Source organism: Dendrobates tinctorius, unplaced genomic scaffold (assembly GCF_039654945.1).
Source record: "Dendrobates tinctorius isolate UK_male_01 unplaced genomic scaffold, ASM3965494v1 ptg000075l, whole genome shotgun sequence".
NCBI lineage: Eukaryota > Metazoa > Chordata > Amphibia > Anura > Dendrobatidae > Dendrobates > Dendrobates tinctorius.
Window position 1 is genome coordinate 32,137,954 of NW_027361743.1, and position 72,089 is coordinate 32,210,042.

General features: G+C 46.2%; 1 protein-coding gene across 8 annotated transcripts; it reads right to left on the reverse strand.

Moving 5' to 3' along the window:
* Window positions 1-1,202: 1,202 nt before the first annotated feature.
* On the reverse strand, window positions 1,203-48,338 carry SLC46A3 (solute carrier family 46 member 3). Of its 8 annotated transcripts, XM_073583154.1 has the most exons (7): window positions 45,497-45,549; window positions 35,841-35,990; window positions 34,207-34,449; window positions 17,877-18,744; window positions 6,592-6,675; window positions 6,149-6,305; window positions 1,203-2,743 (listed from the first exon to the last, which is right to left on the reverse strand). In XM_073583154.1, exons 3-7 carry the CDS (start codon window positions 34,396-34,398, stop codon window positions 2,662-2,664), a joined length of 1,383 nt encoding a protein of 460 aa, XP_073439255.1. In that variant the 5' UTR covers window positions 34,399-34,449; window positions 35,841-35,990; window positions 45,497-45,549; the 3' UTR covers window positions 1,203-2,661. The 8 variants fall into 8 exon arrangements, with proteins under 8 accessions (XP_073439255.1, XP_073439256.1, XP_073439252.1 ...); XM_073583155.1 differs by lacking the exons at window positions 35,841-35,990; window positions 45,497-45,549 and adding an exon at window positions 48,261-48,338; XM_073583151.1 differs by lacking the exon at window positions 35,841-35,990 and having other exon boundaries at window positions 45,497-45,596.
* Between the last annotated feature and the right edge of the window lie 23,751 nt (window positions 48,339-72,089).

The following is a 72,089-nucleotide window of genomic DNA, read 5'->3' on the forward strand; positions in this document are numbered from 1 at the left end:
CACCTGAAAAAGCGCTAAAAACCATCACCAAAAATGCTAAAAGCACCTTCCTGTTTATATGTATGTAGCCAAAAACCATGCCCATCTGTAAGGGCAAAAGAGTGCACTAAGGCCGGTTTCACATGTGCGCTTTATGGTGCAGCGACGGCCTGCGCACGGCTGCTGCTAAGCCCCGCCCCCTGATGGCTCCCTGCCCGCCCCTTCAGGTCAGCGCCGCCTACTAGCGCACGTGGACGCTTGCGATCTGCGCACCCTATCTTTAGCATAGGGTGCGCAGATCGTGCGCTAGCCGTGCGCTAGCAGGATTTTGCCATGCGCTGCGCACTTTTGAAGGTGCGCCGAACGCAGCATGTTGCATTTCGGCGCGCACAGCGCACCTACAAAAGTGCACAGCGCGGCAAAATCCTGCTAGCGCTCGGCCAGCACACCCTATGCTAAAGATAGGGTGCGCAGATCGCAAGCGTCCATGTGCGCTAGTAGGCGGCGATGACCGGATGGAGTGGGCAGGGAGCCGGCAGGGGGCGGGGCTTAGCGGCGGCCGTGCGCAAGCCATCGCTGCGCCATAAAGCGCAAATGTGAAACCGGCCTAATTTGCAGGTAACGCCAGGAGAAACATCAATTCAACTTCCTCTGCTCTTTTTACGTTTGCAAGTGTGTATTTTTTTCATGCCCTCATAAAGTTAGTTTACGTCTGCACTTCAAAAATGCTGGATTCATTTATGCTCATAAGTCACCATTTTTTCAGACATAAAAAGTTTTTTTTTTTTTTTTCGAAGAAATCCTTTTGTTTCTCCCATTAAAGCATAGTTTAATTCAATTACTGTTAATTAAATTAATGAAGTGTATCGAGTAAACAATGTCCTACCTAATAAGAGTAAACAATGTCCTACCTAATAAGAATAAACAATGTCCTACCTAATAAACATCTTCCCTTTAAATAACTTGAGAAAATTGCCCTTTTTTTTGTTGCAAACATGTGTTACGGTTTCATGTACGTCTTGCTTTGGTGGTCTGACATCTTGTATTGTTTGTGCTTGCAAGGTGGAAGCCAAGATGAACTTTGGTATCCCGAAAAATGCAGAAAAAAAGAAATGAAGATAAAATACAGCAAAACCAATGTTTTGGATGCAGTTTTTTTTGCAGGCAGAAGACCAGGTTTTGGCTGCAGAAAAAAATATAACGCAGCAAAAACACAATGTGTGAACATAGCCTTAGATTATTATGCTAATGGTTTTTCAGAGTGCCAGCAGATCCACACGTGGGCTAGAGATGGGTTTGTTAGTTTGTAAATAAAACTAAAAAGTACTTTTTTTTCCCCTCATCTGTGATATCTAAAAATAATGCCCCCCCCAATACCACAATTAATCCTAAAGAGCTGAACATCTTTTAGTCCATTCTTCTTTAAACTTGATTAGGAACAAGTGCCAAGAATCAATGCAAGATGTTAAATTTAATACATGAGCAACAAGAAATCTAGTTCTAGCTCGTTTTAGTTCCCCTTAAAAAGCCTACTTAAAGGGAATGTTTCATCAGAAAATGACCCCTTGCTCAAATCAGTCTTTTTTTTATATTTACTTCTATTTTTAAAAACTTTGGGCAATGTTATGTGTTTTTTATTATATTAATTAATACAATAAAGTAACCTTGCGGGTTTCACACTGGCCACTGGGACTTTTACATACTCATACTTCCTGTCCTTTCACAGAATTTTTAGCAGGCTCATTATCATCAGAGGCAGGATTACAGTGACAGGTAACCCCCCTAATACACAGCTAATACTGTAATTGGTGGATGATGTGTTAAGTGATATCACACCTTATCCTGCTCACTCTCCCTTTCAGAATTACCATTGCACACACTCATTAGATGCTTCAATATAGAGATATGGTCAGGAACCAACCATTGTGGCTATGTACATGTGTTGTTTCCTGAAACAATGGGAAGCTGAAGTCTAAAAATACCCACAAACCAGTGTGATAATTGCAAGATTTCTTATTTTTAATAGTGACCAAAATAAAAAAAAATATCCAATTTTTTTTTTTTATGTGCCTACTAGATTTTATAGTCCAGGTCCGTAGAGCCGCAGATAGTCCATGCACCGTGGTGGACCGAGAAAGATTAGTGAAACAAACAGACCCAATTTAGGATTTATTGAAATCCTGCTCATTGGGTGGGTTTACCGACTAATTACGATGGCTGGACTGACTCAATTGATAGAAGCCTTCCTTTTATGATCCATAGACCATTGTCAATCACAATTAGGACCGCCCACTGGACTCCTTAGCCCAGACTTTTAGTGAATATTTTTCCACGAAACTATACATAAATCTGCTGTTGATCTATAACCTGAAGCCTATGATGGGACAGTATGTTTAATATCACAGGTTTCTCTTAAAAATAGTCAATGTTAAATAAAACCCATTTTGGGACAGGGAAGTTAGGACGGCTGGAGTTCCTCTTCACTAAACTGTATACATGTTACAGTTATCATAGATTCTTATGGTGTGTGGGAGGATCTGCAGATATCTCTCTGCCATTACCGAATCTGATGAAAAATCAAAACCAGGCTCATGTTGAGAAGAGCAGTAATAGGATAATTCACAGCACATTTCCCACAAGAGTGAAAGATTCACCGATTCTTCTAAAGTGTCAGACATTGTGCTACGATTCTGCTTCAGTGCTGGATTCCTCGTTAATCAGGAGAACGTGGTCCCGTTCTTGATACCCGATGCACAGCAAAAGCCTGAAGTAAGAAAATAAGATCTTAGCTGGAGACTTTGCTTATAGAGCAGACATGACAGACCCATAGGAGTGATGTAGGCCCTAGTAGGAGACCACAGCCCACGAGAGTACTTCAAGGGCTATTCCAGTCTACATAAATGTCAGGTTAAAGTGGTTCCAACTGCTGGGACCCCCACCAATCACCAGAACAGGGAACGGTCCTCTCTTGGCCAAAAGACTGCAGGAAGAAGCAGATTAATAGAGCAGCGGCTCCGGCATGCGCCCTGCCGCTTTATTATAAAGAGTATGGCATGCATGACCAGGAGCTCCATTCAAATCCTCCTGGCTGCAGTCTTTTGGCCATGGAAAATAGTATACCCCTTTAAAATCAAATACAGGCATGTATAAATACATATGTAAGGGCTGGTTTGCTTCTATGTACATGCATGAACCATCGAAACATAATAGTCTGAAATCTCTAATCCTTGATAAAAACAGCACTGCTGAGGTTGCCAGGTAATCGATATTTTCACGATTCCTCCCGAGTGTTTGGATGCAGTGTGAATCATAGTTTGGCCGTTCGGACTAGGAATGGGGCGTGCTGAGCTACCGCAATGATGACAGACAGGTCTGCCATCCAATAGGATGCTGGGGCGTACTGAGCTGTCATGTTTGATAGTTTAGTCGTCCAATCAGGACCAGGGTGTGCCGGGGCTTCTTGTCCAGATCAATTACTCTGCCTTTCATTGGTGCCAGTTGTAGCTTTGTTCATGAGGTGTGTGCTTACTCTGCGCTCCTAATCTGGTATTCTGGTTGTTGCTGCTTGACCCAGGATTTGTCTTGACCATCCTTTTGCCAACTCTTTTGTCGTGATCCGTTACCTTCTTGGAATAGTAACCTTAAACTGTTTCCTGACTACGCCTTTGTCTCACCCCTCTGTCTAGGACATACCTTCCTGGCTTTTGATTTCAGGCCTCTTTATCCATGAGTAATGACTAGCGTCACAATTATTTTACACATACACACATTTTGTGTGCCTGTGGATTTAACCGGTCTCTTGCAAGATGCTACCGTACCACAGGAAGTGTATAGTCTTGGCCAAAAGTTGAGTGACACAAATTTTGGTTTTCACAAGGGTGGCAGCTTCAGTTTTGATAGGGGCAATTTGTATTAATTCTAGATTGGTGCCATGAAAATTAACTTAACAACCACAAAACCCCATTTCGATGGATTTTCAGCCCTGCCACAAAATTACTCATTTACAGAATTTCAGTGATTGTCTCGTTAGCTCAGGAGAAAGTTTTATTGCAGGAGTGTTAAAGAGGTTATCCTACGCATGCACAGTCCGTTGTGAGGATTCCCCCCGATGCCGGCAGCAAGAGCACAAGTATGCGATTTGCATGCTTCTGGCCACATCCTGACTAGACGTGCTTGGCTTCGCTCAATTCACTTGTATAAAATGAGGTCGGATAAGACTAGTCATAATGTGGCTGGGGTATACAGATTGCATACTTGCAATCATATAAATCGCCTGGTCTCGCTGTCGGCACCGGAGCATAACAGCGCATGGTGCTTGCTCTGTGAAGATTCAGAAGTCTGTAATCAGAGTGTCTCTGGACCTTCATTATAAACCTGACCACCTCCTTTAATGAGGACGAAGAAGCGGATACCAGTTTGTTATGCTCATTGAATTACAAGAGCAGACTGGTTGCTTTAGAGGGAAACGGGATTGATACTTGAAATCATTGTCTTCTTCTGTTAACCACGATTACCGTGAAGGACTCACTTAAAAGGGCTTTGCAAGCAAGGACATTGCTGCTGGTAAGATTGCCCCTAACTCAGCCATTTAATCGGATCATCAATAACTTCAAAGAAAGATTCAATTGCTTTGAAGAAAGCTTCAGGATGCCCAAGAAAGACCAGCAAGTGCCAGGACGGTCTCCTAAAGGTGGATCAGCTATGTAATCATAACACCAGTGCAGAACTTGCTCAGGAATGGCAGCAGGCAGCGTCAGTGGATCTGATATGTGCAGAGAGGTAAAGACTTTTGGAAACATTAAGGACAGACTGGCATTCTGCAGGAAGTACAGGGATTATACTGCAGATGACTGGGGTAGAGGTATTTTCTATGATGAATCATCCATCAAACTGCTTGGGAAATCTGAAAGAATGATTGGAGAAGAGGTGAGCGCTACTATGAGTCCTGTGTCATGCCAACAGTAATGCATCCCGAGATTATGCGTGAGCGCCCACACGTGAATAATTTTGCCTAAGAACACGGCCATTAATAAGGAATAGGATCTAAACATCCTCCAAGAGATACTTCTCCCAGTGATCCAGGAGCAATTTGGTGATGAACAATGATTTTTTCCAGTTTGATGGAGACCAATTTAAGGGCAAAAGTGATAATTAAGTGGCTCAATGAACAAAACATTGAAATTTTGGGTCCATGGTCAGAGACTACCCAGATCTCAATCCCATTGAGAAGAACCTGTGGTCAATCCTCAAAAAGCAGGCAGAGAAACAATAACACAGAAATCATGGCCCAAAAACATTTGCAGCAGAAATTTCTGCAGCTCCTGGCAGGAATAACGCTGCATAAAGTAGATTTTTGCTACGGATTGTTTCCTCATCTCATTAGTATGGATGAAATCTGCAGCAGAAACACTGAAAGAATCGGACATGCTGCAGATATAAATCTGCAAGTCACAAATAAGCAACGGGTGCATGAGACTTCAGGATTCACATTCAGTTTGCTGGCATCAGGCAACTCAAGGTTTTGTGTCATATCAGAGAACAAACTGCGAGAAAAACAGGACAAATCTGCAATGTGTGCACAGGCCCTTTAAGATCTAAATCACTGAAGCAGCAAACTATGAAAAATAAAATTGGCATCAGTCTCACAACATTTGGCCACAGCTGTACTTGCCTCCAAAAATATTTAGAGTTGCCGTGCTGTTTTGGGAATGGTATAACTTGCTTAAGCTAATCACAGGCCTGTATGTTCCATCTACAATAGAGCTGCCAAGGATGTGAAAACCATAAAGGCCATGCAGAGGAGGGCAATCTCCGGATGGTCTCCTCACTTTTAATTGTGTGACACCAGCAGGTTTCACCAGAGGAACAAATAAATGGATGTGAAGAGAACGAGAGGTCATAAGAACAGGGATGAACGTGAAAGGCACACCAGATCCATCTTTTCTTGCCATAAATCTCTGCATTTTCATGCTTAGCTATGCCAATATAATAAGGTTAATGTATAGCTCGTGCTCACTGCCTATCACAAGCCAGTTCTGCTATCCACAGATCATTACATTACAGTAACTCAATTATGGAAGATTAGATCATTATTCAATTACTGGGAAGAAATTAGTGTTACACAAATTAAATTCCCGAAGGTTACTATATTCTGTACAAAGGTTCTTACCACACCAGGCCAAATGGGACCAAGCAGAGGACGGCCGACAACAGGAAGGAAAACCCGGGAAACCACAGCACCGTGGCTCCATAGATGCTGTTAAACACGGCAACGGTCAGGCTTCCTGTTAAACTCTCCAGACAGGCGATGCAAGCAAACAGCGCTCCTGTAACACAGGAAGGAGCTCAGTTAGGGAGGAAGTTCAGATTATCACAACCGTAATAGTCAGGCGAACGGTCTGCACATGCCATTATTACAAGGGACCTGCACTGGCCACCCATTATTACAAGGGACCTGCACTGGCCACCCATTATTACAAGGGTCCTGCACTGGCCACCATTATTATAAGGGGCATTTGACATCTTCATGGTAGAGTCATGTGAAGGCATGTGAGAGACCATATAAACTCGCTGGGGCGGATCTACGGTCGTTTCTGGAATTCTTCTTTTTACCTTGCTCAGTTTCCAAAATCACTTTGGACATCATTGACCTCAGGACAGGAAGGGGCATTGCAGAAAACACCAAAGGAAGTCTCACTGCAAAACATAAAGTTAAAACTCTAAGCACAGAAAATGTACAAAAGACAAGACAATATCCGTGCATCGGTTTCTTCAAGAGGGCTTTTCTGGGACTTTTACATATCTGAATGGTGGGATGTGACACCCGGCACACCCTCCATTAAGATGCTCCCGATGCTGGCTAGAAGAGCTTAGTTACACAGCACCGCGCCATCAGGGTATAGTGGCTGCGCCCAGGGACTGCACATCTGCCACCTATTCAAATCAATGGGGCGGATGTGCATTACGCGGCTGTGGCCGCCATACAGCTGAGGAAGCCGTGCAGCTCCGCATTTGAGCACTTCTGACCACAACCGGCACCGGGAACAGCTGATCAGCAGAGATGCCGCGTGTCACACCCTCAGATATTGATGACCTATCCTAAGGATAAGCCATCAATGTAAAAGTCCTGGACAAACCTGTAATTCTATTTGTTTCATATTACTATTAAACTAATATATGAAAGTATATACCGTAAATTAATCATCTCTAACTCTGGACGTCCTCCTCACTGTCCTGTGTGTGACGACAAAAGACTAAACTCCGCCAAACCCACCAAAATCTAAAATGAGCTGATAGTCCAATGTCTATGGTGGCCTCACGACCTTCCCTCAATAAATGATGTAGAGGGAGAGAAGGATCCGGCAGCCTGAATTTCAGCAGCTGATTCATTTGCTCTGTCAGCGGCTTATCTACACAAAGGAGTCAGACAATGGCTGTTTCATAAAGAATGCAAGGGCCTTTGGCCAGAGTGAGTATTGGTGGTTATGGTGGAGTCGGGAGAGATGGCTGTCTGTCAAATGATCTTTAAGCAGGCAGCGATCTAATGTATATGGAGGGTTTTAAGACAAGTGGCTGCAGCAGGAGCCTCCCCCCACTCCTGCGGTCTTTCTGCAGTAGAGAAAGAGATTGCTAAACCATGCTCCTTGGAGGAGTCTTCTTTTGGCCACCAGCTGAAAATGGAACTAATCAGCAGATTCATCTCTTGTTTTCTGCAGGATTTCCACAAGACTGAACCTTTCAGGACTCCAAATGCTGCAGACTACTAGACAGTGAAGGCAACTTATTGTTTAAATTTAGACATAAATTTAGGGATTCTTTACATTGTATTTACACCTACTGTGAAAGCCTCTCACACTGAATGATTGAGTTGTCAGGTCGATGGCGATAGTGGTATAACAAATTGGAAATGGCCACTGTGGGTTTGTTGCTCGGCTTTCTCAGACTCCTGAATATCTGCAGAATCAGTGGGAAGATGCATTTTAAGACTTTCTAGTCTAAAGGTTTTATTTACAGTATTATGCATTGCTTATATAGCGCCATTAAATCGGCATCACGTCAGACATTATCGGCACTGTCCCCATTAGGGCTCGAAATCTAAATTCAATATTAGTATGTTTTTGGAGTGTGGGTGGGGGAAGAAAAAAAAAAAAATTAAAACCTGTAGGAAGCCTACTCAAACACTGGGAGAACATACAAACTACTTGAGGATGTTTTCCTTGTTTCCCTCATTTCCAACCTGAAATCAACAGCCTTATATTTGTCCATGAGGCTGTCAAGTTCAGATCAGGTGTCCTGCGGCCCCCAATCTATGCGTCGTGATCGGTACTTGGACCGGGTTTCTTGAACGTCAAAATTTTCCCTTAGGCCGGGATCATACATGTGAGAAACACGGTCGAGTCTCGCATGTTAATTTCCAGCTCTGCCACCAGCACTCAGGAGCGGAGCGTGCGGCTCCATGTATTGCTATGTGGCCGCACACTCCGCTCCTGAGTGCCGGGTATTAACACGCGAGACTCCGCCATGTTTCTCGCATGTGTGAATCCGGCCTTAGACCTCTTTCAAAAGTCAGTGTGTCTGGTACGTGTGATGACAGTTTTCACCCGTATCGGAGACATTTACATTCAAGTGAATGGATCTGTGCATGTCAGTGTGTTTTCATAGACCATGTGTCCGCGGGCAAAATACACCAAAATGTCCGTTTAACAGCAGCATGGGCCGCAAAACGTCCAGAACACATGCACAATGAGGATACACGGATTACATCAGTACCACACGTACCGGCACCTGGGAAGCAGCGGTACAGTTAGCGCTGTTCCCCAGCGCCTGGTCCTGAAAACCGTTCGCATCATTCTCCCCTGCTGTACCGTGATCAGTGCGAGCAGGGGAGAATGATAAGCGTTCTATTAAACTGAACACAGTGAGAGTAGGCGGCGGTTGATGGGACTACTACTCCCATCAGCCTACACCTGCTTATGCTAATAACTGACACCTGTAGCGGATGGTGGGAGTAGTCAGCCTCCGCCTGCACAAAAAAAAAAAAACCAGGGTGTACCCCACCACCCCATTTTTGACAACCAGCCTTGCTTGAGCAGGCAGATGTGGGCTGATATTCTCAAGCTGATAAGGGGTCATGGTTACTGACCCCCCCAGCCTAAAAATAGCAGCCCGCAGCTGCCCAGAAAAGGCGCATCTATTAGATGCGCCAATTCTGGCGCTTTGCCTGGCTCTTCCCACTTGCCCTGTATCGGTGACAAGTCGGGTTCAGATTTGTGAGGTTGATGTCACCTTTGTATTGTCCGGTGACATCAAGCCCACGGGTTTGTAACGGAGAGGCATCTATAAGACACCTATCGATTACTAATCCTATAGTTATATGGTAAATAAACAGCCAGCCAGAATAAAGTCCTTTGTTTGAAATAAAAAGAAAACACTTTCCCATTTTTATTTAAAAACAATAAACAGTTATACTCACCTAACACCCATTCCATTGAAGCCCTCATCTCCTGTAATAAACCAATACTCAATTGTCCAGCGTTCTGTCCCACATAGTAATCAACGTCTGGGTATAAGTCATTTTCTACCTGGACGGCACCAAGATGCGACCGTCCAGGCTGACAACCACTGGGGAAATTAGCTGCTGCAAGCGCAGCATCAGTGACATCATGGAGGTTACTGCCGGTCACTGAGGCTGCGTTTCCAGTCAGGCTGAACTGTGTTAACCTCAGCACCATGAGAAAAAGCCACTGAGTTCACCGTGAGAAATTCCCATGGTGATCTGCTGTGAACTCACCGAGTTGAACTTGGATATCTCCAGTACTGGAAATATCAGGACGTGTGAAACAGACCTTAGATACTACTGACAAATATGCTTCAGTGACTTTAAATCTAAAAAAAAATAAAAAATATCCCAAACATGGGATAAAAATCAATCGATAACTAAATATTTGCTGTCTGTCTACAAGTCACAAGGTGTTGTAAGCTAGCCAGTGACAGATAAAGGTCAACTCAACACAGTATATTAAAATGGTATAAAATAATTCTAACATTACTCCTTGTATAAATGCACAGTGCTGTGCAAAGGTTTTAGGCAGATGTGTAGAAAACTATGCAAAGTAAGAGAAATCTAATCAATATTTGGTGTGACTCTGCACTTCGCCTTCCAAATAACACCAAAGCTTCTATTCTTCTAGATACACCTGACAGATTTTGAAAGAACTCAGTAGAGATGTTGTTCCAAACATCTTAACATCTTGGAGAACCAATAGCATATCTTCTGTGGATGTCGCTTGTGCAAATCCATCCAGTCTTCATGTAATCCCAGACAAATTCAAGTTGAGATTCTACACACTGAAGATAGTTCTTAATGACATTGGTTGTAGGTTTGGGATCCTTGTCCTGCTTCGGAGTAAACTTGGAGCCAGACACCTCCCTGATGGTATGACGTGATGGATAAGTATTTCATACCATCGTGGACACCATCAACCTTGACCAAATCCAAACACCATTTGCTAAAATACAACTCTAAACTTGCAAGGAGTCTCCACCATGCTTCACTGTTGCTTGCAGACACTCATGTTGCCATTTTTCTCCTCAGTTCCTATGTTTTTTTGTGCACAGTAGAGTCATTTGGCCTGGTTTTTATGTAGAAGGTATGGTGTTTGGCCGTCATTCCTCTATTATGACAACTTCTGATCAGACATCTCCAAACAGAGGATGGGTGTAGCTGGCTTCTACTGGTTGATGAACATCTTCCGCTTTCAAAGGGAAGTGTGACGTGTTTGCTGTTCATCTACTGGATGAAGTATGAAGTTTCTTAGGCCGACCGCTGTGTCTATGGTTCTTTGCAGCATTCTTGAAAACATCTCAATTTAGTCAGTATGGAGTATGAGCGCCAAGTCCTGGTCGCTATTAATGTGGTTATTAATGGTTGTGTGAGGAATGTCCTGCTGTGCTGAATGCACTTGGGCAAATCATCAAAATTTGCTGTTGGCAGCTTCCTGTGCAATTCTAGACCAATGACATTCCAGATGTGCTTGATGGAAGAAAAGTCCGGAGACGCTGCAGGCCATGGTAGCACATTTAGACCATCATGTTGAAAAATAACTCCTGGTGCACTTTCACGTTTCCTCCTGAAGGCCTCTTCATGGCGTTGCCCATATTCGTCTCCAGACCAAAGTATGATGTTCAACACAAAAGCAGGACCAACGGCTGAAGTGGACAGACCTCCATTCCAGTCTTGCTCTGCACCATAATAGCCTTTGATAGTGATGGTCAATGAAACAGTTGTAACTCAACATCTGGCTCATAGTATATTGTCGTGAAAATGCCTTCTGATGCTTTGTGTAGACACTGACACTTTAGACTTGGTATGTGACATTAATTTCACTTGCAGTACAGAATGGATCACTAATCGCCGATCTTTGAATCTGATGAGGCCACATGAAAAAAAAAAAAAAAAAATGAAGTGGGAACATCGCACCAGTTCTACTCTATGGGCAGCAGGGTGGCTCAGTGGTTAGCACTGTTTTGCAACGCTGGGGTTCTAGGTTCAAATCCCACCAACATCATCTGCAAGGAGTTTGTATATTTTCCCTGTGTTTGCGTGGCTTAACCACATTCCAAAGACATATTGAAAGTGAATGTAGATTGTGAGCCCCATCGAGGACAGTGATGTTGTGTGTAAAGCACTGTGCAATTAATGGCGCCAAATAAGCAATACATAAACACTCCCATGGTTATGGCGTGGGGTGGCATAATAGATGGTAGCCAGACACCTATAGTTTTCACTCCAGGTACACCAATAACTCAGCATGACATGGATTTGGTGGTGGAACCAGAGGTACGGCCGCTTCTCCAAAGTGTCCTAGGAGCCATTTTTCAACATGACACCAGGCCACATGTTGCTTATGCTACTTGGGAAGATCTTGATGACTTGTATAAAGGGCGTGTCACACTAAGATATCGCTAGCAATATCGCTATAACTTGTGACGGTTATAGCGACATTGCTAGCGATATCGCTGTGTCTGATACTTACCTACGACCGGCTTCCCCGCTGCTTATCGCTGATCGCACGAGAACGTCCTGGACTGTTTCTCGTCATCAGCTTCCTGCGGCGCTTCCTGTGGAGAGACGAGCGACGCGTGGAGCCGGGCGGGAGGACGCAGGATCGCCTCGTCTGACAGGTAAGTAGCGACCCCCGTCCTCTGCTATGTCGCTGGTGAGATCTGCCTATGTGGCAGCTCACTAGCGACCACTTAGTGATGTACCAGCGATCCTGACCGCGTCATATCGCTGGTCGGGATAGCTGGTGCATCGCTAGGTGTGACAGTACCTTAAGTGCATTCAGCCCAGCAGAACAATTCTCAGACAGTCATTGATAACCTCGCTGACATTAGCCAAGGCTGTAAGTGCTGGGACTTTTGCATGTGGAGCTCATACTCAATGTTTTAAAAACAAATAAATAATTATTCTATTGTCCGATCTTTCCAATTACAAGATTTTTTTCTTGCAATTTCATATATATATATATATATATATATATATTATATATATTATATATACACACACACACACACACAAACACACTAGCTGCAGAGCCCGGCGTTGCCCGGGCATAGTAACCAACTGTGGTTAGTTATAACAAATTATAATGATTATATTGCACATAAAAACATTTCACATCATATATTCAACACTACAGATTTGCAACACAAATTAACTAAACGATTACCCAAGTATTGATAGTATTTTAATTTCAACTCATTCAAGAGCCTTTTGATAAACATGTGTATGTGTATCTAACCCTATCCTGTGTGAATGTCTGCTCAGCCGTGTATCTAATACTCTCCTGTGTGATAACGTCTGCTGAGCTGAGTATCTATTGCAAAAAAAAGGGGGAGACAAAAAAAGCGCAATAGGGTCTTATCCACGTTACAAAAGACAGTATATCATGAAATATGCTCACCTGGTTAGGATGAGATAAGAGCGTGTAGGTAGCGGCTGCTGCAGATCCACAGGTCCACAGGCGACCAAAGAAATCATGAATCCAAAGGGAGTTTGTAGCTATATTCCTGGTGGTATTTCCTGATGAAGGGGGAATGAGACCCCTGAAACGCGTAGAATAAAATCACTGCAATCATACAGCATTCTCCTGGAATTTGTCTAAAGCGGCAGCACGGAATATAGCTACAAACTCCCTTTGGATTCATGAGCTGTGTATCTAATCCTATCCTGTGTGATACTGACTGCTGAGCCGTGTATCTAATCCTATCCTGTGTGATACTGACTGCTGAGCCGTGTATCTAATCCTATCCTGTGTGATACTGACTGGTGAGCCGTGTATCTAATCCTATCCTGTGTGATACTGACTGCTGAGCTGTGTATCTAATCCTATCCTGCGTGATACTGGGCTCCCCTGCAGTATGTGTCAGAGGGTGGTCTGTGTTGGCACGGTAATTGTGTTATTTCCAGCTTTACAGAAGGACAATAACACTATAGAAATAAGAATAGGCAAAATTGTTTGGTGAATTGGAACGCGCGGGGTTAAAATTTCACCTCACAACATAGCCTATGACGCTCTCGGGGTCCAGACATGTGACTGCAAAATTTTGTGGCTGTAATTGCGATGGTGCAGATGCCAATCCCAGACATAAATACACACACACACACTCTCAATCTATATACACACACTGCCTTGCGAAAGTATTTGGCCCCCTGGAACTTTTCAACCTTTTCCCACATATCATGCTTCAAACATAAAAGATACCAAATGTAAATTTTTGGTGAAGAATCAACAAGTGGGACACAATTGTGAAGTTGAACGAAATTTATTGGTTATTTTAAATTTTTGTGGAAATTCAAAAACTGAAAAGTGGGGTGTGCAATATTATTCGGCCCCTTTAACGTAATACTTTGTTGTGCCACCTTTTGCTGCAATTACAGCTGCAAGTCGCTTGGGGTATGTTTCTATCAGTTTTGTACATCGAGAGACTGAAATTCTTGCCCATTCTTCCTTGGCAAACAGCTCGAGCTCAGTGAGGTTGGATGGAGATCGTTTGTGAACAGCAGATTTCAGCTCTTTCCACAGATTCTCGATTGGATTCAGGTCTGGACTTTGACTTGGCCATTCTAACACCTGGATACGTTTATTTGTGAACCATTCCATTGTAGATTTTGCTTTATGTCTGGGATCATTGTCTTGTTGGAAGACAAATCTCTGTCCCAGTCTCAGGTGTTTTGCAGACTCCAACAGGTTTTCTTCAAGAATGGTCCTGTATTTGGCTCCATCCATCTTCCCATCAATTTTAACCATCTTCCCTGTCCCTGCTGAAGAAAAGCAGGCCCAAAACATGATGCTGCCACCACCATGTTTGACAGTGGGGATTGTGTGTTCAGGGTGATGAGCTGTGTTGCCTTTGTGCCAAACATATCGTTTGGCATTGTTGCCAAAAAGTTCGATTTTGGTTTCATCTGACCAGAGCATCTTCTTCCACATGTTTGGTGTGTCTCCCAGGTGGCTTGTTGCAAACTTTAAACAACACTTTTTATGGATATCTTTGAGAAATGGCTTTCTTCTGGCCACTCTTCCATAAAGGAGGCCAGATTTCTGCGGTGTACGATTGATTGTTGTCCTATGGACAGACTGTCCCACCTCAGCTGTAGATCTCTGTAGTTCATCCAGAGTGATTATGGGCCTCTTGGCTGCATCTCTGATCAGTCTCCTCCTTGTTTGAGATGAAAGTTTAGAGGGAGGCCAGGTCTTTGTAGATTTTCAGTGGTATGATACTCCTTCCATTTCAATATGATCGCTTGCACAGTGCTCCTTGGGATATTTAAAGTTTTGGAAATCATTTTGCATCTAAATCCGGCTTTAAATTTCTCCACAACAGTATCACGGACCTGCCTGTTGTGTTCCTTGGTCTCCATGATGCTCTCTGAGACTATCACAGAGCAGGTGCATTTATACGGGGACTTGATTACACACAGGTGGATTATATTTATCATCATTAGTCATTTAGGACAACATTGGATCATTCAGGGATCCACAATGAACTTCTGGAGTGAGTTTGCTGAACTGAAAGTAAAGGGGCCGAATAATATTGCACGCCCCACTTTTCAGTTTTTGACTTTCCACAAAAATGTAAAATAACCAATAAATTTCGTTCAATTTTACAATTGTGTCCCACTAGTTGTTGATTCTTCACCAAAAATTTACATTTGGTATCTTTATGTTTGAAGCATGATATGTGGGAAAAGGTTGAAAAGTTCCAGGGGGCCGAATACTTTCGCAAGGCACGGTGTATATTGTATATACTCGTGTATAAGCCGACCCCCCTAATTTTGCCACAAAAAACTGGGAAAACTTATTGACTCGTGTATAAGCCAAGGGTGGAATCCATAGACTATGCCCCCATATGCTGCAATAAAAAAAAAAAAAAAAAGCCACACTCGCCTCTCCTGGGTCCATCGCCGCTGTCTGCTGCTTCTTGTGTCAGTGACTGTTCAGCCAGCAGAGGGGCAGCGCGCACTAACCACGTCATCGCGCCCCCTGCTGCCTAAACGTCACTGACACAGGATGCAGCAGAGACAGCGGTGAGCAGCGATGGACCGGGGGAAAGGTGAATATCGCTATACTCACCCATCCTGCCGCGGTCTCTGCAGCCTGGTTTCTCCACTGTCTCCCTTCCTGTCTTCAGCGGTCATGTGGTACTGCTCATTACACTAATGAATATGCGCATATTCATGAGTGTAATGAGCGGTACCACGTGACCGCTGAAGACAGGAAGGGAGACAGTGGAGAAGCGAGGCTGCAGAGACCACGGCAGGACAGGCAAGTATGATCTCTGACACCCCAGGGCTCCCCCTCCCCCACTGACCCCCAGGTATATGACCCATGTATAAGCCGAGAGGGGGACTTTCAGCCCAAAAAAAAAAATAAAAAAAATGGGCTGAAAATCTCGGCTTATACACGAGTATATACTTTATATGATTTTTCGTGGGGATCTTTAAATTACTACACAAGCTTCTTTGAAAGACACCATTATAAAGACCTGTGGATGAAAAAAAAATATTGTAACCGGCTTAAGGAGTCTTGTGGGTGATAGGTGACTTATGTGTACTTTGCTTTATGTCTTTTTTAACCTATAAATGTTGAACTTGAAAATCAGCTGAAAACACAGAAAACAGTTGGTGGTGATCTGGAAAATGGGAATAAAGTGTACTATAGATACAGAGAGGGCAGGATTTCTGAATTCTGTTTTGAGTACCGCAAATACTCGTGTATAAGTCGACCCGAGTATAAGCCGAGGCACCTAATTTTGCCACGAAAAACTGGGAAAACATATTGACTTAAGTATAGGCTGGGTATGCATTGTCCCAACATCCCCGTCTGCATGGCTCTCCCATCCCAGTCCTTGTCTGCATGGCCCCCACATGAGAAAAGCACAAAAAAAAAAAAAAAACCCACACTCCTACTAACCCTCCCTACGCACCCTCACAGCATCTTATTCCGGCTTACAGCACTTCCTGTGGCTGAGCGATCACGTGTCCCTGCTCATTAAGGTAATGAATACTCTATTCACCTCTCTCCACTCAGCGGGGACACTTGATCGCTCAGCCGCAGGAGCTGCTTGAAGCTGGGAACAAGATGCTGCGAGGGCGTGCAGGGAGGGTAGTGGGAGTTTTTGTTTTTTTTTCCCAGCTGCAGCCGCCAGCTCCTGCCTCCTGTGACCTGCTGCTCCCCCTCCGGCTTCTGGGACAATGACTCGTGTATAAGCCGAGTTTTTCAGCACATTTTTTGAAGAGAGTCTATCAAGGGAAGACATTTGTTTTCAAGTTCAATACAGGAGAGTGATCAGAGCACAGGCTCAGGGCACACCGACCTATAGTACATGTCACAAGGTAATGCAATCTCTGATCTCTAGATAGGTGAAGGCCGGCTTGTTGATGCTTCAGTTGCCTAGAAATACAAATCGCAGGTACGGAATTGCAACATATTTGTGAGCTCAGTTAACCCTTTTAAAGGGAAGTTATCAGAAAATGACCTGTTTAAAGCAGGTGTGTGTTTATTTATTTTTTTTAAATTTGGCAATTTTTTTTTATCGTATCATGATCTTTATAAGAAAAAAAACAAAAACAAGCTACATTTTTAATCTTGCAGTTTTCATACTGGCCAGTGGGATTATTTTAGACTCATAGCCAGTTTGAAAAGATTTACATTTCAATTTTTTTTTTTTCAATACAGGATGATACATGTGAAAATAAAAAGCCAACATTTAAAAATAAAAAAAAAAAAAAAAACCTGATTTACAAAAATCATTTTCTCATGACCACTTCTCCAGACACTTTCGGGCAGTTTTTTTTTTTCCTCCCAGCAAGACCTTTTTTCTTCTGTTGACAAAGCAAGGACCACAATTCGGACCACTTTAGGGTCCAAAGAAGAGTTTCAGTTTTTGGTAATTTTTACTTGCTTTTCCTTTCTATTTATTTTTCATTTACATTTTTTATGTATTTATGAAAAAAAGTTTTAATCAACCTTTTTTAATGAGGGCAATGGGGGAGCTTTTATTAAATTATAGTGAATTTAGTTTTTCTGCTTTTGAATTTTTTTTATTTTCTTAAAAAGCTGGGAACCTTTGTTTAGACATTGCTTATGGAAAACATTGGAAAGTCCCAGGTGCAATATAAGAAAAGGAAAGAAAAAAAAAAAAGTGGCCCTGTGTCTAGTGAAACCTAAAAAGGGTTATGAAAAAAAAAAAAAAAAAAAAATTGTGTCCTCGCGATCAGTGGATTTTCCCAGTGGTCAGACATACAACAACCAATTATTGATGGCCTATTCATTGCACGTAATCATGGAACGCAATGTTTTAGAAAAACAGGAAATGTGGGAAAACCTTACCTAACATCATGGTGACTGTTGTGGTAGCAAAGGCCGCCATGATCATGCCTCCAATGCAGGACACTATTCCAATCAGGACGATGTAGGCATCTTTCAGACAACGGGTAAAGAGGACAACACCAAGAAAACTAAACACAAAGCAGAACGTGGACAAGGCAGACCCCCATCCAACTCGTACAGGATCCCAACAGAGCGGAGAGTCCAACTCATAAAGGGTGAAGAGACTCAAGGCTCCAATATTAGAAAACAGGTAGGCCATGAAAGCGGACATGAGCATGCTAATGGCCACCCGCTTCTTGAAGGACGCATGCTTAAAGAGCAGAAAAACTCCAGAGAAAAGCTCTTTTAAGCCTTCTTTACTCATCACGTTCTGCTGAAATTCCGATCTAATCACAGTCTCTTCTAGTATAAAAAGGATATACAAAATATTCAGGATGTGTAGAAGAGCTGGAAGCAAAAAGGACAACTTAAATCCTAAAGCTCTGAGTATATACCCAGACGTGATCCCCGCCACTCCGCTCGACACCCCAAGGATCATGTCAACAAATGCAATGCGTACGTTCTTCGTCTGCATGTCTTTAGCTATGTCCGCTATATAAGAGAAGCATCCACCAACAAATGTAGCAAATCCACCCAGGAATCCGCTGAAGACGGAGGCTACGTATAAGATTTCAAGGGGCAGGTCAAAGAAAGAGGCCGAGCAGTATGCACCGATAGTCAATAAGGCGCCTATGGAGGGAAGCAGCAGCGATGCTTTGCGCCCATGCCGATCGCCGTAAGACACCAGGATTAACGCCATTAACAGACTTGGGAAAAGTGAAGTTAAATCCAGAGTGGTGTAGAACGTGGATGTTTTCTTCTGGACCTCCTGAAAGAAAATGAAATGAAAAAGGATTTTAAGTGTTACAACTTCCCAAAAACATCCACAAAAAAAAAAAAAGGAACGGTAACTCAAGACTACAACTCTGCGTGTATATGAAATATCATCAGGCAGAGTTCCTAACACTTGTACACTGTCAGATACAGGACCCTTCGATCAGGGGCCACGACATTGATTGGGTCTTATTCATAACCAGGTTCCCCGCATCATGTTCCCACATGCTTTATGCCTCCATTAGCCCTCTGTGTCTGTACTGTTACACACTTAACATTATGGCTGGTCCATACAATTCAGGGTAACTGTTACCACCCACCTTTCGTGTCTCCCTCTTTCCTCATAGACTGTAAGCTTGCGAGCAGGGCCCTCATTCCTCTTGGTATGTGTTATAATCTACTGTATGTGATTATTGTTATGCTGTAATGTCTATTGTCTGTACAAATCCCCTCTGAAATGTAAAGTGCTGCGGAATATGTCGGCGCTATAAAAATAAAAATTATTATTATTATTATTATTATTATACGTGTCTATTTTACAATCCAATAAAAAAGAAACCACGGCTTTTTTCAGTTTTCCTTTTTTAAATTTATACCACCTGGGCTCATTCGTTATTCTTTTTTAAAAAAAAGCAATGAGGTCCAAGGCGCAGTCAGCATTGGTGGAGGGGCCTCCGGCCACTTCCTCCACCAGTCAGCCTGTGAAACAGCTGGCGTCATCTCATCGCGTCAGCTGTGTACCTCCGGAGAGTCAGCGCACCGGAGACAGAAAGAAGAGCAGAGCGCCAGGAAATGGAACCGAGGCGAGTATGTGGTTTTTTTTTTTTTTCCTTCATGTGTATGAACATGGGGAGCCTATGTGGTTGTCTTGCTGCACACGGGGGGCCTCATGCTATGTATATAGGGAGGCTACGGGGGGGGGGGCTCATGCTGTGTATATAGGGAGGCTGTGTGGGGCTCATGCTGGGTATAGGGAGGCTATATATAAGGGGCTGTGGGGGGGTTCATACAATATACAGAAGCGGCTGTACTTGGGTTCAAAGATATATAGGGGGGGGGGTGTCAGCATGCTTAATTCAGCTCAATATTAAGTGATAATAAATTAATATTAATTGAGTAGAATTAATTTCAAGCTATTTGTTCGGCCTTCCACAACAGTCACGGTCTCTCATGTGGCCCCTTGGGAAAATTAATTGCCCACCCCTGTTGTTGTGTATTCTGCAGACTTTCCTAAGAACACGAGATCAGCCCAAAGGAACGCGCTGATCTTCAGGTTTACAGATGCTTCATATAAAGCAGAGTTGTTATAGCGTCGTTTGCTATCCGATTTCAAACGTTGATTTAAGCAGATAAGGTAACAATACATGAAGGAATTGGAAGGGATGAGCGCAAAACACCACATTTTTTAAAGGGAAACTCCGGCAACCAATACAAAGTCCTATTAAAATTATTTGGACGAAGTCTTTGACTTTTTAAATGTTTATGAAGAAGCTGCCGAAATGCGTTTGTGACCCTGTCCAGCAACAAGCAATGCGAGCGCCCTGAAGACAGCAGCAGACCGCCATCCTCATTACATGCTCTCTCTTGTCTGGATGAATAAAGTGATGGCAAGTACAAAAATACACTGGAAATAAAAATTCTCCAAGACGGTGGACATTTTTAAACCAGATATCAACCCCGTCACCCCCGACCTTCATGACCAGGCCAAATTTCCCAATTCTGAACACTGTCACTTTATGTGGTAATAACTTTGGAATGCTTCAATGGATCCCGGTGATTCCGAGAATGTTTTTCCTTGATATATTATACTTTATGACGGTGGTAAAATTTGTTCAAAAATGTCATGTTTGGAAAGCACCTGATCTCGCTTAAAAAAGTGGAAACCCCCACAAGTAACCCCATTTTGGGAACTAGACCCCTCAAGGAATGTATCTAGATGTGTAGTGAGCACCTTGAACCCTTAGGTGCTTCACAGCAGCTTAGAACGTTGAACTGTGAAAAATTTTTTAAAAAAATTCCGCAAAAATGTTAGTTTTGCCACAGATTTTTCATTTTCACAAGAGTAACTGGAGCAAAATGGAACATACAATTTGTTGTGCAATTTCTGTTGAGTACACCGATACCCCATATGTGTTAGAAAAACTACTTTTGAGGCACACGGCAAGGCTTAGAAGGGAAGATGTGTCATATTGAAGTTCAAATTTTGCTGGAATGGTTTGTGGGTGCCATATCACATTGGCAGAGCCCCTGAGGTGCCAGAACAGCAGAACCTTCCATAAGTGACATCTTAGAAACTACACTTCTCAATGAATTCATCTAGGGGTGCAGTTAGCATGTTGACACCACATGTGCCCCACAGAAATGTATGCCATTAGTGCTGTGAAGAATTAATAAAATTTTTACTGCTAAAGTGCTTTTAGCACAAAATGTTAATTTTTTATAAGGGCAAATAGGCAAAAAATGGACCTATTAATTTGTTATGAAATTTTTCCTGAGTGTGCTAATACCATATATCTAAATCAGGAATTACTTTTGAGGCACAGAGCAAAACTCAGAAGGGAAGGAGCGCCATAATTTACTGCAGATTTTACTGTAAGGCTAAGTGCACACGTACCGGAACTCTCGCGGAAATTACCGCGAGAATTCCGGAATTCCAGTCCGCGGGAAAATCGCATTTTAAATTCCCGCGATTTTCCCGCGGAAAAACTAGCATTTTGCAAGCGTAATTAGCTTGCAAAATGCTAGCGTTTTCCAAGCGATCTGTAGCATCGCTTGGAGAACTGATTGACAGGTTAGTCACACTCGTCAAACACAGTGTTTGACTAGTGTGACCAACTTTTTACTACTGAGGCCGCCTATGCGGCATCAGTAGTAAAAGATAGAATGTAAAAAAAAACAAAAAAAAAAAACGGTGTTATTCTCACCCTCCGACGTCCCGCGCATCCGTTCCCAGTAATCCTTTGCGAAAATGCCCGCGATGACGTCAGTTCTCGCGGGATCGCGACGTCTCGCGGTCATTCGCGATGACGTCGCGCGAATGACCGCGAGACTTCGCGATCCCGCGAGAAGGGAAGTCATCGCGAGCATTTTCGCAAAGGACTACTGGGAACGAGAGCGTGGAGAGAAGCGGGAAGGCTGCGCGGGACGTCGGAGGGTGAGAATAACAATATTTTTTATTTTAAATTCTATTTTTTACAGGGATATGGTACCCAAAGCCCGGAGGACAGTCTCCTCTCCTCCGGACCGTGGGTACCATCCGCAATTGTTCTGCTTACTTTCCACATGGTGTGCACAGCCATATGCGGGAAATAAGCGGAACAATGCATTCCTATGGGTGCGGGATCGCAGCGATTCCGCAAATTAATGAGCATGCTGCGGTTTTTACCACGAAGCGATTCCGCCGCGGTAAAAACCGCAGCATTAGCACAGCATTGCGGAATCCCATAGGAATGCATGGGATGCTTATTTTTCGCGTTTTCGCGGCAAAATCGCGCGGTTAAAACCGCCGCAGAAACGCGAAAAAAACGCCACGTGTGAACTCAGCTAAATGGTTTGCGAGTGCCAAGACCCACTGGGAGAGCCCCTGAGGTGCCAGAACAGCAGAACCCCAATGAGCGACACCATTTTACAAACCACACCTCTCAATAAATTCATCTAGGGGTGCAGTGATCATATTGACACCACGGGTGTGTCACGGAATTTTATACCATTGGGCAGTGAAGAAAATTATATTTATCATAAAAATAGTTTTAACCCCAGATATTACATTTTCACAAGGGGAAATAGGTAAAAACGGCACCAAAATTTGCCACAATTTCTGCTGATGGTGGAAATGCCCCCTATGTGGACGTACAGTACTGTTTACCCACACAGCGAGACTCCAGAGGGACGGAGCGCTGTTTGCCTCCTGAAGGACAGATTTTCCTTGAATAATTTGCAGACTCCATATACAGATCCCCCAAGTGCTAGAAGAGCAGAATTTCCCCTCAGGTGACCCCATTTTGGAAATTATACCCCTTTGGGAATTTATATACAGGTGTAGTGATGATTTGACTCCATGGGTGTTTTCCAGAAAAAAAAAAAGCAGCAGTGGATGGCGGAGTGAAAATTGCAAATCTGCTACTGTAGTGTCTAGTATGAGGACTATGAACCACCACAAAGAACATAACCATCACCTGACCACAGAGCTCTGTACCCAATTAGCAAGAGCTCACAATAGGGTCAGTGAGGACATTCCAATATGCATAACTAGAAGAAAAAAAAAAATGGAGTAAATGTCTAAAATATGATAAAAGGTATAAAATGTATTCAATATACAAACAACATGTATCAAATCGTATAACATATAAAACAGATGCCTCTCACAAAATTAGAATTATCATAAAGTTAATTTCAGTTCTTCAAAACAAAAAGTGAAACTCGTATTATATAGTCATTACAGAGTGATCTATTTCACGTGTTTATTTCTGTTAGTGTTGATGATTATGGCTTACAGCCAATGAAAACCCAAAAGTCATTATCTCAGTAAATTAGAATACTATATAACACCACCTTGAAAAATGATTTTAAATTCCGAAATGTTGGCCTACTGAAATGTATGATCAGTACATGCTCTCAATACTTGGTTGAGGCTCCTTTTGCATCAATTACTGCATCAATGCGGCGTGGCATGGAGGCGATCAGCCTGTGGCACTGCTGAGGGGTTATGGAAGTCCAGGTTGCTTTGCTAGCAGCCTTCAGCTCGTCTGCATTGTTGGGTCTGGTGTCTCTCATCTTCCTCTTGACAATATCCCATTGATTATCTATGGGGTTAAGGTTAGGCGAATTTGCTACCAATCAAGCAGAGTGATACTGTCGTTTGTAAACCAGGTGTTGGTAATATTGGCAGTGTGGACAGGTGCCAAGTCCTGCTGGAGAATGAGATTTCCATCTCCAAAAAAAGCTTGTCGGCAGAGGGAAGCATGAAGTGCTCTAAAATTTCCTGGTAGCCGGCTGCGCTGACTTTGGTCTTGATAAAACACAGGGGACCTACACCAGCAGATGACATGGCTCCTCAAACCATCACTGATTGTGGAAACTTCACACTATACCTCAAGCAGCTTGGATTGTGGCCACTCCACTCTTGCTCCAGACTCTGGGACCTTGATTTCCAAGGTCTAGTGTGAAGTATCCACAATCAGTGATGGTTTGGGGAGCCATGTCACCTGCTGGTGTAGGTTCACTGTTTTATCAAGACCAAAGTCAGTAGGATTGTACCCAATAGGGTCACCTTGCCACTGGTGGGATGACTTATGCTCTCTATTTTTTTTTTTTTTAATCAAAAACAGCATTACTAAGAACCCGATGTTTAAATGCACCTTTGCTTTTCACTTTAGCTACAGCAGGGTTAATTCTCTTTTTGTTTCTTGTAGGTTTTGTCTTTTTACCGTATTGTGTACAGTGTGTGAATATGAACTCTAGCAGAAAGCCGTGTTATCAGCCATCACCAGCCTCTCCTCGGAGATGACCTACAATAACCCTCAGCACTCCCTCTACACGGTCCTACTTATATTACCGATAAACAGAATAAAAAGTGTCCGACGCTGTGTGCGATCATCACACACCGACAGTGGATGATGTGGAGGAGGAAATCGTGATTATAATTCAGTGACTGTAGCTATAGAAATTACAGGTACTGCAGTTATTCTAAAGCTTGTGATATACATGGACAGGCTGATCTATGTAGGAGGTATGGCCACCCTGCACACTGTGTATGGACTCCGTACAGACCGCACTGGAGGGAGGGGGTGTATTGTACCATATATCATGGGGCAGAACAGCTTATTCTTAAAGACTAAGAGAGCAAAAATTCCAGAAACCCATTTAATGAAGCCATATTATCAGTATTATTCTCGTACAGAACGCAGAAGAAAATCATGGATGTAACTTTGCAACTTTCAACATACGAAACCGTGTCGGTGCCACAGGATGGCCGACATGGTACCGATATATACAAGTAAAAAAGGCGGATCCGGGGAACTACCGTAAGCCTGACATCGGTAGTGTGCAAAGTTTGAGGGTATTATAAAGAGATGACCTGCAGAAATATAAATCGCAGAAAATAATGTAGTCATGGCCAAAAAGTGTTGGCATCCTTGAAATTGTGCCAGAAATGAAGCCTTTTTGAGGTTGTGTAACATGATGCCCAATTTGCCTTTTATTCCCTTACGTTGCCCAAATACACACAAAGGAAATAAAGTGATGCGTGAACGTGCTAGGATAAGACGTTATCCGCCATGCTCATGTGCCATCGAAGTTACTTCAGCGCGTTCTCGAAAAAAAGTGTTTGAGTCCCCGTGGCTGCATGTCTCGTGGCTGGTCCGACAGCTGAAACACATGCAGGGATTTCCGGTTTGTTTAAAAAACCCTGCATGTGTCGAACAGCTGAGAAACATGCGGCCACGGGGACTCAAACATATTATTGGAGCATGCCGAAGACACTCGGTTAGGCTGGGTTCACATTGTGTTGTGGGCAATCCGTTACATACCGGCACTAGCTCTATGTAACGGAAGCGTTAACTCCCCCATTGCCCGCAATAATAGTAACGCACCCCAACGTACGCCAAAATCGACATGCGTTAGCAATGATGCGTTACTTTATGACGCACCTTTGAACACGGTCTGCAGAGTTTTTGGGTGCGTCGGGTCTAGCGCACAGAGACGGACGCGTTCGCTGTGCACATACCTGTATGGGCTAACGCATGGTAACGAAATGCTACCATGCGTTAGTGGATCGCCCTCGCACCCAGGGCGGCGGGTGTACTCGGAGCCGGGCCCGTGGGTTTCAATGGGAGATGTCACGGTAGCTGTGACCCGGTCCGTGGCCCTGGGCGTCCATTGTAAAAGGGAGGATGTTTGGACGTGTGGATGTTGATTAAAGTTTATGAGTGAATGCTTCGTGACGCCACCTGTGGTGTTCGGCAAGGAAGATGTTAAGCCGACGCTGCAGACAGATCCTCTGGGACAGATGGTGTGGTGCAGCAATGATGTTGTGGCCCTCCACAGGCAGGGCAGTAGTCCCAGGGCAGTGTAGGGGAGGAGATAGGGAGGAGACGTAGTTGGTGCAGTGTCAGGCACAGCGATGTAGCAGTGCTGAGTGTGTTGGCGCATGAATAAGCGGAGGACACCAGGGCATGTAGTTCCAAAGCTTTACTCACAGTCTTATGAGTACAGGTGCCCGCATCCGTGCAGTGTCCTCCAGGGCAGGAGCTCAGCCAACTTCCAGGCAAGATGAAGTACTCCGTTCCAACACTCCGCCAACATGTGCCTTTTCTGAACGTCTCCCTCCTTAGCGCTCGTAGTGAAGTACTCACAGTACTGAGTTACACTGGAGTTCCTCCTTTCTGATGTTCTTAGAACTCTACTTGTACAGCAGACAGCTGTAGCCTGTTTCGGGGGACTCCTTGCTACTAAGTCCCGGCTCACTCACGTTGCTGTTGTGCCCCCAAGTCTTGTGTGGGAATAAAGTGGTGACAACTTCTATTTCTCCGGTGTCTGTCGCAGGACCATTAGTATCCATACATCCTCAGGGACCGGACCCCGGCCTTGCGCTTAGAACTTGAGGAAGGACTCTGCTCTAACCCTAGTCCTTAGTTCTCTTATTCTCCTTACGTTCCGTTCTAATCTTTCTTTTGGAGAATTAGGCTTTCTGAATATCTCTTTCTTGTGCCAGCAGACTCAGGTCACTGAACTTTGCTGCAGCACTTCCTTGCATCCATCCCACTCAGGGGATTTTCTCTCACAGACTGACCTAGTCCTAATGGTCTCCGCTCTCTTGTGCAGACTAAGCTCCACCCACCTCCCAGCACGCTTCATGTTCCAAGCAGGGAGCCACCAAAGGTGCTTTACTACACTACTATGTTGTGTGGGATGCAGGTGTTGGAGTGTGGTCAGGTGTCGCCACATTACCTGGATGGTGGAGTACCACACCTCAGGAGGAGGTGCAGTACCTCTGTGGCGACTGAACCTTCAGGGGCGCCACATTAGCGCTAGGTCACAAAAGATGTCAAAAATTACATCTGCGTTAGCGCATCCGTTTAACAGATCCGTTAAACGGATGCCCCTAACGCAATGTGAACCTAGCCTTAGCACCCGAGCTTGCTCCGATAACATCTTATCCGAACATGTTCACTCAGCACTAGAAATAAACATGTGTAACTGGAACAACTTTCTGGGAGAAATACTTCATTTTCTGAAACAATGTCAAGGGTGCCAACACTTTAGGCCATGACTGTATAGTAACTGACAATCAGCAGGGAATTATGAAACTTAAGTCGTGTCTAACTAACATGTTGGGTTTCTATGAGGCGGTAAGTGCAAATCTGGATGTTGGTAATGCGGCTGATGCGATTTATCTGGATTTTATAAAGGCATTTGTACCACATAACAGTCTTATACTGAAGCTACAGAAGCAGAGACTGGGGGAATCTATATGCAGGTGGGTAAGGAATTGGCTAAATGACAGGAAACAGAGTCGTCATAAATAGTACGTTCTAAAAATGGGATGTAGTCAGCAGTGAGGGACCGCAGGGACAGACTGTGTGCCGGAAGCAGTGAGGGACCGCAGGGAGAGTCTGTGTGCCGGAAGCAGTGAGGGACCGCAGGGACAGACTGTGTGCCGGAAGCAGTGAGGGACCGCAGGGACAGACTGTGTGCCGGAAGCAGTGAGGGACCGCAGGGACAGACTGTGTGCCGGAAGCAGTGAGGGACCGCAGGGACAGACTGTGTGCCGGAAGCAGTGAGGGACCGCAGGGACAGACTGTGTGCCGGAAGCAGTGAGGGACGGCAGGGACAGACTGTGTGCCGGAAGCAGTGAGGGACGGCAGGGACAGACTGTGTGCCGGAAGCAGTGAGGGACCGCAGGGATCTATGCTAGGACTGTTTCTTTTTAACCCCATTATTAATGACTTGTGGATGGGATTGAGAGCAAAGTGTTAGGCTACTTTCACACATCAGGTTTTCGGCGTCAGGCGCGATCCGGCGTCGTGCCGGAATGCCGGATCCGGCAAATGTTTTGTAAAACCTGATGTGCCGGATCCGGTTTTCTGCCGGATCCGTCTTGTTCTTGACAGACAAAACCGGATCCGTCTCATCCGGTTCATCCGTTTTTCTATCCGTTTTTCGACGGATTACGCCGGATCTGGTTTTTAAAATTGACCCTTGTGGCCTTCCGAACGGGATTGGCTACTGGAAAACTATATATAGCATGTTCCTACAGCCCTTCTTTGACAGGTTGTAGAGAAGAAAGTGCAGGTTGGAGAGAAGAGCAAGTTACTGGCGAAGATGGATGTTGTCATTGGAAATATTACCACTAGAAGTTCTGTGACAGTTTCAGTAATGAGGGACAATTTTGCACTATACTTTATGTCACCTCAAGGCAGAGTACACTGGCAGGATGACAGAGTGTGAAAGATTTGTGCCCTAACCAAACTTGTGTACCTTCTGGACCAACAGTATATACCTTTGCCAACCAAAGTTGGCTATCTTGTCATGGTCTTACTATTTTTACCTTTAGGCCACAGGTGTGTACCTGGTTGTGTTTTATGCAAAGTATTTCACCTTTTAACAAAAGTTGTGTTCATTGTTAGGAAATCACCAACAATAAACACAACTTTTCAGGTGAAATACTTTGCTTCAAACACAACCAGGAACACAACTGTGGCAAAAAGCTAAAATTTACCCACAGTCATATACCTGGTTTTGAATACCTTTTTACCTTTGAAATACCCTGTATTTAACCTTTTTTTTTAAACATATTTCGCCGCAGAAAGAAATGACAGACAACCAGTGTAAACAATAATTTAACTTTTATTTAAAATATTTTTTTTTTGTGTAAACTGTTTTTAAAGTTAAAAAAACTTTTTTAATAAAGGTTTGAAACCAACCAAATGGGCATTTTTATTACAAAAAAACATTATAACTCGGTGTAGTGTGGGGTGGAAATACTGCTGGAGGGGCTGCGGGACACTTCGACAATGGGAGTGTGGAGAGAGGACTGGGATCGTGGTGGTGAAGGAACAGTTAGAGGTGATGGTGTGGAAAAAGCTACAGAATGGGTGGACATGTGGGAGGCAGAAGAGGTGGTGGGCGGTGGAGTGGAGGGTTGGGCAGGGACTGTAGGAGCAGATGATGTTGATGGAAAGTTGTATGGGGAAGGAGTTTGGTACGGGGAAGGAGTTTGGTACGGGGCAGGTTGCTGGAAGTGGGGAGATGTCTGGTACTGGGGAGGTTGCTGGTACTGGGGAGGTTGCTGGTACTGGTGAGGTTGCTGGTATGTAATAGGAGGGGGAGGATGGAAAGTGGCTGGAGGGGGTGCAGATGTAATAGGAGGGGGAGGATGGAAAGTGGCTGGAGGGGGTGCAGGTGGAGGAACTACAGTGGTGGGAGGTGGAGGTTGGGAGGTAACCTGCTGTAGAGCACCGTGGCACGAATGCATTACATGCATCTGCTGGGTAGGAGATAGTGTTGCCATGAGCTCCACAACAGACCTGAAAAAGGTGTGGTTTGGCGAAGATCTTGCTTCTGAATGCATGGTTTGCAGAAGTGTCTTCACCTCCAGAATGCTGGAGTTGATCTGCTGAAAGCCTGCGGAGATTTGCTCTGACAAGACTTTGAGACAGTTCTGGAAAGATGCATTCAGATGCAAGAACTGTGGCGCATAACTCTTTTCCTGACCCCTCTGCCGCTGCCGCCCAGTACCCGCAGGTGTCCTAGAGGTGGCAGGGGCAGAAGGGTGGGGTAAAGGGAAAGCGATCTCCTCACCAGCAGCTTCATGTAATGTAGGCGGCCACGATGCTCCTGTGCTGGTGGATGGGACAGATGGGTCGAATGTGTGGGAAGGCTGGGAAGGTGCAGATGTACCGGGGCGGTCGAAGTGTCCCTCGGTGCCGGTCTCCTCAGGGATCGCCTCAGAAGGGTCCAATCGTGCAGGCTCCCGAGTGCTGCTCACCGTGCTGTGGAATAAAGAGAAAAAAAAACAATTAAAATAGTGACATGGTATGGCCCTGGCTGAAAAAAAAAAGTTACATCTAACATTTTTTTTCACATGTGGTGTGTAATATTTACCTTCTAGTGACCATTGTTTCCCGGAGGAACGACAGGGCTTGTGCGTACTTGTACTTGCTCCTGCGTCCTCCAGATCCACTCGGGGCCCGCATCTCTTTATTGAACTCCTTCTTGAAACGATCCCCCACAGACCGCCACCGATTCACAATTCTGTTCCCTAAACGAGAAAGGAGTGGTTAGTATACAACATCAGTGTTTCACAAACTCCAGTCCTCATGGTCCCCAGGGGTCATGTTTTCAGGATTTCCATAGTAAATAGAAATCCTGAACACATGATCCGTGGGGACCACGAGGACTGGAGTACGGGAAACACTGGTTTACATCAAGCAACCGGTACTGTATATACTTACGCTCTTTAATCTGGGCCCGAACATCGAGGTCCTCCCAGCGGCCCACAAGGAGCGAACAGATTTCCTCCCAGAGTCGTCGGGTAACGATAAGGTCAGCGTGGCGGCAGTCAGCCATATTCCAGAGCGGCTCCCTTTCTCTGACGAGATCGATGAGGTGGTCCACATCGAGTCCTCCATCCTCACCGTCAGAGTCGGGAGCACGCTGTGAAGGCTGTTAAAGAAAAAGACAAAAATAACATAATTAGCCTCCACAAAAGAAATGAAATAAAAAGTGCAAAAAAACAAAGCAAAAATATTTATACTTACACGCTGGTGACCGCCGCGTTGCTGTCGCCGACGACCCTGGGAGGCACTGCGAGGACCTCTTGGCCGAGCACCAGATTGGGAAGACTAGAGAAGAAAACAAAAAATGTTATGTCTTTGGATGTAGGCATTTGTTTGCTGTGTGTGGTCTGCAGAACATTGTTTTCTATGTGTTGTGTGTAGTGTGATGTTGTGTTTCTGCGTTTGATGCAAAAAACTTACCAATTGTGAGCCCACTCCAGGTGTCTGTCCACCCCTTCCTTCTTCTTCTGGGAGCTCCTCTTCATCTTGTGATTCCTGTTTTGAAATAAAAGGCAATGAATAGACATATATTACAGAGATGATGGATTTTGGAAATAAAAACTTACCGTCAAACGCTGACGATGCGAGGGAGGGCTCCCAGAAGATGATGTGCTGTCTTCCTGGTGGCCACACTCCATGCCTGTGGGTGGTGTTCCAGCTGCTGCCATTGCTGCTGCTGCTGCTGCTGCATCTATTGGGCGGCTGTTGAATAAAGAGAAACAAAGGGCCAATGAATATCTTGATATTCAATAGCCCTAGTTTGGAGGAATGGGGGATTTGATAATTACCGTCTCTCATCTGCTGCTGGCCTCCCCTCCTCAGCATGTTCCATTTGCTGCTCCATTTGGGGTGGTGGTGGTGCTGATGGTGCTGCAGTGGTCTCCTGCCTTCTCCTGCTGCGCTTGGTTGCTTTCTTGGGTGGCATGTTGGGTGTGGCTGTGGGTCCCACGGTCTTGCTTTTATATATGTCTTGTGGGCAGAGCTACTGAGCATGCTCAGACCAAAAAAACCGGATCCGGCTTTCGCCGGATCCGGCGCATTGCGGCGCTCATAGGCTTTCATTGTGTGAAAAAGACGGACGCGCCGGATCCGGCGTGTCCGGCTTTTTCGCCGGAGACAAAAAACGTTACAGTAGCCGTTTTTTCCAGACGCCGGATCGCGACACATTGCCGGATCCGGCGAAAACCGGATGAAACGCATGGCCATCCGGCGCGATCCGGCGCAAATGCAAGTCAATGGGGGGAAACCGGATCCGGCATTGCATTTCGCCGGATCCGGTTTCTGTCAAAAGCGCCGGATCGCGCCTGACGGCGAAAACCTGATGTGTGAAAGAGGCCTAAGTTATTGCTGACGACACTAAACTATGTAAAAGATACTAAAATCTGACCTTGAGGTTACAATATTGCAAAACGATTGGGATAAGATTACTGAATGGACAAACACTTGGCAAATGAGGTTTAATGTAGATAAGTGTAGAGTAATGCACTTGGGACGGAGTAATCGTATTGCTCCATATACAGTAAATGGGAGAATGCTCTTGATTACAGAACAGGAGAAAGACTTGGGTATTCTGGTTACAAGTAAGCTGAGCAGCAACACTCAATGTCATGCAGCAGCCGCAAAAGCAAACAAGATTTTAGGAGAAAAAAAATCCTGTAATCCCAACATACCGTTACCCCTTTATAAAATCACTGGTGAGGCCACATCCAGAATGTTCGATCCAGTTTTGGGCTCCACATTTTAAAAAGGGTATTCAGATATTAAGTCAGTTGAAAGGCGGGCAACTAGATTACTACAAGGGATGGAAGGCCTCTCACATGAGGAGAGGCTGGAAAAGTTGGGCTTGTTTAGCTCAGAAAAAAGATTTATAAATATGTGTGGTCAGTACAAAGGACTGGTGCCTGACTTATTCCTTCCAAGGACTATACTAAGGACTAGGGGGCACTCATTACAGGTAGAAGAAAGGCGATTCCAGCAGCTCAATAGGAAAGGGTTCTTTACAGTTAGAGCAGTCACACTGAAATACCCAACCACAAGAAGTAGTAGTGGAAGACACTAACCGTTTATATATATAAAAAAAAAAAAAAGCTGGAAGATTCTCGACATATAACATTGTGGGTTATAGTTAATTTAGTGGCATAAAATGTATAATCTGTGGAGAAAAGATGAACTTGATAGACCTAGTTACATAAGTTGAAAAAAAAAAAAAAAAAAAAGACCTAAGTACCGTAAATTAGAGTCGTTGAGAAGGCTAACGCCTACTCACTAACTCTGACTCGGTGATTTAATTTTGGACACTTATGAAATATCCAACAGACTCGCATTCAGCTTGAGAAAGGCGCGCCGTCTGAATACTTATGACCATGTGATATTTCAGTTTTTCTTTAATAAATTTGCAAAAATTTCTACATTTTTGTTTTTTCAGTCAAGATGGGATGCAGAGAGTGTACATTAATGAGAAAAAAAATGAACTTTTTTTAAATTTACCAAATGGCTGCAATGAAACAGAGTGAAAAATGTAAAGGGGTCTGAATACTTTCCGTACCCACTGTATAGTGACCCTTACTCCTCCGATGACCTATAGTGACCTTTAATGCTGCCAATATTGGGCCTAGTTATACTCCATGTACCCAACAGCGAATCAAAGCATCTGACGCTGTGTGCAAACATTATTATACACCAACTATGTACTAAGTAAACTAAGACTAAAGAGAATTATAATCACATGGTTGCATCTTATGACTGAGGATAGAAACAAATAGTAATTAAAGGAACTGGTTTTACTTAACGTATTTTTACTAAATGGATCATACTTTTAAAAGGTAGTAGATTCCTGTATGTGTAATAACTGGTGGCCCTGTACATTGCACACACTATAAAGGAGGGGAGGTAATGTATGGACTCCATACAGATAGTACTGGGGGAGGGAAATTATATTTTACCATTATTTATATTGCAAAAACAGCTTATTTTTCAAAAATAAAAAGAGCTACATTTGAGAAGACCCTTTAACAAAGCCATAAAAGAGTTGGTCAGAAGGTTTAGATCTGCTACACGAAAACCTTCACCCGGTGAGGGCTAATCCCATGGCCACCTCGCAGTTTCCAGATAAGGGGTCCAGTGATTGAAATGAATACAAGTCTCAATAGTAGGATTCACATCTATCAGACATTTATGGTTATGCCATGGAGGTCCGCGATGGGAATACCCCCAAAAGCCACATTCAGACGTCAGATTTTCATGTACAAGTGCCATCTTTGGTTTTGACAGATAGCACATGTACCTGTAACAGTCTATGGGGTCATTGACAAGTCTGATTTTTGCCTGGTCCCCAGGAAATCATGGACACGTCTGATTTTAATATTAGGTGCGGATCAAAATCAGCAAGGCAAGGCTATGGTTCCATGAAAAAAAAAAAAAAAAAATGAAAAAACAGACTGTACTCCAATGAGGTCCAAGTGCGGTCTGATTTTCCACGAACTGTCAGCAAAGAAAAAGGTGAAAAAATCTTTTTGTAGGAGAAAAACTGATGAGACTCGGACCAACCACAATCTGATCAGAATAACAGGACCAATAACAGGTCTGAATGAGGCCTAAGACCTAGACAGACTTCACATTGAAGGGGACGGCTTTCGTAAAAAAGCTTGGAAACGCCCAAAGGGCCATTACAGGTCAAGTGCTCTCGCTCTTCCCGGTAGATCCTGATCCTTCTTCCCTTTTGGCTATACTGGATGCCTGCACGCCTCTGAAGGGAAGAGAAGGGTCAGGGCTTAATGAGGAGAGCCGGAGCACGTCCCAGGCCCTTTTCCCTACAGTACGTGTTCTGCTCAGGGCCATTGCTCTTAGTTTACAAGACCCCGGCAGACTTCTAATATGGAAGCACTTTCCTTCATTCTCACCTTTTGATGTGTAAAGTTGGGGTCAGTTTGATTTGTTTCACAATGTGATATGTTGTCGCTGTAGAACACCGTGGAGTTGAACTCTTCCTGCCATAACCTCTGGTACACGTACTGCTGCATCAGCGGGTAGCTGGCAAAGCAGGCGAAGCAGTAGAAGGCCATGACTGGCTCCACCAGGTACACGAGGCCCATCGTTACTTCTGATTCTTTCACAGGGGAACCATCACATGTCTATAGCTACTGCTGGAAAAAGAAGCATCTGTTATTCTGGACCTTATAAAATGCATTACCTCTTAACATTTTTGTGCACATTTACAAACATTTTATTTTTTTGACGTGTTTATTAAGGTTTTCAAATTTACATCACAACTGAAACAGTGAGAGATGGTCGTCATATACAGTCATAGGTAGTCGCAGGTAGCCAGGGGTGTGAACTCCCAATTAATAATGTCCCACTGCTTTGCATCTACAACTGCGCCGACAATCTGTCTCCATGGTTACAGACTACACAACCCTTGTGTGGTCTGATCCTGTGTGTCTCCATGGTTACAGACTACACACAACCACTGTGTAGTCTAATGCTTTGTGTCTCCATGGTTACAGACTACACACAACCACTATGTAGTCTGATGCTCTGTGTCTCCATGGTTACAGACCACACACAACCCCTGTGTAGTCTGATGCTCTGTGTCTCCATGGTTACAGACTACACAACCACTGTGTAGTCTGATGCTCTGTATCTCCATGGTTACAGACTACACACAAACACATACAATAAGTTAAAGCGGTTGCCCACGACCATTTTATTTTTTTTTTTTTACTATGGGCCTAAAAGCTAACAGGCAGGTACAGTAGTTGCTAAAGGAGTCCTGCTTTACTCGGCGCCGGCTCAGAGAGGTCACTAACCGCTCCTGCTGGAGATTCAGCTGCTCAAAGTCAACAGACAGCTCGTTCTGCTGGGCTGCCGTGTTGATGGAGCATGACTGCCGACGTTAATGCTGATGGACAGCCGGCTCCCCATAGTTTGGCAGCCAGATCCCCGCTACTTATCAGCATGACATCAGCAGTCACGCCCCATCAACAGAGCAGAGTGGAAGAGAAGCCGCTGCTCTATCGACATGACGTCAGCGGAAACAGCAGCATCACAAGCAGGAGCGGTCTGTGACTGCTTGGTGCCAGGCAGAGATCGCCGGACACAACAGGAAGGCAATTCCTGCCTGTAAGCGCTTATGCCCTTAATAAAGAAATTAAATAGTCCTGGATAACCCCTTTAAATGAAAGAGCATGAAGCACACCCCATACATTACAGGGGGTGATATGTAGTATTTTCATATTTCAGCTCATCAACCAGATTGTCAACCCCAGAAAACCGCTTTATTGTCTCCATCACTGATCTCCATAGGTTTATTATCCAATTGAGGGTGTAAGTGGGCCCGGTAATAACAAGACCCTCCTGTACCCAAAGCCAAGAATCAGCGGGGGCACCTGATAGCAGCGTCCTTCTATATGACTGGTGGAAGCGCTTGTTACCACTGCTGCCACTTACAATGGAGAAGACAATATAAAAACAACATTCAAGGACAAGGAAAGCATTAAAAGGTGGGGCTGATATATCACTAAATCGGAATACTAACCATCTTAAAGGGGTTGTCCAGAGAGAGACTGTTGTGATACTCAGACACCCTGTAGCGCCCCATCTCATACTGACAGTCCATGCAGGTCTCATCGTTCGTCACACAGTCATCCAGAAATGCCGGCCCAATCACTGGCTAAGTGGGGCGCCCCTGTTTCAATTAATGATTTATTAGACCGATACTTAACCATTACCCGTTTGTCAAGATACGAACAAGGAGCAGAGACCAGCAGGGGCAGGGTAAACATCAGAAGGGGAGCTGCAGAGAATTGGTGGGGGTGACTATTACTTCTTTAAATGGAAATCTGTGTCTGGGATTTTGCTTCTCCATCTGAGAACAGCATGATTTCGGGGCAGAGACCCCGATTCCAGCGATGTGCCACTTACTGGGCTGATTGCTGCAGTTTTGATAAAATCAATGCTTTTTTGGCTGCAAATCTAGCAGCTCTCTGCATGCTGCGCCCTGTAAAGCCCCACACACACCACTGATGACAGCTTTTTGTGTACTGTGCATAGGCAGTATGCTGCCAATCAGCAGTGAGAACGGGGTTATACAGACCTCATGAATATGAAGGACTGCATGGTAGCAGGATTACTAGACCTCTGGTGATAACCTCCTGCTGGTCAAACTACAGCAAGCAGCCCAGTAAGTGACACATTGCTGGAATGAGGGTCTCTGCCCCCTACATCATGTTGCTCTCACGTTAGGTGGAAAAAAAATAAATGTAGGTCATCCAAATGCATTTGAAGAACGCAGACTATGGAGAAGGATCACACAGTAAAACTGGCGAGTCACACACATTCAATCAACGCTGGAAATGTAATACAGCACATCAAGAATTTTTTTTTTCCAGCCAACTTCCTTTAAGCGTCATAAGAAATAAGGGGAAATTGGAAATCTATTTTATACTTTACTCAGTAAAACATAAGAAAACTCTGACAGTGGAAATAGAAAAATACATGTCTGCTTTATTGCAGAAACAGCACCACACCTGCCCATGGGTTGTGTCTGGTATTGCACCTCAAGTCCAATGAAGTGAATAGAGAGGAGCTGCAAAAACACTTGAACTTGTAGACAAGTGTGGGGCTGTTTTTCTAGTTGTGTATACCCCTTTAAATTTACTAAGACCGATGTTATCAGAACAGATGGACTGAAATAAGCAGATTCCATTAGGAAGGAACGACTGTACGTGTGATCCTTATGTGCAGACACAAAGAATCCCAATAAACCTGTCCTTCCACTTTTGCCCTATAATTTGCCGATTCATGAGTACATGTGATCTAGGTAGAATAAGAAGCTGAGCTCTGGATACAGATTAGCCATTTCCAGTGTTTCTCAACTTCAGTCCTCAAGTAGACCCCAACAGGTCGTATCCTACAGAGGAGTGCGCAGATTGCTGATCGCAGCTGTTGTAAAAACTTCTGTCCTGAACGGAAAGTCTGTGCATTGTAGTTATCACAACGACCGGAGTCCCGCAACTCACTGACCTCTGATAGGGACAGAACCCGGGGCAATTTCTAAGGCCGGTTTCACACATCCTTTTATTTCCAGTACCGGAAACACTGGTACCGGAGATATCCGTGTCTGTGTGTAATACGTGCAGAACAAGTGTGGCAACCCTGTGCCACATCAGTACCACACAGACGGCCACCGGGGAAGAAGCGCTACAGTAAGCACTGTTCCCCGGCGCTCAGGTGCTGAAGACGATGGTCATCATTCTCCACTGCTCTGCCGCCGATTGGTGCGAGCAGAGGAGAATGATGAGAGTTATATTAATATCCGAAAAATGACAGCATGTGGGGGCTTTTGGGACAATTACTCCCATCATCCAACAACTGCTGCCGCTAATAACTGTGACAGCAGGAGCGGATGATCAGGGTTTCCCCCTCAGCCGCCACCTGCAATATAATGAAATAATTGAATGAAAAACCCGACGTGGGCTCCCATTTTCTTGAACCAACGAGGCAAAACTCACAGCTGGGGTCTGCAACTCTCAGCAAGGTTGGTTATCAAGAATAGAGGGGTCCCCACTCTATTTAAGAAAAAAAAAAAAAACAACAATTAAAAAAAAAAACGGCATGGGGTCCCCCCCCCCCCCCCCCATTTTTTGACAACCAGCCTTGCTAAAGCTCACAGTTGGGGGCTGGTATTATAAGCCTGGTAAGGGGCCATTGATATAGCCCCCCCAGCCTAAAAACAGCAGGCAACAGCTGCCCAGAAAAGGCATATCTATTAGCTGCGCCTTTTATGGCGCTTTGCCCGGCTCTTCCCACTTGCCCTGTAGCAGTGGCAAGTGGGGTAATATGTGGGGTTGAGGTCACCTTTCTATTGTTAGGTGACATCAAGCCCACAGCTTAGTAATAGAGGGGTGTCTGTAAGACACCTATCCATTACTAATCATAGTTATATGTTAAATAAAGACACAGCCAGAATAAAGTCCTTTATTTAAAAAAGTGACAGATTCCGTTATTAATCTCAGTTAAACCATACTTACTACATCGACTAATCCAAGCGAAGCCATCGATCTCCTGTAATAAGCCAAAAATAAAAAAAGCAACCATATACCATACCTGTCAGTCATTGTGTTCCACGCCGTAATCCATGTCTGGGGGCTATATAGTTTTCAACCTTGTGCCAATATTCGACCGTTCTGGCTGAAAACCATGAGAGATGTGAGTGCAGCATCATTCACCAGCATTTTCCCACGGTTCTGAGGTCACCGCAGTTCAGCCCGGTCTCGATGACGTCACCGCTGGTGAATGAGGCTGCGCTCTCAGCAGCTCATTCACCAGTGGTTTTCAGCCGGGACGGTCGCATCTTGGCACCCTCCAGGTTGAAAATTATTTAGCCCCCAGACATGGATTACGGCGTGGGACACGATGGACAGGTATGGTATATTGTTGTTTTTTTATTTTTATTACAGGACATAGATGGCTTCGCTTGGATTAGGCGATGCAGCAAGTATGGTTTAATTGAGATTAATAAAAGGAGTGGCATTTTTTCGACTAAAGGACTTTATTCTGGCTGTGTCTTTATTTAACATAACTATAGGATTAGTAATGGATAGGTGTCTTATTTGACTGCATTTTAAATAAAAACCACACAGAAAAAAGAGCGACAACAAGTCCAAAATTATTATGACGCTGGTACATCTTCTCATCTCCTCTCCCCATTGCCGTTTGGCTTAATTAGGTATGTTTAAGTATATATGTACTGAGTGCTAATGGAGTGCCTCTGCATGTCAGCACTGCCCTGCGTTATTTCATCTAATATTATGATCTATGTATTAATGACATGGGGGTGCTTTGGTGTTTGTTTAAACACTATATATATTTTTTCGCTGTGATTTACACTCCATTAGAGATGTTTGAAGTATGTGTCAGTGTCTTGGGCTTTTAGCCAATTTTCACATTGTGGTGATTTGCTCTTTTCATCTGTATGCTTTTTATAATAAAGAATCTTTTTATGGATATTTCATAATAATTTTGGACTTGTTGTCGCTCTTTTTTCTGTGTGGTTTGTGTTTACCTTTGCGATTGGTCCGTATTTTGGTCCATTATTCTGGCATCATATTTATTCAGCATTGGTTCTATACATTCATATATTATGATATTGGTGCGTTTGTTGAATTGTTTTCTCTGCATTTTAAATAAAAAGTTTGAGTTTTTAAGGAGCTGGAACAAACATTTTTTTTTTCCCTCTGTTCATTCCTCGTCCAGTGAAGACGGAGTTCCGTGCGCCTGTGGCTGTCGGTGGGCTGGCTAATGCTATGCAGCCCACTTTTTTCAATGGGTCTTATAGACACCTTTCCATTACTAAGCTGTGGGGCTTGATCTCACCCAACAATACAAAATGTAACATAAGGTGACATCAACACCACTTGCCACCACTAAAGGGCAAGCGGGAAGAGCTGGGCAAAGCACCAGAAAAGGCGCATCTATTAGATGTGCCTTTTCTAGGCAGCTGAGGGCTGCTGTTTTTAGGCTGGGGGGGGGGGGCAATACCAATGGCCCCTTACCAGTCTGAGAATACCAGCCCCCAGCTGTGAACTTTGGCAAGGCTGGTTGTCAAAAACCGGGGGAACCCATGCTGTTTTTATATATATGCTGTTTTAAATACGTGGGGATCCCTCTATTCTTGATAACCTGCAGAGGGCAGGGCCTCTCTGACCTTTCCCGGCAACTGCACACTGCAGTACTTTGCTCTGCCCTCAACAGGGCAGAGAAATACACCTGTGCAGGAGCGCAATGCCAGGGACCATGAAGCAATCAGGAGGGCGGCATCGCAAGAAGATGAAAGGCACCAGACCTGTGACACCCATCAGACCGGACCAGGTGAGTATAGTAAAACTTATTTTTCTTATCTTGCCGGTTGGATCGGGGGCTTATCTACAGCATTATAGAATGCTGTATATCAGCCCTGAAAGACAACGGCCGCTTCTTATAGCGGCCAAACCCGATGACAGGTTCCCTTTAACCCTCTGATATGGCTTTCTGGGATAGCAGGGAAGTTAAGTCAGAATGATTACTAATAACACATGTGCACTGCACTTTATATTTAAGTTATAGTGGATTTGCTTCTCATTTGGTCTGACATGCACTGTGAGCGGTGAGGTCTTCTATAGACAGGTGTGCACCTTTACAAATCAAGTTTGGTCAGCTGGACTCCAATGAAGGAGGATCACAAGGAAATGACAGCATGTGACTTAAATATGAGTGTCTGAGAAAAGGGTCTGAATACTTATGACCATGTGACAGTTCGGTTTTCCTTTTTTAATAAATTTGCAAAAATTTCTACATTTCTGTTTTTTTCAGTCAAGATGGGGTGCAGAGTGTACATTAATGAGAAAAAAAAATGAACTTTTTTGAATTTACCAAATGGCTGCAAAAAAAAATTGAAGGTGTCTGAATACTTTCCGTACCCACAGTATATACTAACATACATGGTCAACTGTTACCGACAGAAAAACCCACAATGGTGACAAATAACTTGAATCTGACAAAAGTAATAAATCAAAAATCTATGAAAATGAACAAATAACAGTCAGACATTGCTTTTCAACCATGCTTCCACAGAATTTAAAAAAAATAAATAAATCTCATGAAATAGGCCTGGACAGAAATGATGGTGCCCCTGAAAATAATGTGACAAAAGGGACATGGTAAATTGCGGTGTGGCCACTAATTAGCATCACAGGTGTCTACAATCTTGGAATCAGTGAGTGGCTTGTACAGACGGCTACAGATACTCACTGTGCTGTTTGGTGACATGGTGTGTATCCCACTCAACATGGACCAGAGGAAGCGAAGGAAAGAGTTGTCTCAGGAGATTAGAAAGAAAATTATAGACCAACATGTTAAAGGTAAAAGTTATAAGACCATCTCCAAGCAGCTTGATGTTCCTGTGACTACAGTTGCACATATTATTCAGAAATTTAAGCTCCATGGGACTGTAGCCAACCTCCCTGGATGTGGTCACAGAAGGAAAACTGATGACAAATCACAGAGACGGATAATACGAACGGTAAAAAAAAAAAAAGTCCCGAAACACTTCTAAACAGATTAAAGCAGAACTTCAAGCTCAAGGAACATCAGTGTCAGATCGCACCATCCGTCTTTGTACGAGCCAAAGTGGACTTCATGGGAGATGACCAAGGGGGACACCATTGTTGGAAAAAAAAAAAAAAGCCAGACTGGAATTTGCCAAACTACATGTTGACAAACCACAAAGCTCCTGGGAGAATGTCCTATGGACAGATGAGACAAAAATGGAACAGCTCTATGTTCACAGATGGAAAAATGAAGCATATCAAGAAAAGGACACTGTCCCTACTGTGAAACATGGAGGAGGCTCTGTAATGTTCTGGGGCTGCTTTGCTGCATCTGGCACAGGGTGTCTAGAATCTGTGCAGGGTACAATGAAATCTCAAGACTATCAAGGGATTCTAGAGAGAAATGTGCTGCCCAGTGTCAGAAAGCTTGGTCTCAGGCGCAGGTCATGGGTCTTGCAACAGGATAATAACCCAAAGCACACAGCTAAAAATAAAAACACCCAAGAATGGCTAAGAGGACAACATTGCACTATTCTGAAGTGGCCTTCTATGAGCCCTGACCTAAATCCTATTGAGCATCTTTGGGAAGAGTTGAAACATGCCATCTGGAAAAGGCAACCTTCAAACACGAGACAACTGGAGCAGTTTGCTCTTAAGGAGTGGGCCAAAATACCTGTCGAGAGGTGCAGAAGTCTCATTGACAGTTACAGAGATCGTTTGATTGCAGTGATTGCCTCAAAAGGTTGTGCAACAAAATATTAAGTTATGGGTGCCATCATTTCTGTCCAGGACTATTTCATGAGTTTTAGTTTTAAAGAATTCTGTGGAAGCATGGTTGAAAAGCAATGTCTGACTGTTATTTGTTCATTTTCATAGATTTTTTATTTATTATTACTTTTGTCAGATTCAAGTTATTTCTGTCACCATTGTGGGTTTTTCAGTCATTAAATGAGGGGTACCAACAATTTTGACCACGTGTGTATTTAGGGTATCTATTTTCTCATTTTTTGGTTAAACTTCTTTAAAGGGCTTTTTCCATCTCAGGCACGAGTCATATTCCCATCCACTGGAGTTGAAGCTACAGAATCAGATGAGAGTTCCGGAATCAGAGTAGCTTACTGAGAGTTGCAGGTCCCATCCTCGGCCGATTCTACAGCTTCACCTCCTGTGGTCGGAGTTCTTCCCATTCCTACAGATGAAAAGCGCCGAGTACATGGCTTTTAGGTTAGGTCAGCAAGTTATACCTGAGCAGTTTATGAGCGGCTATTGCAAAAGTACAGTATTTTCGGTGACCTCAGTAAGAACTGAAGACATGTACACGGGAGGATGGAGGAATAGCTGTCGCCCGAGAGCAATCTAAGGTGATTTGTTTTGATAATTTCATACATGTGAATGGGGAGACTTCTTCAGTAGGTGCATGGATTTCCATCAACTTCAGAAGAGCGCGACAGTGACAAATTTCAGCACAAGAGCTGCCACGTGTGTATACACCCTTACGCTGATGACCACCCTTGTGACCTAAGGTGGAACCGAGTGCTCATCTCACATGGACATTGCCTCCATCATTGTTCGTTTTTTACAGCAATGAAAATTCTTTGTATCTAACCCTAAAATGCAAATGTGACAACGATTCCTGACCTGCAGGACAACGTTACTGTAGTTCCCCTCTCCGCGGATTGCGACTGATGGCAGCGAATACACAGTGCCGGTGTCTCCAGAACTAATGTATCTAATTAGGAGACTTGTAACAAAACAATAAAACACGATCCCGCCGCCAAATATAAAGCACAGGTCATACAGTTACCAGCTGTAATGTGGATCTGTCATGGTCACCTGTGACTCACCTGCCGCTCAGGGCTGGACGATGACAGTCGGAGCTTCTTGCACTAGGTACAGGTTCATTATTAAGAAAGAAGCACACCATTAGGGAATTCAGAGTGCGTCTTGGCAGCATCTCCATAGTTCCAGCTTCCAGCAGCTCTTCCGGTGCCATCACGTGGCGCTGCTCATTAAGGTAATAAATATGCACACATCTCCATTCCCATAGGATTACCTTAACGAGTGGCGCCACGTAATCGCACCGGAAGAGCTGCTGGAAGCCGGAACTAAGTAGATGCTGCGAAGACGCCAGGACCACAGAGATGCTGTGAGGGGCATGCTGGTGGGCGAGTAGGCTAGGGGACCGGGGGAGCCATGCATAGCTGGACCGGGGGAGCCATGCATAACAGGACCGGGGGAGCCATGCATAACAGGACCGGGGGAGCCATGCATAGCAGGACAGGGACCGGGGGAGCCATGCATAGCAGGACAGGGACCGGGGGAGCCATGCATAGCAGGACAGGGACCGGGGGAGCCATGCATAGCAGGACGGGGGGAGCCATGCATAACAGGACCGGGACCGGGGGAGCCATGCATAACAGGACCGGGACCGGGGGAGCCATGCATAACAGGACCGGGACCGGGGGAGCCATGCATAACAGGACCGGGACCGGGGGAGCCATGCATAACAGGACCGGGACAGCCATGCATAACAGGACAGGGACCGGGGGAGCCATGCATAACAGGACAGGGACCGGGGGAGCCATGCATAACAGGACCGGGACCGGGGGAGCCATGCATAACAGGACCGGGGGAGCCATGCATAACAGGACCGGGGGAGCCATGCATAACGGGACCGGGGGAGCCATGCATAACGGGACCGTGGGAGCCATGCATAACGGGACCGGGACCGGGGGAGCCATGCATAACAGGACAGGGACCGGGGGAGCCATGCATAACAGGACAGGGACCGGGGGAGCCATGCATAACAGGACAGGGATCGGGGGAGCCATGCATAGCAGGACAGGGACCGGGGGAGCCATGCATAGCAGGACAGGGACCGGGGGAGCCATGCATAGCAGGACAGGGACCGGGGGAGCCATGCATACCCGGCATATACTCGAGTCAAAAAGCTTACCCAGTTTTCTATGGCAAAATTAAGGGCCTTGGCTTATACTGTGGTCTGCTTTTACTTGAGTATATATGGTACTTTTGTTTGTGGCACAACGCCTTTAAAAAGGAGGGGTTTTTTTTATATTTGATATTTTAAAAGTAAAAGAAAAAAAAAAAAAAAGAAAGTAACCCAGTGCTGTGGGAGTCGGTAAGCCAAACCTCCAACTCCAACCTCACAGCACTGGTCATTACTGAGCATGTGCATAAAGTGCAGCACAGATTCACTGCCGCTAAAAGCCGAGATCCTCAGATCAGAAACAGAAGTTTCACAACTTTCCAAAATTCTTTTGTAAACATTTGCAGCCCATCCTGCATTGTACTACTGCACCCAATGTATGATATTTTAGGAGTCGCTCCATTTTATACCGACTCCACAGCCCTGAGTAACATAGAACAGCTCTCTAAAAACAACGACATTGTATTACTTACCGTAGATGTATTTCTGTATTTCCTCTGTGTGTCCTCTAATGTGGCCCAGAGACAGACGGTCGGACACTGGTGATGAGAGCGCCGGCCACGTGAGCCACATCCGGTGGCTCGGTTATGTATGGAGTAAAAACAAAGCCTCCCCTAGTACTCACTGTAGGCACGCTGCCTGAGGCAATAACCTGTGCGAGATTCTCGTGACCACTGCAGCCAATCACCGGTGTCACAGGCAACACCGTCACGTGAGCTGCAGCACTAGAGTGAACAAAGCCCAAGAAGGAGCACGAAAGCCCCAGGGCCGGGGGCAGCGGACCCACACCACGCACAGATGACCCGCGCCACGCACAGATGACCCGGGCCACGCACAGATGACCCACAGAGACGCTTTAAAGGGGAGTTATTTAGATTAAGGAACTCCCTTTAAAGTTTCTCTCAGCCATCCCTTTACAGTGTATGATCCCCATGTTCCTACAGCCCCTGCACTGATGCAGACCCCCAGGCTGCCACTGTCACCCCCCTAACCAGTTCTCAGAGAGCTTCTTTCACTTTCACTGGCTGTAAGTTTCCTTCCTCTGATCATTTCCACCGTATAATAAGTGACTAATGCAGACAGCACGGACACACTGCGGTATCGCTTGTCAGCACGCATAGTCGCCCAGCTGACAGATAACGCGGTGGCCAGTAATACCTGTGCGGGGATCCCAGCGCCGCATGTGAACAAAGGCCGGTCCTGTAGTGACAGCCGCTGTCACGCAACCCGACTGTTGTTATCCCGCGGGACCCCGCCCCTCGCCTGTGCTCATTGGTCCCTTCTAATCCCCGCCCACTCAGCTCAGCAGGTGCTGTATGCTGATTGGTGGCGAGCAGTGTTCCTCCTCCCTCTCTGTAGTGAGCGCGGCAGAGGCAGGAGGAACGGGTGGAGGGAGGAGGGAATCGCTGGGGACGCGGCCGCTGTGAGGTGACGGCTGCAGGAATGTTACGGTCTGTGCACACAGTCAGGGCTGCCAGTAGGAATTTCGGGGCCCCCTTGAGACTCCGCCCAGGGTCCACGGCAGCCCCGCCTCCACAGTCTCACCGCACTCTCTCGGAAAAACTCCACTTCTCACCTATCACACATTAATTTGTACCTGCGGTTTATCACCTCTACAATGGAGGAGCTGGTGAACCGCAGCAGAATCCGCAGCGTGTGCATGTGGGGAGGTAGACCTGACAGAGAAATCTGCTGTTAGCAAAAGGCAGAGGGAATAAGTCAGTGTAGAAAGAGAGGCACTGAGAAGAAGGAAAAAGGGTGTCGTATTGAGTGTGACCATTAGGCTAAGTGCACACGTTGCAGAAAATTTCTGCTCAAAAACTTGACTCCCTTCCCAGAAACCGCACCTATTTTTGCGCGGTTTTGATGCGTTTTTTTACGCAGCGGGTTCTAAAAGCATGGGAGAAGCCTAAACCGCGGAAAAATCCGCAAAATTAATGTGCATGCTGCGTTTTTTTACCGCAATGCGTTTTTTTCGCGGTAAAAAACGCATCAATGTGCACAAAAAGTGCAAAATGCATAGAAATGACTGTGCAGCTTATTTTTAGTGGTTTTATAGTGAAAACCGTGGTAAAAAACGCTGTGTGAACACAGCCTTAGAGGGCAGTGGGGAGCACGGAAGAGAGTGGTTCCAGAACTGCCACAGGTCAAGTTCACACTCATTGGTCAAAGGTGACTGTCAGGTGACAGTGGGCGGAGCTACCTAGGCTGGGAGAAGCTTCCAGAACGTGCAGTCAGCCAGGGGAGCTCACTAGAAAGGAGGGTCTGCTGCGCACTAGAGAGCACCAGGCAATAGAGACGGTCACGGGGGGTGACCCAGGAACACAGAAGCATCAGACGGAGACAGTCTGAACGTAATAGGTACCGGTGTACTTTGAATGGGGAAGCGCTGGGGTGGAAGTGCCTAGGGCAGCCACAGAAAGGAGAATCGCAGAGGACACCACTACAGTGGCACAGAGGCATCTAAGGTACCCGGGTCTGTGTGAGGAGGAAAAGTGAACAGTCCTGTGTTAAAGTATGGACGTCGGCAAAGTCGGTGAATAAAACCAGACCTGATGAACTACAGTACTGTCTTAGTCTCCAGTCTGTTTGCGCTAAGAAGTGGGTCACCCCCCAGTTCTGTTGGATCAGCACACCTTCCCCGCCTATCAGCATCATCACCAGCATCACCTCCAAATTTGTCTTCCCTCGCCGCCCCTACATGCACATAGCCTAAGGCTGTGTGCACATGCTTCAGATTCTGCTGCGGATCAGCAGCAGTTTTTGCTGCGTTGTACAGTACCTTTATTTTCAATGGAAAACAAAAACTTCAGTGCACACGGTGCAGATTTTCCCACACAGATTCAAATCTGCAGCATGTCACTTCTTTGTGCGGAATCCGCAGCGGTTTCACACCTGCTGCATTGTACAGGTGTCAAACCGCATGGGAAAACCGCAGGCTAAACCGCAGGTCTTTTGACCTGAGAATTTACCAAAATACCCATGGAAAATTCCGCAGCAGAATCCGCAACGTGTGCACTTAGGCTATGTGCACACGGTGCGGATCCGCAGCGTTTCAGGCTCTGCGGGTCCGTAGCAGATTTAGGTGTGTTGTACAGTACCATTGTTTTCAATGGTAAACTGAAAAACGCTGTGCACATGCTGCAGATTTTTCCGTGGGTTCATATCCGCAGCATGTCAATTCTTTGTGCGGAATCCGCAGCGGTTTCACACCTTCTCCATTGTAGAGGTGTGAAACCGCAGGCTAATCCGCAGATAAACCGCAGGTCTTTTGACCTGAGAATTTACCTGCAGATTTTTCCAAATCCTCAGGACCTAAATCTACGTGTGCACATAGCCTTATAGTTCCCATCACACAGATAGCCAGCAGCTCTTGTTCTGGCCAGAAGATTTTTTAAGTCGCCACCACGACACGGTAGACTCTTTTGACCGAACTCTACTCTAAACTATTAAACATTTGTTAAAATATGCAATACAATTTAGGCATATTTTTATTTATTTTTCAATTTTTTCAAAATGGCCAATAATTTCACATACAGGTGATAAATATTGCCACATCATGACCAGACCACATATTACCACCACATAGTGACCAAATAATATCACATACAAAGAACAAATACCTCCACACCATGTCCAGACCACATATTACCACCACAAAGTGACCAAATAATATCACATACAAGGAACAAATACCACCGCATCATGCCCAGACCACATATTACCACCACATAATGACCAAATACTACAATACTGATCAGTAATAAAAAAACACTAGTAATATCACCATAAGTGCCATTATACACAGGAGATCTGGACTTGGTGTCCAGTGTCTGTGCACAGGTAATACAGTGGTCACTGGTGACATTGTACCCGGGACCGTTGTATATAGTATCAGTGTATAGGTAACACACTGACTCACCAGTGATGCCTCTAGGTGAAGTCTTTCATCTTTAATCCAGCACAGACCACCATCACTTCTTCCAGCCAGGGCTCATCTCTGCAGGAAATAACACAGTTATCTACAGCACTGCTTGCAGAACACATTACTTATTTTTCCCAACTTCTACATTACACCACATGAAGAAAATAAAAGGCGACATAGTATCACGCTGCACAGTAACAGGACCGCCTCCCCCATTTAAAACAGTATACTCAAAAAATAAAATAAATACGGGTCAATGTCCTTTTGACATTGTCCTTGATGAGATTTGAACCCAGGACCCCAGTGCTGCAAGGCTGCAGTGCTTATCACTGAGCCACCATGCAGGCAAAATTAACTCACTTAATGACCAATCGTAGTTTCACTGTACCATCCGTGCGTGCGCGGTAGTGGTGAGAGACTTTACTATGCGTTTCTGGAGCTGTAATTACCATGGATGCTGGCACCAGATTTGCCTTCCAATAGATGCTCATTAAAGGATTTAATTATTCATGCCAATTACAGGGGCTCTAAATTGTCATAGACGGCTGTTGTGTATTACAACATCAACTGCAGACTCAGTTGAGCAGTGGTTAATTTGCTTGACTGCTGCCTTCCTTGGTGTGGTAGCCGTTTATCACGATCCCTCTCAAGATTCTAAACTTGATTCATTGTACTCCAAGAACACCAGCGTGTAACGGAGCCCGTATGGCACGGGGGGGGGATTGGTCGGGAGGAGAGCGGCTCGCTTTGTGGGCAGGTCCAGATCTGTCTTGAATGCTGCAGCCAGGATCATATTCCTCACCAATCGTTACACCGATGCCTCTACCTTGTGCCAGTCATTACACTGGCTACCCATCCACTCCAGAATTCAGTATAAACTTATTACCCTCACTCACAAAGCCCTCCATGGCTCAGCACCACCCTACATCTCCCTTGTTTCAGTATACCACCCTACCCGCGCCCTCCGTTCTGCTGATGACCTGAGATTAGCATCCTCAATAGTCAGAACCTCCCACTCCCGTCTCCAAGACTTTACACGTGCCGCGCCAATTCTTTGGAATGCACTCCCCAGGTCAATACGATTAGTCCCCAATACCCACAATTTTAAGCGTGTCCTGAAAACGCATTTATTCAGACTGGCCTACCACCCCAACACATTAACCTAATCTATCCCTGTGTGGCAGAGCCAAAAGTTTTACCATAACCAGGTTCCCCGCATCATGTTCCCACATGCTTTATGCCTCCATTAGCCCTCTGTGTCTGTACTGTTACACACTTAACATTATGGCTGGTCCATACAATCAGAGCAACTGTTACCACCCACCTTTCGTGTCTACCTCTTTCCTCATAGACTGTAAGCTTGCGAGCAGGGCCCTCACTCCTCTTGGTATTTGTTATAATCTACTGTATGTGATTATTGTTATGCTGTAATGTCTATTGTCTGTACAAATCCCCTCTGAAATGTAAAGTGCTGCGGAATATGTCGGCGCTATAAAAATAAAATTTATTATTTATTATTAGATGCGGAAGGCAGAGAGAAAACACCCCTTGCTTAACAATGGCGAGGATGGCCTCCAGGACACAATGGCCGCCCTGTCTTATCAATCAGCTTACCAAAGGCAATGCACAGGGACTAATTTGATGACTATTCGCAGTTTCTCTGTATCATCCATGTGTACACAGCTGTTGTGGTACAGGGCCTCATCTTCAAAAAAATTTTTTAATCAAATCCACTTCACATACTTTTTAGATTCATCCATTTTTTGGGGATTATATGTTATTCTAAGTCTTTTAGCTATCCAAATTTGTTCTCGCTGCACTTGTTCTGCCCTTACCCATATTTAGCTTCCTTTTGCAGCCCCCTAGCCCTTACTACGACCATTTCACAGCCATTTTAAAACACCAAAGTTCGGGTCGCCATTGACTTTTATTGGATTTGGGGTCAAGATCGGATACGAACCAAACTTTTAACTATAGTTCGGCCGAACCTGACGAACCCAAACATCCATGGGTCTGCTCATCCCTAGTTGGGACCTGTGGATTTATTTTTTGTTCATTATTTCAGAGTTGTGGCACACTGAACTTTATCATTTTTACTTAAGTTTCACTACATGAGTTTTTTTGTGAGACGAGCTGTAGTTTTATTAAGGTGGCATTTGTAAGGCCATGTACACACACAGCGTAAATGCTACTTTTTTTTTGTTTTTTTTCGTTTTTCATGCAGATGTGAAGCAGCGTTTTTACTGCTTTTTTTATAGCACAGAAAAGCTTTGATTCTTTAGTTCTTTACATGCATTTTTTCATGTTCCATATAGAAGCCTCTATGTAACAAACCTGTGGCCGTAACTGCAGCATCTTGCCCTCTGCCATACAGAGTGAGTAAAAGTTGCCAAAGCCCTGACCACTTGGATCTCTCCTGTCTCGGATCCAGGGTGGTTGGGAGCTATGAGGTATGATAGAAGATGTTTCACAAATTGGATTACTACTGCCCAGATACTGCTGTGACAGCACAGGAACAATAAACAATGACACTGTGTGACTTTATATATGATGTTGAGAATTATTTTTCTTCTCCATCTGCTACTGGCCTCCTTGAAAACTTGGGTAATGGCTTACTCCAGAGTTTACTGCATGAGGGACAGCAAGGTGCATAGTGGATGAAGAGACAGGGCCAGTGAGACACGTTGCAGACAAAGAGACATTATAGTGGCAGCGAGGTTTGTGGTGGATGAAGAGACTTGGGCAGTGAGGCACATGGCGGATGAGACATTACAGGGGGAGTGAGGCACGTGGTGGATGAAGAAGCACATGGTGGATGAAGAGACAGGGACAGAAAGGCACATGGTGGATGATACATTAAAGGGCGAGTGAGGCACATGGTGGATGAAGAGACAAGGGTAGCTAGGGACATGGCAGATGAGACATTACAGGGGCAGTGAGGTTTTTGGCGGATGAAGAGGCATTACAGGTATAGCGAGTTGCATGCTGGATGAAGAGAAGGGCAGTGAGGCACATGGCAGATGAGAAATTATCGGGGTAGTGAGGTGCGTGGTACATGAAGAGATTACAGGGTCAGTGAGGCAAGTGGCTGATAGAGACTTTACGTGAGCAGCGATGACCATTTATATTTTCAGAGGGCTAGGCAGCTGCTGAGAAGAACTTATGGCTGCTGTTTTTTACCACAAGGTTAGAGGAGACTGGGTTTTTATGAAGCTGGGAAATTTCCATCACCTGACCTTTCCTAATGATGATAGTGAACAAGCCATAACCCTAACAGGCAAATTATGGTCTGAAACCTTGGTCAAAGATATCTGAGCACACAAATCTCAAAGTGTGTCCAACTTTTGTATCTGCCAATTTTCCTTATTGTAATTTTTTAAAGGGAACCTGTCACCCCCCCCAGGCGTTCTTAAGTAAAAGAGCCACCTTGTGCAGCACTAATGCCGCATTCTGTCAAGGTGGCTCTTTTATTTAGCGTCCCTTCCACTGCCGAAATAATCATTTTTAAAATTGGTCAGACATACCTGATATGTGACAGGGGAAAGGTCTTTCCCCCCGGACACAGATGCCTCACATACGTCAGTCATGTCCAGCTTTTGAATTTGGCGCCGCCTTCTCAGTGTTCATTTCTTTTTCTCGCGCCTGCGCTGTAATATTCTTTCAGTGGTGCAGCAGGACCTGTGATGACGTCCGCACCATGTGACCAGTAGGGGCGGAGCTCAGCAGAGCAGTGGTGCAGCAGGACCTGTGATGACTTCAGCACCATGTGACCCGTAGGGGCGGAGCTGAGCAGGGCAGCGGCGCAGCAAGACCTGTGGTGACGTCAGAATATTATAGCGCATGAACGCTGAGGAGGCGGCGCCAAATTCAAAAGCAGGACATGACTGAGGTATGTGAGGCGTCTGTGTCCAGGGGGGAAAGACCTGCCCCCTGTCAAATATCAGGTATGTCTGACCAATTTTAAAAACAATTATTTCTGTGGTGGAAGGGACGCTAAGTTAAAAAGCCACCTTGAAAGAATGCAGCATTAGTGCTGCACAATGTAGCTCTTTTACTTAAAAACGCCTGGACGGGTGACAGGTTCCCTTTAAATGTAAAAACTGACAAAATATATATTTTAGAGATCATTTCACCTTCAATTTGCCTAACTGTTCACAATAACAGTAATTTTGACCAGGGGTGCCCAAACTTTTATATGCCACTCTATACCATATCTGCTTAGGGTGGTTTCACATTAGCGCTTTTTAAGTGCACGCACGGCCGGGGGTAGCTCCGCCCCCGAGCCGGCTCTCTGCCCGGCGTGCCCGCCCCTTGCTTGTAGCGCCGCCTCCTAGCGCACAGCGGCGCCTGCGATCGGCGCACCCTATCTTTAGCATAGGTTGCGCAGATCGTGCGCAGGCCGTGCGCTAGTTGCGCTTTGACCTGCGCTGCGCACTTTTGACGGTGCGCCGTGCGCGCCAAAATCCGAAAAGTTTTATTTTGGCGCGCACGGCGCACCGTCAAAAGTGCGCAGCGCAGGTCAAAGCGCAACTAGCGCACGGCCTGCGCACGATCTGCGCACCCTATGCTAAAGATAGGGTGCGCTGATCGCAGGCGCCGCCGTGCGCTAGGAGGCGGCGCTACAAGCAAGGGGCGGGCACGCCGGGCAGAGAGCCGGCTCGGGGGCGGAGCTACCCCCGGCCGTGCGTGCGCTTAAAAAGCGCTAATGTGAAACCACCCTTATTTGGGTAAAATGAATAATGGAAGTATTCACAAAGATATGGACAAATTTAAAAGTCCCAGCGGACTCAATAATCACAGACACCAGATATACCTGACAGTAGTGGAGAAATCTATACAGACGTAAAGACTATTTGGTGAGTATCACGGTTAATGGATTTACTTTTATCAAGGAGCTCTTGTGATTCCCGCATGCCATGGCTCTAGACGTCTGACAAGTGCCACTCTCCTGCTTTCAGATCTATACATTGATTTAATTCTGCATTCCAAGTCAAGGTCATAAGGGTGTGGAGTGTTTTATGTGACGTTTTCAATTACTTATGTAAAGGTAGTTTATGGTGTATTTAGCTATTTCAGTGAGAACTGGATTTTAAAGCACCACTCCAGCATTTCTTTTTTAATTTACCGCTCGAGTGGTGCCACTAATTTAAGTTCCCTGTCCTTAGGCTTATACTTACCAGCCACTGTCTTCTTCTGTTCTTGGTGCCGCTCTGTTCGTTTTCTGCAAGTTGTGACCTGACAAATCTCTCCAGTATTTTCTGGACAATCTGGAAATCAGCTAGTGACTGTAACTTCTGACTTCTGGTCAGTGAGAAGTTGCGGTCACAAGATGTCGGATTGGGACTGTAGCGGCTCTGGAATGAGCATAAGACTTTGGCTGTTGAGTACAATACTAGGCTCTGGGAACTTATATTAGTGGCACCACTCCAACACAAAAATAAAAAAATAAAACACCTCTGGAGTGCTATCTCTTAAAGGGAGTCTGTCACCCCATTTTAGCCCTATCAGCTGCCGGCACCGCCATCAGGGGCTTATCTACAGCATTCTGTAATGCTATAGATAAGCCCCCGATGTAACCTGAAAGATAAGAAAAACAAGTTAGATTATACTCACCTGGGCGTCCGGTCCTGTCCAATGGGTGTCGCGGTCCAGTGCGGCACCTCCCATCTTCATACGATGCTGTCCTCCTTCTTACTTCTGCCGCAGCTCCGGCGTACTTTATCTGCCCTGTTGAGGGCAGAGTAAAGTACTGCAGTGCGCAGGCGCCGGACCTCTCTGCCCTTTCTCGGCGCCTGCGCACTGCAGTACTTTATTCAGCCCTCAACAGGGAAGATAAAGTACGCCTGCGCCAGAGCCACGGCAGAAGTAAGAAGGAGGACGGCATCGTATGAAGATGGGAGGCACCGCACCGGACCGCGACACCGGCCCCCCCAGTGAGTATTATCTAACTTGTTTTTCTCTTTCAGGTTACATTGGGGGCTTATCTACAGCATTACAGAATGCTGTAGATAAGCCCCTGATGGCGGTGCCGGCAGCTGATAGGGCTAAAATGGGGTGACAGATTCCCTTTAATGACATAGCCAATATTTTTTTCCCATTTTTTTATTTCCTCCCCTTCTTCCAAGAGCCATAACATTATTTCTCCATCAACATAGCCATGTGATGTCTTGTTTTGTTTTTTTTTGCGGAATGAGTTTTAATTTGGAAAGATACCATTTATTTTTCCATAAAATTTACTGAAAAGCGGGAAACCAATTTCAGATGAGTTAAAATGATGAATAAAAAAAATCTTGCCATTGTTTTTACCTTTAATTTTTACAGCGTTCTTTGTGGAGTAATTATGATCCGACAACATGATTCTCCATGTCAGTAAAATTACAGCAATACCATATTTGTATAGTTTTTTTTTTTTTTTTTCAGATTTTACTCCAAAAAAATTCAAAAGTTTGGAAAAAAAAAAAAAAAAAGAAGAAAAAAAGTGGTTTGTGTTGCTATTTTTCAGATCCACAAATTTTATTGTGTCGGTCGAATTGGCAACCTCTAGTACTAAGATAGTGGTCCACAGCCATCAGGCCCTTCTCGTGAAGGATGGATGAGTACAGAAGAAAAATCTCTTCATTTTATCACAAGATATTCTAATAGGACGAATAAAATTAGAACAGTTTTGAAGAAGCATTGGCTGGTCCTTCTCATGGACACTGACAAAAAAGATGAGATTACCCCCCTACCAAAAATTACATACACAAAGGGTAGGTCCCTTAGGGATAGACTGGTCCACAGCCATCATCAGTCCACAGGTACCTCCACCTGGCAATTCTCCCTTCAAAGGACTTTAAGAGCAACAACACAGGAGCTACATGCTCTCTTAGACACTTCATAAACTGTCACACTAAGGGCATAGTATACAAAACCACAGTTTTGAGAGTGGAGAAGAAATTACGGGATACTATAAATAGGAGAGACGCACCCAAGGCCAACCACTTTAATCAGATACATCGAGGCAATATAAACAAAATAAAGTTTATAGGAATAGACAAGATCACCCCCCTCCTCCATCAGAAGTGGCAACTGGGGCACACTGGATATTTAGATTGAGGACCACCCAACCCACGGGATTAAACGAGTTGGTCTCCTTTAACCCATTCCTATAATGTAGGCTTTGAATAGAGTCAGTCATATAAGGGAAAGCCGCCGACAAGTGGGGACGCCACTTTCCGCAGGACTTTAGGGTGCCAACCTCTGCAATTGGTAGGGCTCTTTATAGAATAGATTTGATACAGGGTGAATTAGCCTCTCCTACCCCCTTTTTCCTGCCCCATGTAGATCGGTGGAGTGACATGTATTTACTGATTGCTTCTAACCTATACACATCGGGTATCTAAGAGCCGCACGGCTCCTGGATACCCTCTGTTTACCTTGGAAACCAGCGTCGCTGATCGCTGGTCTCTCGCTGCCACGCGCAGTGATGCGTGCTGGCCAGCGGGAGACCAGCAATCAAAAAATGGCCCATGCTGATCGAGCACGATCAGAGATACCCGGCAGGGGGGCTGGTCGCTGATGCCCATCACACACAGCGATCTCACTGGCGAGATCGCTGTGGCGTCACAAAATCAGCGTGTGACGGGGACTTTACTTCCTTGTGTGGATTATTTCTGCACTATGTTTATTTAGGGTATGACATGTTGGATCTCCTAATATGGACTAATGTCATCAGGATCAGAAATTTCAGTTTCAGACGAAATATAGATGGCTAGATGTGATGTTTGGCCGGCCCAATGCTGGACATTATTGTTCCTGTGGTTTGTGAGAGGTACGGTAATACTCCCTCTCCAATGTTCCGGCATGACTACTACGCTAAGCAGCCGGTCCTCTGGACGCACCTCTGGCATTCTTTGAGTTCCAGCGGTCGGATGTGCCGGATATGAGGTCCACTGACTGGATATGCGTAACATGCCATGGAAGGAGGCCTAATGGCGCGATGGGTTTAAAGAGAAACAGGTCTGTGAATTCACCACTACAGCATTCATGAGGTTTTTTATTATTATTTTTATTATTATACATTTATAATGCGCCATTTACTTCATTTTTGACCATCTATTATCATGATAGGTCCTTGAGTGATGGACCTTTGCTTGGAAAGCTCCCCTGATGGATTAATGAGTTTGAAGAAACGCGTCAAGAGTACGCTTGAGTTTGATACCCCCTTTCCAGAGTGGACAGAGTTATAGACATATGGTTCCCAAAATAATCTCTGGATAATAGGGTGAGATCAGTCCTTTCTTTAGGATAATCATATGTTTACACAGAATGATATCCTCACGCTTTTTATAGTACGATATTCATAGGTTTTTCACAGTATGATATCCATACTGAGTTTAAGTAGATCAAACGGCACTGTTTATGGTTTGCTTATGTTTATACAGGGTCGGACTGGGGTGCCTAGGGCCCACCTGGGGAATTGACTCTAGGGGCCCACCCTATGGCTACCATAAACGGTTTTATTACATGTTCATTTTTTGGCCTGTCACTAAAACATGTGCCTTTTAGCAAGCTGTACAGTGTGCAAAAGAGAACGCTCTCAGCCTCCTATATATCGTACAGACCGTACTCTCAGCCTCCTATATATCATACAGACAGTGTGGTAAAGGCAGGGTCGCGGGATGCAGTGACGAGACGCGAGACGGATTGTACTTAAGGGAGTAACTTTTATGGATTAATGCCGGTAGGGCTATACTAAGCAACCATACAAAATAACAGAAATCGTCCTCACAGAGACCCAATACAACTGAATACTGGTAATGAGAACACGACTACTCCGGCAACGGCCGGTCACTATAGGGCCGCGGTATGGCCAACTACGGGTCCTTAGTTATATTATGTCACTTATCTGTCCTGACGCCCCTCGGCATCCTTGAAGATGGTGCTTCGGCGTCGCAGCCGCTGGGCCCAGAAGCTGAGGATCTGGCGTGGTCTTCGGGCATTCCGGCGCCCAGGCGAAGCAGGGGCACAACAGGCCCTAGAAGAGTTCTTTGGCGGAGTGTCCCCCAGCAGAGGCAGCGAAGTACCGCCCAGGAGTGGGAGAGTCGAGGCCGCAGCCCCCGAACCGGGGCGGGCAGCGGCGGTGCTGAGTGGCGGTTGGTAAGCCACCGGTGCAGCCAGCGGCTGCACTAGGGAGCCCATGGCGGGCGACGGCCCGGCCATTGCCACGGACTGGAGCGGGGCGGTGGCGGCTGCGGGCAGCAATGGACAAGCCGCAGCCGTGGTCAGGAGTGGAGCGGTAACGGCTGCGGGCAACAGCGGGCAGGCCGCAGCCGCGAGCTGGAGTGAGGTGGCAACAGCTGTGGGTGGCCTCAAACAGGCCGCAGTCGCAGGCTAGAGTGAGGCGGTAACGGCCGTGGGTGGCTGCGGGCAGGTCGCAGCCGCGAGCTGAAGTGAGGCGGCGATGGCCGCGGGCTGGAGTGAAGCGGTGTTTCCTGTCGGTCGGCTCGGCGATGTCTCCCTGCCGTCCACCGTGTGTCTCGCTCCTGTCGCAGTCCTCTCCTCTGGTTAATGCTCGTGGTTCTGGCTCCCTGGCGCTCCCACGGTCTCCTGCTCCTTTTCTCCCGTACTGCTGACACACCCTGACTGGCGTCCTCCTTCCCTTTTATATAGGCTCCTCCCCCAACCATCCTGTCAGTCTCAGCGGTCCATCTCCAAACTCTACTCCCCGGAAACAAACCCCCTAGGAACCTAGATGACGGTCCTCTTGGTTCCGGCCCGGACACTCGGCGGGGGCCCTTCCTCCTACATTCCTCCATCCTGTATGCTCACCAGTCCCCGAGCGAGGGCCTTAGTAGGCTTGGGTTAGCCTTTGGAGATTAAAGTTCTCGTTGCCATACGAACTGGTCCTGTTTGTAATGTTCGGGGGGTTTGCTAGCTGTTGACCGCTCGGAACGTCTTAGTTCGACTGTGGTGAAGCTTTCGGGGTGGTGGAAGGTGGTGGGCTGGTCGATTCTGGTGGGCTGACTGGGCCTACTGGGATGTCATTTCTTGGAGGACCCGCGGGTACTGCTGAGAAATCTTCTTCGTCATCCAGGTCCCAGACCGTTGGCAGTTGTTCGGGGACCTGAGGAGTAGGCTCGGGTCGCATGGGGTTGGTGGATGTACAGGGCCGTAACATATTACGGTGCACAGTGCGAGTGGGAAGTGTCCCGTCTTTTTCGGATTGTATTTCGCACACAGGCCTGTTGGAGCTTATTCGGCGCAATACTTGGTAAGGACTTTCTTCCCACCGAGGTTCTAACTTGTTCTGGGGGCGCTGGTCTAGTACGAGTACTCGATCCCCAGTCTGGAAGTCGGTGGGCGGAGGCACAGTTCCTCCTGGGTGTTCTAGTTCCTGGAGTTTTGAATGGACGATTCAGTGGAGGGTTTGTAGCCGGTGTCGGTGGTTGCGGACCCACGATGACACCCCGGTCCAGGGTTGGGGTTCTTCCGGGTTCAATTCTACCTCTGTGATTCCTTTGCCTTCTCGCCCACATAGCAGTGAGCAGGGGGTTTAGCCAGTAACCCGGTGCACCCGGTTGTTATAGATCCATACTAGTTCATGGGCATACTCAGGCCAGCGAGCCTTCCGGTCACTCTCCAGGGTACGCAACATTTGAATTAGCGTCCAATTAAATCGTTCGCAGGCCCCGTTTCCCTGCGGGTGGTATGGCGTGGTCCGGGATTTATTGATACCATAGAGATGATGTAACTCCTCCATGACTTTCCCCAGGAAGCACGCTCCCTGGTCTGAATGTATCCGTTGAGGGCAGCCGTACACTTGAATAAAGTTTTTACAGATTGCATGAGCGGCCGACTCCGCACTTTGATCTCGGGTGAGGGTTACCACGGCAAATTTGGTGAAATGGTCCACCATGACGAGACAATGTTCATACTCCTGGTATGCGGGACCAATGATCAAATAGTCCACCGTCAAAAGCTTGAGGGGTGCTGATGTCACTATTGTCTGCACCGGGGCCCATTGTGCGGGCGGTTTAGCTAGCTCGCATAGGCGGCAGGCCCGGCAGGTTTCGTCCACAGCAGCGTGCAAGTGCGGATGGTAAACTATCTGCTGCAACCATTGCAAGGTCTTTTGAGTTCCGAAGTGAGCCCCCATTTCGTGGGCTTCCCGAGCCAGTTCACTAAGTTGGGCTCCGGGCACGACTACCTGCCAAGTTGTTGCCGACGTCGCCCATGATACTGTCTTACGATAAATAGTCCTTTTTTGATGACTAGTTTGTCCCATTGGCGTAACATCAGCAATATATCCTGAGTCAAGGTCTGTCTCTGAGAGTCAATGGGTAGTCTGCCGGTGGTGACCCATAGGCGTAGGAGCCCAATTTCTTCATCTTCTTGCTGCTGTTGGATCCTTCGGTCACGGGATTGTTCCAGCATACCCCTTGGGGGTCCTAGATGGGATTCTTCCTGTGTGGCAGCCGTGACCACGGCGGCGGTGAGTGCGAACGGTGTCTCTTCCCCTTCCAATTCGTCGTTTTGACTTTTCCCTGGGTTTGTATGCCGGAACCTGGAGAGGGCGTCAGTATGTACATTTTCTGCTCCTCTTTTAGAGATGATCTTATAGTTGAACTTGGCCATCCGGGCCACCCATCGCTGCTCCAGGGCCCCTAGTTTGGCATTTTCCAAATGGGCCAGCGGGTTGTTGTCGGTCCGCACCACCACTTCGGAGCCCGCCAGGTACTCTGCGAACCGCTCCGTCATGGCCCACACTACCGCTAGGAGCTCAAGCTCAAAGGAGATCTAATTGTCAGGGTTACGCTTGGAGTCATGAAGTGATCGACTACCATAAGTGATCACTCTCTCCTGGCTGTCTTGGACTTGTGACAACACGGCCCCTAGCCCGTGGAGGCGCCCATTGGTGTGCAGTATGAACGGTTGCGATAAATCTGCATAAGCTAACACCGGGGCACCCGAAAGTGCAGCCTTAAGGTTGCGGTTGTTGCCACTTGATTTTCTGCCCATTGCCCCGGCAGGAGCCCCCTTTAGCAGGTCCTGAGGGCTCGGCCTCCAAAATTCTTTAAGAAACAACGGTAGTATCCGGCCAACCCCAGGAAGGCCCGCAAGTCTTTTACCGTCTCGGGGGTAGGCCACCCCTGGATAGCGGCAACCTTTGCCAGGGACAGTCTAACGCCCTCGGCCGAGATGGTATGTCCCAGATATTCGATCTGAGTGCAAAAAAGGTGGCATTTCTGGGGTTTTACCTTCAACCCGTACTTCTGCAGCCGGCCGAGTACCTACCCCAACCGCCGCAGGTGGTCCTCAAACATGGCAGCATAGATGATGATATTGTCCAGATATATCAGCGTGGCCTCGAAGTTGAGGTCTTCCAGACACCGCTCCATCAGCTGCTGAAAGGTCCCCGGGGCATTGGCCAGCCCAAACGGCATCCGATTGAACTCAAACAGTCCCATGGGGAGAATGAATGCTGTCTTGGTCCTGTCTTCCTCCGACATGGGCATCTGCCAGTACCCACTTGCCAGATCTAAAGTCGAGAAGTACATCGCCTTCCCCAAGGTGGACAGTGACTCTTCTATGCGGGGCAGCGGGTACGAGTCTTTGATGGTACAGGAGTTTAGCTTCCGATAGTCCACACAGAACCGCAGGGTGCCATCTTTCTTGCGGACCAGCACGATGGGGGCCGCCCAGGGGCTCTGATTTTCTCGTATGACCCCCTTCCGCAGCATTTGGCCTAGTAAAGTTTTCACCTCCTGGTATAGCTGTGGAGGGATTTGCCGATACCGTTCCCGGATGGGGACCATTCCTGCCGTGGGAATTCCATGTGTGATGGCTGTGGTGCATCCTAAATAATCCTCGTGGTTAGCGAATACCTCGTGGTATCGTCCGAGTAGTGTCTCCACCTGGAGAAGTTGGGCTGGGGTCAGGCCGGAGAGTTCGGCCCGCATTCTTTCCAGAATGTTTCGGCCCATTTCCTGGGGCGAAAACTCAGCAGTCTGCAGAGTTCGGATAGTCATTGCCCAAGGGTCCTCGGGTTGCACCTTTAATTGGACCGTAGGGGCTGGCAGCACCTCTTCCAAAGGCCTTACCAGCTTGACCATTTTGGAATGGGGCTTTAAGACGATGTTTTGGTTTTGTAGGTTGATTTAGTGCTCCAGGACGGTCCCTCTCCACACCGTGGTTAGGGAGCGGGCCACCAGTATGCCAGGATGCAGGCGTTCCAAGTAGCATGGCTCCACTTGCACCTCCACACCCTCCAAAGGCACCGGGGGCTGGATATGCAGGGCAACCACAGTCATTGCTTGCGTTGAGAAACATGTGATGGTGTCTCCGCGGCTTGTGTTTTGCATGTTTTTACATATTTCCCATAAGGGATGGGGGCATTGCTCTAGAATCACTGCGTTGAGAAACATGTGATGGTGTCTCCGCAGTGTTGGATGTTGATCTCCATGAATTCTTTCATCTAGAGTTGAGCGACTTTTGTTTTTTTATGGTCGAGTTTCGTTTCGTGAAACCCGACTTTTCCAAAAGTCGGGTCGAGCAAGATCGGCCGATTATAGGGAAAAGTCGGGGTCGTCCCGAAACACGAAACCCAATGTAAGTCAATGGGGAATAAAAGTCGGCAGTGAGAGGAGGACAGGAAACACACCTACAGTGCTCATTTGAATGCCAAAAGCATCAATTCTTCTTACTTAAGCTGGTCAACCTTAATTAACAAAATGGGGGTTATTTGGCTAAATTTGTGGGGGGGTAGGGCTGGCTCCAGGTTTTCATGTGCCCTGGGCGAAAGAGCGCCCCTTTAACACATAATACCACAACTCATCATGCTCCGATACGGCAGAGAAATAGCGGTATAGTACAATGAAAAATACTTCACTTTTTACATCTCATGACGAGGCCCATCTATTTCTCCATACAGAATCATTGGTCCCATATAATGTTTGAAACAGTATATGATGAGCTCCACATAATGCTACAGTATATGTTGGTCCCCATGGATGAAGCTCCACTGTCTTATGGGCCCAAATAATGCTCCAAACATAATGGGCCCCATTTCTAATGCTCTAGTGTATAATGGGCCCTGTAAATGCTGCTCCAGTGTCTGATGTCCACCTTTGGAATGTTCCAGTGTATGGTGGGCCCCATCTATCATTCTCCAGAGTATAGTGCTCCCCAAAAATTGCTGTCCCAACATTGAAAACAATCAAATAAGTCTCCTCGCTAGGGAATCCCTGTACTAGTCTGGACTCCTCATCGTCCCCATCTTCCATCTCACTGCACAGTATTTCAACCTTGCAAGTGCTGTGATCCTGAGCAAGCAGGGGGGGCCCACTCGTTGGCGACGGCACTGGCACAGGGCCCCTGATAGTACGGTGGTGTGTCTGATGGCGGGTGGGCCGAACCTGCACTTTCATCTGCAGCTTCCTCTTTGTCACCGTGTAAGATGGAACTGTATATGGGAAGGGTAACCTGAGTTTCATCAGGGTCAGATTCAGGCCAGGTAGCGTGCGAGGGGAATGTAGTGGTCTGGGTCAATGTACCAGCAGATTCATCGAGCAGTGGCTGGGCATCAGTGCACTTGTGTCGCCCCCAGGAGTACGGTCGCCACAGTGGCATTACCTTCCTCCTAGGGAGTGTGATGTCATGCTTGGGAGCAACGAAGGATCTCTCTAGCAGGTTAACTGATTGGGCGGCGTTATTCCCACGAGTCATGACCCTCCAAACAGCGTTCATGAAGGCAAAGTGTTTGTTTTACGTGGGCAGTATGGTTGCAAAGCTGAACCTTAAAGGAATGTCCAGAAGGGCACCACCAGGAGTGGAGCCTACGGCGTAATTTGACTCAACACGGGCAACCTCAACCATGACAGCTACAGAAAAGATGCACACATTGCAAGCTTAATTCCGTTAACGAACGAGACTCCGTCATGCCCCGCGGTCCGAGTCTGGCTTACTAGAGGGACACGTGAGGCTCTGGCACATGAGATTGGCCAATAACTGGTGTGTCATGCCCTTACATGTCCGTGGCTGCATGTGCGCTATACTGAAAAGGCCAGCGTTTGTCGCTTACAGGTGCAGATAACCCGCTGAACAACGTTAGTGATGGGGATCACTGATTACAATTATTACTCGCGAACGATGATTTCCCAGTAAGTGCAGGTCAACCGCAGTTCCGGAATTAGGCCTAACCGTCATTCCTGAAAAAAATGAAAAACTTACGTGTGCAAACCACAGGTGCTGTAGCTTGCTTAACAGCCCGCCAGCCGTTCTCACGCCCAGTATGGGTTACACGTGATTGCACAAAGGTGAGAAAGGGTACCGTATCCCCGGATAACATGTATGGATAGCGTACACATTCAAAATATATGTCTATACATCAGGAGGCAGGCTCAGACGGTGTTAGGCCCAGGATGGCTTGCACGTGATTGCACAAAGGTGAGAAAGGGTACCGTATCCCCGGATAACATGTATGGATAGCGTACACATTCAAAATATATGTCTATACATCAGGAGGCAGGCTCAGACGGTGTTAGGCCCAGTATGGCTTGCAAGTGATTGCACAAAGGTGAGAAAGGGTACCGTATCCCCGGATAACATGTATGGATAGCGTACACATTCAAAAGATATGTCTATACATCAGGAGGCAGGCTCAGACGGTGTCAGGCACAGTATGGCTTGCAAGTGATTGCACAAAGGTGAGAAAGGGTACCGTATCCCCGGATAACATGTATGGATAGCGTACACATTCAAAATATATGTCTATACATCAGGAGGCAGGCTCAGACGGTGTTAGGCCCAGTATGGATTGCACGTGATTGCACAAAGGTGAGAAAGGGTACCGTATCCCCGGATAACATGTATGGATAGCGTACACATTCAAAAGATATGTCTATACATCAAGAGGCAGGCTCAGACGGTGTAAGGCCCTGTATGGCTTGAAAGTGATTGCACAAAGGTGAGAAAGGGTACCGTATCCCCGGATAACATGTATGGATAGCGTACACATTCAAAAGATATGTCTATACATCAGGAGGCAGGCTCAGATGGTGTAAGGCCCAGTATGGCTTGCAAGTGATTGCACAAAGGTGAGAAAGGGTACCGTATCCCCGGATAACATGTATGGATAGCGTACACATTCAAAAGATATGTCTATACATCAGGAGGCAGGCTCAGACGGTGTCAGGCACAGTATGGCTTGCAAGTGATTGCACAAAGGTGAGAAAGGGTACCGTATCCCCGGATAACATGTATGGATAGCGTACACATTCAAAAGATATGTCTATACATCAGGAGGCAGGCTCAGATGGTGTCAGGCACAGTATGGCTTGCAAGTGATTGCACAAAGGTGAGAAAGGGTACCGTATCCCCGGATAACATGTATGGATAGCGTACACATTCAAAATATATGTCTATACATCAGGAGGCAGGCTCAGACGGTGTTAGGCCCAGTATGGATTGCACGTGATTGCACAAAGGTGAGAAAGGGTACCGTATACCCGGATAACATGTATGGATAGCGTACACATTCAAAAGATATGTCTATACATCAGGAGGCAGGCTCAGACGGTGTAAGGTCCTGTATGGCTTGCAAGTGATTGCACAAAGGTGAGAAAGGGTACCGTATCCCCGGATAACATGTATGGATAGCGTACACATTCAAAAGATATGTCTATACATCAGGAGGCAGGCTCAGATGGTGTAAGGCCCAGTATGGCTTGCAAGTGATTGCACAAAGGTGAGAAAGGGTACCGTATCCCCGGATAACATGTATGGATAGCGTACACATTCAAAAGATATGTCTATACATCAGGAGGCAGGCTCAGATGGTGTAAGGCCCAGTATGGCTTGCAAGTGATTGCACAAAGGTGAGAAAGGGTACCGTATCCCCGGATAACATGTATGGATAGCGTACACATTCAAAAGATATGTCTATACATCAGGAGGCAGGCTCAGATGGTGTTAGGCCCAGTATGGCTTGCACGTGATTGCACAAAGGTGAGAAAGGGTACCGTATCCCCGGATAACATGTATGGATAGCGTACACATTCAAAAGATATGTCTATACATCAGGAGGCAGGCTCAGACGGTGTTAGGCCCAGTATGGCTTGCACGTGATTGCACAAAGGTTAGAAAGGGTACCGTATCCCCGGATAACATGTATGGATAGCGTACACATTCAAAAGATATGTCTATACATCAGGAGGCAGGCTCAGACGGTGTTAGGCCCAGTATGGCTTGCACGTGATTGCACAAAGGTGAGAAAGGGTACCGTATCCCCGGATAACATGTATGGATAGCGTACACATTCCAAATATATGTCTATACATCGGGAGGCAGGCTCAGACGGTGTTAGGCCCAGTATGGATTGCACGTGATTGCACAAAGGTGAGAAAGGGTACCGTATACCCGGATAACATGTATGGATAGCGTACACATTCAAAATATATGTCTATACATCAGGAGGCAGGCTCAGACGGTGTTAGGCCCAGTGTGGATTGCACGTGATTGCACAAAGGTGAGAAAGGGTACCGTGTCCCCGGATAACATGTATGGATAGCGTACACATTCAAAATATATGTCAATACACCAGGAGGCAGGCTCAGACGGTGTCAGGCACAGTATGGATTTGACGGCCCAGACTACACAGCGGAGGAGCAGGGAGAGGTAAAGATTGCAAATGCTGGGGCCCTGCCCAAGCAAGGGGGGCCCACTCGTGGGCGTCGGTACTGGCACTGGGCCCCTCATAGTACGGCGGTGTGTCTGACGGCGGGTGTGCACCACCACCGTCAGAGACACTTGATTGCACTATGAGGGACCCTGTGCCAGTGCCCGCGCCCAAGAGTCGGCCTACCCACCTGTCCAGGGCAACAGCACTCGCATGGTGTCGTGCGCTAGGTGGTGACCCCGGCCATGGGGGGGGGAGGCAGCACCGTTAGGGAGTTTTAGAAAGTGGCATATGCTGATGTTGGACATTCAGCTGATGCAAAAGGCGAAATAGGTCAAGTCCCAGGAAGAGGTGGACCAAAGCAAGCCATTTTTCTGTCACCCTATGTGTCATCAGGGGAAGGTGGGACAAAATCCTTGGAAACCCATGCATGGTTCATTTTAATGAAGGTTAGATCATCCACATTTTGGGTTGACAGACGGGTCCTTTTTTCTGTCAGGATTGATCCAGCTGCACTGAAGACTCTTTACGATAGCACACTTGCAGCTGGGCAAGCGAGCTCCTGCAAGGCATTTTGTGCCAATTCAGGCCAGGTGTCCAGTTTAGCAGCCCAATAGTCAAAGGGGAATGACCTGTGTGGGAGAACATCGATATGGGAGGAAAAGTAGTTTGTAACCATAGTTGACAACTGCTGTCTCCTGTCACTTTCCATCGATGCTGTATTACCAGTTGTGTGAGCGGTACTTGAAAAATCAGTCCACAACATTGTCATGAAACCCCTGTCTCCAACGCCACTTCTGCTGTGTGCACCATGAACACCACTGCCAAGCTGCCCCCGGCCCGTACGGCTCGTGTGAGAACCATCACCGCTGCTGTGTGCTGGGAATGCCTCAAGCAACCGATTTACCAGAGTTGCTTGTTTATTAGCCAATATTAGGTCAAGGTTCTCCTGTGGCATGATGTTTTGTAATTTGCCTTTATAGCGTGGATCCAGGATGCTGGCCAACCAGTAGTCGTCATCGTTCATCATTTTGGCAATGCGGGGGTCCCTTTTTAGGATCCGCAAGGCATAATCTGACATGTGGGCCAATGTTCCCGGTGTCAATGATGCACTGCGAGTGCTGGTTGGAGGAGCACTTTCTGGCAAATCCACATCCCTCCAGTCACGCACAAACCCTGTACCAGACCTTGCCACGCCAACATTTTCACTTGCCCCACGAGATGCATCCTCCTCCCCTAAGTAATCATCCCCATCATCATCCTCCTCCTCTTCTTCCTCCAACTCGTCCAGGAGAGGTCCCTGAGCAGACAATGGCTGAATGTCATCAAGGATTCCCTTCACCTCTTCCTCCTCGTCAACATTGGCTGCAGACGCCTGCTCCTTAAGGTGCGTCAAAGTTTGCATGAGCAGACGCATAAGTGGGATGCTCATGCTTAGGATGGCGTCGTCTGCGCTTACCAGCCGTGTGCATTCCTCAAAACACTGAAGGACTTTACAGAGGTCTTTCAGCTTCGACCACTGCACACCTGTCAACTCCATGTCTGCTCTCAAAGTGCCTGGCCGTGTATCCTCCCACAAATGCATTATGGCCTGCCTCTGCTCGCACAGCCGCTCCACCATGTGCAGGGTGGAGTTCCACCTTGTTGCAATGTCGATAATGAGGTGGTGGTTGGGAAGGTGGAGCAATCGCTGCAGCTTCTGCATACGAACGGAGTGTACAGGCGACCGGCGGATGTGCGCGCACAGTCTTCGCACCTTATGGAGCAGGGCTGTTAACTCCGGATAATTTTTGAGGAAGCACTGCACCACCAGGTTCAAGGTGTGAGCCAAGCAAGGTATGTGGATGAGTTTTGAAAGGGCTATGGCTGCCACAAAATTACGGCCGTTATCACTAACTACCTTGCCTGCCTCAAGATGTACACTGCCCAGCCATGACTCAGTTTGTCGATTCAAGTACTCGGCCAGCACCTCGGCGGTGTGTCTGTCGCCCAAACACATCATCTGCAACACAGCCTGCTGACGCTTTCCACTAGCTGCTCGATAGGGGGACACCTCGTGTGCAACAGTGGCAGCTGCAGATGGAGTGCTCGTACGACTGCGCTCTGTGGACGAGCTTTCGCTTCTGGAGGAGGAGGAGGAGGAGGGTGGAACGCCTACAGCCAACTGTTTCCTATACCGTGGGCTAGGCAGCACTGTCCCACCACCGCTGTCCCCTGTGGACCCTGCATCCACCACATTAACCCAGTGCGCAGTGATGGACACGTAACGGCCCTGGCCATGCCGACTGGACTATGCATCAGTTGTGAGGTGCACCTTTCCACTCACTGACTGCTTGAGTGCATGGACAATGCGGTCTTTCACATGATGGTGGAGGGCTGGGATGGCTTTGCGAGAGAAGAAGTGGCGACTGGGTAGGTCATAGCGTGGTACTGCATAGGCCATGAGTTCGCGGAAAGCTGCGCTTTCCACCAACCGATAGGGCATCATCTCAAACGAGATTAGTTTGGCAATGTGGGCGTTCAAACCCAGTGTACGCGGATGAGAGACTGAGTACTTTCTTGACCTACTCATAGTGTCTGGGAGGGTGAGCTGGACTTGAGAGCTGCATATGGTGGAAGTAGCGGTGGACAGGGCGGACTGAGAGAGGGTTGATGATGGTGATGGAGTTGGTGTTCTTTCTGATGGCCTAGATTCAGTATTTCGTTGATATAACAGTGGGATTCCCTGACTGCTGTGGCCTTGCAACGACACCTCAACATTTGCTGCTGTGCTAACCGGTGGGCTTACAGTGGGGGAAACAATGTAGCATTGCTGACTACCTTCTTTGTGATCAGTTGCACATGTGGCACTTGAGGTTTGGTGTTGTGTCCACGCTTGCAAGTGCATGCTGGTTAAATGTCTAAGCATGCAACTGGTATTCAAATTTTTCAGATTTTTCCCTCGGCTAAAGGTCTTTGCGCACTTCTTACAGATAACCTTGGCCTGATCATGAGGATTTTGTTAAAAAAAGTGCCACACTGCACTCTTCCTACTTTGGCAGACATTTTGCGGCCTAGCACGCTGTGATGTTTTGACCCTCTGGACAAGCTGTCCAGCAACTCTTTTGATTTTTGGAACCTGTCTTTGGAGTGCTCCGGGCCTGCCAGATAACAGCTGTTGCGATGTTGATGTCTGCTGTGGATGCTCCACATCTGAGCTATTGGAAGCAGCACCCTCTTCCCCCAATGGATGCCAATCTGGGTCAACAACTGGGTCATCCATCACCTCCTCTTCAATGTCATGTGCACCTTCCTCTGTGTCACCGTGTATGGTGGTATAGTGTGCGGGAAGGGGCACCTGAGTCTCATCAGGGTCAGAATCTGGCTCTGTGCACTGTGAGGACAATGTAGTGCTCTGAGTGAATGTACCAGCAGAATCATCTATCAGCGGCTGTGCATCAGTGCACTCCATGTCAGATTCATCTTGGCCTGGGTAATTCACCATTTCACTTGATAATCCAGGCATGGTATGTGAAAACAGCTCCATGGAGTAATCAGTAGTATGGCCTGCGTCATCCTTCAATCTTGGTTGTGGTGAAGGACACAAGGAAAGGTGTGGTTCATGAACATGAGCCTCCAATGACGACTCAGTGCTTTTACTTTTTACAACTTCAGAAGAGGAGGCGATAGAGCTGGAGGCTGAGTCAGCAATGTAAGACAAAACTTTTTCCTGATGCTCTGGCGTTAAAAGCGGTTGGCCAACTCCTAGAAAACTAAGCCTTCGAAGCCTTATGGAGCCAGACGATGATGCAGGCTCAACACCTCCTGCATTCGGTCCTATTTTGCTTTTGCCACTACCATCAGATCCACCTCCAACACCATCATTACCAGCTGCCAACCCCCGCCCAATTCCACGGCCTCTTCCACCAGCCTTCCTCATTTTTGGTAGAAATGTAGACAAAATCCAACAAACTATATAGTAATGTAAAACAAGGTACAAGGTGTCTATGGGACAGGGGAGATTTAGATTTTCTGCACACACTAGTGGACACTGGACACTTTTGGATTGTGTGAGGCCCACTGAATATCAGAGCGCTATGTCACAGGCTCGATGGCACAGGTGTGAAAAAAGTGACTACAGGATAAGGGAGATTTTGAATTTCTGTGAGATTTTGAACTTCTGCAGACACTTGTGGACACTGGACACTTGGATTGTGTGAGGCCCACTGAATATCACAGTGCTATGTCACAGGCTCGATGGCACAGGTGTGAAAAAAGTGACTACAGGATAAGGGAGATTTTGAATTTCTGTGAGATTTTGAATTTCTGCAGACACTTGTGGACACTGGACACTTGGATTGTGTGAGGCCCACTGAATATCACAGTGCTATGTCACAGGCTCGATGGCACAGGTGTGAAAAAAGTGTCTACAGGATAAGGGAGATTTTGAATTTCTGCAGACACTTGTGGACACTGTACACTTGGATTGTGTGAGGCCCACTGAATATCACAGCGCTATGTCACAGGCTCGATGGCACAGGTGTGAAAAAAGTGACTACAGGATAAGGGAGATTTTGAATTTCTGCAGACACTTATGGACACTGGACACTTGGATTGTGTGAGGACCACTGAATATCACAGCGCTATGTCACAGGCTCGATGCAGCAGGTGTGAAAAAAGTGACTACAGGATAGGGGAGATTTTGAATTTCTGCAGACACTTGTGGACACTGGACACTTGGATTGTGTGAGGCCCACTGAATATCACAGCGCTATGTCACAGGCTCGATGCAGCAGGTGTGAAAAAAGTGACTACAGGATAAGGGAGATTTTGAATTTCTGCAGACACTTGTGGACACTGGACACTTGGATTGTGTGAGGCCCACTGAATATCACAGTGCTATGTCACAGGCTCGATGGCACAGGTGTGAAAAAAGTGACTACAGGATAAGGGAGATTTTGAATTTCTGCAGACACTTGTGGACACTGGACACTTGGATTGTGTGAGGCCCACTGAATATCACAGCGCTATGTCACAGGCTCGATGGCACAGGTGTGAAAAAAGTGACTACAGGATAAGGGAGATTTTGAATTTCTGTGAGATTTTGAATTTCTGCAGACACTTGTGGACACTGGACACTTGGATTGTGTGAGGCCCACTGAATATCACAGTGCTATGTCACAGGCTCGATGGCACAGGTGTGAAAAAAGTGACTACAGGATAAGGGAGATTTTGAATTTCTGTGAGATTTTGAATTTCTGCAGACACTTGTGGACACTGGACACTTGGAATGTGTGAGGCCCACTGAATATCACAGTGCTATGTCACAGGCTCGATGGCACAGGTGTGAAAAAAGTGACTACAGGATAAGGGAGATTTTGAATTTCTGCAGACACTTGTGGACACTGGACATTTGGATTGTGTGAGGCCCACTGAATATCACAGCGCTATGTCACAGGCTCGATGGCAGAGGTGTGAAAGAAGTGACTACAGGATAAGGGAGATTTTGAATTTCTGCAGACAATTGTGGACACTGGACACTTGGATTGTGTGAGGCCCACTGAATATCACAGCGCTATGTCACAGGCTCGATGACACAGGTGTGAAAAAAGTGACTACAGTATAAGGGAGATTTTGAATTTCTGGGAGATTTTGAATTTCTGCAGACACTTGTGGACACTGGACACTTGGATTGTGTGAGGCCCACTGAATATCACAGCGCTATGTCACAGGCTCGATGGCACAGGTGTGAAAAAAGTGACTACAGGATAAGGGAGATTTTGAATTTCTGTGAGATTTTGAATTTCTGCAGACACTTGTGGACACTGGACACTTGGATTGTGTGAGGCCCACTGAATATCACTGTGCTATGTCACAGGCTCGATGGCACAGGTGTGAAAAAAGTGACTACAGGATAAGGGAGATTTTGAATTTCTGCAGACACATGTGGACAATGGACACTTGGATTGTGTGAGGCCCACTGAATATCACAGCGCTATGTCACAGGCTCGATGGCACAGGTGTGAAAAAAGTGACTACAGGATAAGGGAGATTTTGAATTTCTGCAGACACTTGTGGACACTGGACACTTGGATTGTGTGAGGCCCACTGAATATCACAGCGCTATGTCACAGGCTCGATGGCACAGGTGTGAAAAAAGTGACTACAGGATAAGGGAGATTTAGATTTTC

Bases quoted from the DNA above. Each gene is read 5' to 3' on its own strand.
- SLC46A3 (XM_073583155.1), bottom strand. From the start codon at position 34,398: ATGGGCCTCGTGTACCTGGTGGAGCCAGTCATGGCCTTCTACTGCTTC. The intron at 6,676-17,876 runs GTAAGGTTTTCC...TATGTTTTGCAG, and splicing joins AACAGTCACCATGATGTTAG to TGAGACTTCCTTTGGTGTTT. The intron at 2,744-6,148 runs GTAAGAACCTTT...TTCTTACTTCAG, and splicing joins GTCCCATTTGGCCTGGTGTG to GCTTTTGCTGTGCATCGGGT.